Source organism: Heliconius melpomene, chromosome 7 (assembly GCF_056956725.1).
Source record: "Heliconius melpomene rosina isolate 202511_hmr_F chromosome 7, ASM5695672v1, whole genome shotgun sequence".
Lineage (NCBI taxonomy): Eukaryota > Metazoa > Arthropoda > Insecta > Lepidoptera > Nymphalidae > Heliconius > Heliconius melpomene.
In genome coordinates this window covers 11122868-11194956 of record NC_140395.1, presented here as the reverse complement: position 1 = coordinate 11194956, position 72089 = coordinate 11122868, and the positions used below count along the sequence as shown (strand labels likewise).

Genomic DNA, 72089 nt, shown 5'->3' with positions numbered 1-72089 from the left:
GCGTGGGCGGTTAATAGAGAAATTACTATGCTTTAAGATAAACATTTAGATGTGGGTATATCTAAATTGATAGCAAGTACCCACCACGTGCGAACATGCCCGCTTTGATTGTAATTTGTAGACGCTCGGAGTGTCTTTGGGCGATTCTATTGATAGAACTAGCTCTACCTATATTTAAGATATAGGTAGAGGTAGACTTCTAGAGGCCTACCTCTACCTACATCGGTAATATCGTCTAAGAAAATTGAGACGATATTTCATTAATGTGGACTTTCAATCAGAATACAAGCAAGTACAAGCTTCTTATAGCTATTATTACTAAAGGAAGCTATGATAAAATGTTATAATAAACAATAAACTTTATATGTTATAAACAATAATAAAAAACAGTTAAAGTAAAATATTATATATATTATAACTCTCTTTCTTCGAAGGAAAGAAGGAAGGAAGTGCCTTTCTGAGAGTGTCTTTAACATTAATTTCCAGGTTCCCTCTGTTCCCAAGATACAACATAAAGCTAAAAAAAATAACAAAATAAGATTCGTTAAGCGATTACTTAATACAAATATTTAAAATGCAAGAAATAATACGGCTCATTAGGCTTAATAAACTTAATTCAAATTGTATTAATTTTATCTTAAATACGTAGATAAAGTTGTTCTTTTAAGGAGTATCGGTTTTTAATTAAATAAAAGATAATGTTTTAATCACGTGAAATTGAAAAAATCGTAAAATGTCAATAAAAACAATCGCGTTTAAGATTATTTTTGGTCTTCTTTAATTAGTATAAGTTCAATTATGTTATTATGCTATAGGTAATTACCAAAAAATTTGTTTTACCTTGTTTTTAATTATATGGTAGAGAATATTGAAAAGATATAGTGTTAAAACACTCTGTTCCCCGATTTCTGGGTAATTTTCAAAATATTGATGTTAAAGGCGGAATTTGACATGCTTTTTCTACCAGAGCGGGGATGAAGATAATTCATTTCCCTTATTTTCAAGTTAAACGTTGCACCACTGGGCCACGATAGCGAAATTATAATATATTCGTTCGTTTGTTCAAAAATAAAAAAACGGAACTCCTCGAAAAATAAACAAAATTTACTTCGAAAAATTGAAAAAAAAACACCAAACAGTCAACAAAGTAATAGTACATTGAACCTTTGCCTAGAACAAATCCCTTATAGAAAGATATATCACTGTAGAACAACCTTTTATGATGTCTTAACAACTAAGCCACCGAGGACATGTTTACTGGACGACGTTAACGCGACAATCTTGTAGCTTAAAACATTTGTTATAGGGTTTTATAAGGTTTTTTTTACTTTATGAAGGAATTCTGTAACGGCACTATTACTGTAGATACCTGTAGTAAAGTATCAACTTGGTAATATCTCTTGCGTCTGCGTAGGAAGTAATCAGTTCCTTTATATGATTAATATAATTATAATTTAATAATATAGCGCTTCTTAATAAGTATTTTTTTAACTGACTTCAATAAATAGAGGTTCCCAGCTTGACTGGAGGCATTACATATTGAATGGTGGAACTTAACGCCGCGCCTTGTCTCGTTACCAGAGCGAGATAATGAAAATATTAAATATTTCATTTCTATCTAATTATTATTCACATTTAAAATATTACTAATATGAAAGCCATATAAAAGCGCCATTACACGTAGATCTGTCACGATAAAAGACTGTATAATAAATGGTAATTGATATGGAATTTTTTGCGTCAACTGTACCTAATAAAAAAGAATATACATAAATTCTTAACAGATAATTATTTGTAAAATTGGTGGATCTTTTATAGAAACTCGTCTTCTTTGTGCTTTAACGAATAGACGCTATAAAGATCTACCAAATCATTTTATATCGATAATAACTGATCACGCCTACGTACGAATTAATTAACACGTGCGTAACGTTTTTGAGAAACTTGTTTTTATTAATGTCGATATTGACCGGAAATATAAAAAATGCATTTATTTTTTAGCTTCTCCTCGTATGCGGGATAAAGGTAGGGTAGGCAAACGGAACCTGGAAGGAAAAAGGGAGGTGTTAAAACACGCTGTTCGCCACTTTTCACCGAGTTTTCGAGACATAATCAGTTGAGTTGTGGAACTCAGTGACGCGCTTTGTTTTTACTAAAGCTAGGAAATGGAACTAAGAAATATTTCATTCCTCCGAGTGGAAACCGAACCCATAACTGTCGCAATCACAGGCACACGCACTACCACTAAGCCATGACGGCTTTTTATTTATGATAGTGGATCCTATAGGAGGAGGAGCCTATAGGACACGCTGGCACGCAAGGTGTGGCGGGCACTGTCCCGCACAGCCCGACAAGTGTAGAGATGAATGAAACAACTTTACAGTTACACGCAAAAGATATCTGTGGGCATCATTTTTACAGTAAAATTTTACGATTCGCTTAAAATGACATCATTTGACATCGATAATTTTATACGTTCAGCCTTAATCGTGTTTTGTTGTGTTTCCTAAAAATATACTATTATAGTCTTTCTCACTGAGACGTAAAAGTCATATTTGCCTGCAAGTGCACTATAGTTGGTCACTTTCTTCCGGCTCGTGTACCTACACTATAAACCGAAAACGAGATTATGTCCATTTAAAAAGGAACCTGATCCTCTTCATTTAACAGGTTAACGTGCCAGCCACATTATGGACATGAAACATTTAAATAAAAAACTGTTATTCATACGTTTAATTGAAAGAAATCTAATTAATTTTTAAATTTAAGACGAATAAATAAAATAAAATAACATATATTCTAATAAAATTCTTGTTTCTATTTGAAATATAACGAAACAGTAGAAATACAATCTGTCCAAGCTTATACCGAGGTCGTAAAGGCAGCTAAGCTTTATGAATGAACTGTGTTGACCACCGCGGCGCGTGTCCATACGACACACACGCGCGTTGCTAGTGTGCGTCCATTTTTTGTGAATGGCCGTCCGTATCCGGTCCACGGTATCGGGTACAGGTTTTCTTATCACCTCTCCAACACTCTAAACATAACATATAAAAATAGTGTTTTATTACTCTTTACAATTCCTCCAGCCATGAATATCGATGAGATATCTCAAATAATAGGGGATTTGAAGCCCAGCCGTAGGTTCGTGTGGGCGTCAATAGTCCCGTTTTGGGCTGTAAGGACTGTATTTGAAATTAACGTGATAAAATGTGTTGATTTCTACTTTAAACATTATATGTATTATAATTTTGTTTTAAGGCATTCTTAGAAATTCCTTCTGGTTTGAAATAATTTACTGATTGATATTTTTAAAATTATATTATTAAATCATTTTAGGTATATATTTATAATTCTTCCAAATAAATAAATAATTATATAGATGCTTAGGAAGATAAAAAAGTGTATAACAATGCTATAAATGCATATTAGAAAAGCCATAAAGTCAAAAAAACAATCCATACATTATGAAGTAAAAATTTGATTAGAAAACACAAAAAGACCAAACCACAAAATATATTCAACAATCACCAAGAATACCGTTTTAGTGAAACATAAATTTAACTTTAGCACCAAGAACAGACAGCAAATCGAAACAAAAAGCTGCTGCCCTTGCCAAACGAAGTCCTAACCTGGTCTCCAGCAAAACAGGGCCTGGCCTTATCAAAATTTAAATTTGTAAAAAAGCGAGGCCCGTCTCATTTCAATAACCGTTATTCGGATTTCGGTCCCCCTCGGGCCTGGTGATTGATGGCGGCGATGAAACAATGCCCACTCTCGAGACTAACCAAAACGTGAATTTTAATATATTTGTTTTTATTTTATTTTGTGGTCGTATAACGAGACGTAAATAAATAGCAACATATCCTAAGACTGGGTTAAATGCAGCTGCTGAATCTGGTTGATAAAATAAACTTGGTACGACTAAAAAGTTGGTGATAGATGCGTAGGGTGAGAGTGTATGGGATTTTCAGTATTGCATATAATATGAATAGCATTGCAACAAAAAATACTTTACTTAAAAAACATAAAATTCTACATACAATTTTTGTTCCTTCGCTATTTTTTTCTTTAAGCTGTAGGTACATGCGGGATAGGTATAGAGAGCCTAGTGTTAAAACACTTCCCACTTTCCGACGAATTATGAAAGTATTGCGTATTAAGTGATGAAAGTAAGCTCTACACTTTGTCGCGACACCAGCCCGAAGAAATTAAAATATTAAATATTTAATTGCCTCTATTGGAAATCAAACCCGCAACCTATATACAGCCAATAATTTAGCCATATTTTAAAATTATAGTAGCAAATACATCATTAAATCATCATAAGCTGGCGACACACTGATAGTCACACCATCGAACTCTGTTACCACTATTCTGTTATTAAATCGTAGAACCTTATAATATACTTAGAATGTGTTGTTAGACTTGAAAAGTATGTAAACGCATCACTTATATCGACAATTACAGCCGTTTCGCTGTTCAATTGCTATTAAATGGTTAAAAAAAACTCCACTGTACCATCTCATGCGTGTAATTTCGCGTCTTACATTATCGTTCATGTGAATCGGAACAGTTTATATTTTATACTGATATATATATTTTTTTGCAAATACTGCTTGAGGAAAGTCTATCTTCAAATATTTACGTATACCTATCTACATATATATGTAATTAATATATTTCTTATATATTAATTAAAAAGAGTGTTTCTTAAACTCGCCTTTTTGACTTTAGGTTTAAGTTCTTATTATGTTTACAATATATATTTTTTTAAATATATACGATAGGGAACATTTATTTTAGATTTGTAGATAATAAAAATAAACCTATTGGGAATTTTCCGATATTCCTACGAATGTTAAAAACAATTAAGATACTACAAAAATTTTCGATGATTTTATTAATGCAAATATCACTATTTGTATGTAAATGAGCTTTTACAACGTTATTTTCGTCATTTTCATATGTTAGGCATATTAATTTTACATACCTTTTTATGTAGGCTTTAGTTAACCAAGAAGTTCACATAAAAAAGATTTTATTTTCAAATGATTATGTTTTTATGAAATATTTACTAGGCAGTATTTTCGATGGAAAATTTCTTGTTTTTTTTAGTTTCACCCTGTATCCCGCACATACCATTGCATAGGCAGAGAACCTAGGAACTTAGTGTTAACACTAAGTTCCTAGTGTTAACTTAGTGTTAACACTAAGTTCCCCCCATTCCGTCGTATTCTGGCGGCATTGTGTGTTGAGAAGCGGGACTCAACGCCGTGCTTTGCACGCTGTGCCCCTGCTCCACGACTGACCTCTAATAATTTTTCCTTAGCTTAGCTATACGCCAATTAATGACAAATTTTAAATATTATGTTTACAACATCTACTCGACGTAAGCCTTCATTTTCTCACGTACAACGTATATACATATCAAAATATATCATACAAACATATCATTGACGTAAAATATATTTCTATATATATATAAATATAGGTATATATAAATATATATAAAAATTAATGTTTTATATTCTCCATAATTGGCAATAAACTATAGAATAGAGATAAATAGTTTTAACTAATGAAGAAAATCATTAGCATGATAATAGCAAGATCATTTTGATCATAAATTATTTTCATAAAACCCTATTTTAGGACGTATTAACTTAAAAATAGGTTACATTTTAGAATGGATTTCTTAATGCCCTCTTGTCCACAGCATTAATGATGAGCGTGGGGCAATTAAAATTTTTATGTTAATTTTTTTGACAATTCTTAGTTATACCCAATATGGGACCGGTTGAACATGATTTTTATTATTTCGTCTATAATTAATTAATCGAGACAATGTATCGTTGATTTCTATTTTTGTATTACGTTGGGCGATGTCTGGGTCTAAACAATATAGATAATATGAAAAATGAATAGAAAAATATATTAATAATTATCGTAAGCCATCTTTTTAACTATACATAAAGATATAAGGCTATGTGTTTCGCTACAACACGTATTGGGTCCGAATTCCGCGGAAAGTGGAGAACGGATTTTTTTTAATGGGAACGTAGTGTCCTGACACTAGTTTACCAATGCACCTCCTGCCTACTCAGCTGTGCGGGATACAGAGTGAAAAAAATTTAGAAAGATATACAATAATATCTTAATCAGTTCCACTAACAATCTTCCCAATCATCTAAAATATTATGAAAGGAGCGAAAATCATAATTATTTAATCATTCTTTATGATAAAATATATCTAAAAGCCAATCTTTGTATTTCAAATCGAGGCTCGCGGTTATTAAGGTAATAACTCGGGTTTACAAACAAACAAACAAAAACATTATATATGTAGGTAATTAAAGAAAGGGGTTTCATTTGATAATGGCCCGATAATTTGGTCTGAGAGCAATTTTCTACTATTATCAACATAAGTATTTGATTACATTTAGGTAGATGTAGAACGTGCGTTGTGATAGATTGCTATAATTTTGATACACTTACAAGCTAATTGACGTAATTAAAAATATATTATATGTAGGTATGGTTTTTTTTGTTATTTTCGTTAGAGAATTATGGAGAAATTATTTCCGATATGGTACCTACTCCAATTATTATTTTTTGTGTTCTGAGCTTCATTATTTTTTACTTTTTCATGAAGAAAAATGAATGGATGGAATTGTTAAAAAAATACAAAAATTATTGTATTAACAATAAAAAACACAAGAATAAATATTCACGCTGAAATTCAATATCATACCCAACCAATAAAAAAACGAAACAAAAAATAATAAATACAATTAATTAATTATTCCATCAAACAATTAAGGCACGGGCGTAGGCGTTTGAACAAAGGGACTTGATGAAAATTTCATTTGGCCTCAATTAGGTCGTTTCAAAATTGAATTTTCTGACAATTATCCGGATCCGGATACGGGACGTTTCGCTGGCTTTAGACAAGGACGCCAGGACAGAGGGAGAGAGAGAGAGGATGCTGCAACAGGTGCCCTTCAGAGTAATTAAAAGCGGGTTTTAATTAGTAGGGGAAGTTGATTATTAGCGAATCTCACCGAGTTTAACGCTTTACAGTGGAATGTAAACCACTTGCGAACTGGGGGAGAGTTGTTCTCTGGTTTGTTTTAAGGGTTGCCTTTGATATTCTGCCTTTTGACGTTGTTATTGTTGTGACAAAGAAATAATCGACGATGATGATGTTGAATAGATTCGTTTGTTTTTTCCTTAACTAGTATATGAAGAATAATAACAAAAAATAAATATAATGCAACAAACTTAAAAAGTCCTACATACCCACATAAACTTAAATCGTATAAATAACTATCTTAAAATCATCTTAATACTTCGTCGAGAATATTTCCTTATAAACCACTGGATAAAAGGTACAAAAAGATTTTTCGAGGATCTCAAGGAAAATATAAAAACGAGGCCTACTCTACGCGTAGATTATGACATCCTTCCCTAAATACCACCACTCTACGTCTGAATGCTTATTCGATACTTAGCTTTTCTTGAAATGTCTGCATTTCCTTATCAAAGGCCTCGAGGGAGAGGGGTAGTTTTTAAAGGAACGGGGAGGACCAGGGAGGAGCAGGGAGGCGGTACGCGTGTGTGTACACTCATCTATATGTGTTAATGCGTTTTCTTTTTATCAATTTTTGGGGTGAATATATTTTGGCTGTGGAAGGACTTTTACGTAAAATTTATTATAGTTAGTCGAATGTAAATGTTGTAGGTAGCCTATAGGATTATAGATCACCTATGAGACTTGGAATATTATATTAAATCAATATATCTATTAAAGAATCTAACTTTTAACAAAATTAATACAAAGAATAACACATTATTAATTCTAACCTAAATAATTCTGACTTGTTCAAATAAATATAAAGTTTCTTACAATATTTACAAAGTAACTAATAATAATAAGCAATAAAATTCAAAACATATTCAATCTCTTTCAAAATAAACATACATTTAGTCCATTTCTTGGCCATTTTTAGTAATTTCTAGTACCTAAATTGACAGTCACTCTATCAGAAGTATTCGCTCCACACGATCGAAGCTTGCATATTATTTGGCCCCACACGCCCCCCCCCCACTCCCCCCACGGGTGTGTGCGTCAATCGCTATTCACGATTTTCGCATAGATGGTGTTGGTATTGATTTCGTATTGTCGTTAGCTCGCGACATGTAAAAAGAAAAGAGGTCTTAGGATACTTCTACACTATTGAAAACTAATCTGAATATACAAAATGATTAAAATAGGTTAAAATATATTATTATTTAATAATTATATTCATTGCAATGTCCATTTTTATGTTTTACACAAAAGTTGTGTAGATTGTATTTTTAATTCTATACAAGATTTTACGTAAAATAAATAGTCTTATCAAGCCTCAATACGCAGATTATCTGCGTCTATTATTAATAAAAAATATTTATATATATCTATATTTGGTTAATTCAATTTTGTCAACCATGCTAACCCCTCCAATAAAAAAAAACTTCTTTTTGCGATTGACAAAGGAACCAACTTCCTTATTTTCGGAACATTGTGTTTATCCAGACCAGAGCAAGAAATTGAAAATAATGAAATCTCGTAAGTTAGAATCGAACCGACAACCGTCGTGTTTACTACTGTACCGCAATGCTAAATATAAAATGGCCACATAATATATTTGATATATGCATATTACTTAAACTATACCGAAACGGGTGACCGTGTGCGCTCTCCCTAAAAAGAAAAGGGTCTCAAACACGAACGCCATTAGAAAAATGTCGCGATAAGGATGTTCAATCATTTTGCTACCAATAAGGGGTGATATCGATTTTGTGAAAATGTCACCCAAACGATATCGAGTTTCGCAATTGGGAACCACCCTTTCCATATTATTATTATTTTTTAAAATTATATTCTGTTAGATTAACATGGATATATGAAAAAATGTTGACGTATGACTTTAAATGAAATTTATAATAAATGTAGTTTTTTTTATACAAGTAATTGTTTAATTGTTTGTTTAATTTTTCATTTGTTTTCTGAGTTTAAAAGCTTAAAACCAGTAGTCACTACTTTATCGTATCTTAGTTGATAGTTTTCTTTATATATTAGAACAATTATCTTTTCATAGGAATTCCTCCAAAAAATTATGAAAATATATACAGATATGTCTGCTGATAAAATAAATGTATACTCTTGTGATTTGAAAGCAGTATTTATCTAGTAATAATTAAAATACTTAATTATAAGTAAATTAATCAATCTTATTTCTGTTACAGGTAAATATGGCTAAAATATAAACAAAAACAAGAGCTAAGGCAGTGAGGGTAAGAACCTAAGCGTTAGCTATAACTATTCTACTATAATGTTACGATTCTCTCATAAAATAACGAATAAAAATAACTTGTCTATTCAATAATAGATGGCAGCACAGGTCTAAGGAAACAAGTTGAAGTAGGTTCGCGTCAAAGCTCACACGCGCCGCGCCATATGTGATTTTCTAAGTTTTCCTTTTGTTGGAAATGGTTCATTACTGTACGGGTAGTTTAATAATTATCGTGTAGGGGGCGGTGGTAGCTACTTCAAGCAGTTAAAATATTAATATATTAAAAATATTATATAAGTAAATAGAAAATATAACAAAAAACCTTTTTCTTTATCAATTTAGATAATAAAAGCCAATTCCGCGCATTGCAAAAATCCTTGGATATGTTTATAACTACAATTTTGACATTCTTGCAAAGGAATACTGCTGTAACATACCTACTATATTTTTTCATTTATTTTTCTTTTAGTCTCTATATTACTTTGTTTTCACTCTCAAACATAAATATTCAAAGCTTAACTAAATAACGCCGTAATTAAATTTATAATGTTATTCAACTTAATAACAAAGTAAAAACGATTCTTATTTTTATTCAATAATTATTAATATAAGCCGATGTTACATATATTTTTATAGAATATTACCTACAATTATTATATTTATATATTTATTGAAATATATATTTCCATTTCTTCGCTCTGGTGTCGAGGCGAAACCGCGGCATTGAGTGCCTACACTCAACACGCAATGCCTCCAGAATTCGGCGGAAAGTGAAGAACGGAGTGTCCTAACACTAGGTTCCCTCTGCCTACATTGCTGTCTGCGGGATACATCGTGATGCTAATTAAATTCAATAGTTATTAATATAAATCGCAGCTACATATACCTACTTGTAACGAATGTTACCTATAATAACTACAATAATATTTATACTACTCGACATAAACTATAGTATACTATAGTCAATACCGTAACCCGTACGGTGTTTAGAGCGTAAAGCCACGGTTACATCACTCGGTACAGTTTACGATACGCCAAGGTCAGGGGTTGGTGGGGTCAACGCTCGCGCTCTTGAATAGGCAGGTCAGCGCGCAAATATTTTCCAATTTCATATTGATATTTAGTATTTACTTTTATTTTTACCAGAATATGATTAATTTACCGGAATTCGGTAAAATCCTTATTTTTACCGATTTAAGGCAATCATGGCCCAATTAGGATGAATGAATGTTGTGCATTCAAATTCGTTAAAAAGGATTATAATTTTTAAAATATATTGAATATCTCGTTTAGGTAAGGAAATGCGACGTTGAGTTACGCCATTTAACACCTCTCGGAAAGTCTGTAAACTAGATGGAAAGTGTTTACGAGTTACGCAAAATATGTGAATATAAAAATATCTGAAATATCACAGAAGTACCAATAATCGGTAGGGTGCCAAAATAAGGTAACTGCTTCGAATGGGAATCGAATCCACAACCTGTCGCTTTTACAGTGACACGATGTCCCTGCGCCACGACTGGCCTTAAATTTTAATATCATCTATCATCTAACATTATTAATAAAGACTTAAGAATTAAGCGTATAATTAGAAATAATTAAGTTAAGCCAAATAAGGTTAAAGCACAGAAGTGAATTACTAATCTAGAAAATCTAGAATATCTGACAAGAGCAGAAAAGCCTATAGTATTTTTAATAATAATAATTAATACGTTTCGTACACTGATAAATTATATATGAAGTGATTGCGTCCATTCCGTGGACTTATATGGAATTATTTATGTTCCTTAGATAAGTATAAATAATTTTTGTTATGACATTCACAATTATATCGATTTAATGAATCTATCAGTTGACAATATGTCGGTCGTGCTGGTCACGAGGTGCTTTACTTTTCTAATGAAATTTGCTGCAACGCCACACCAAAGTCAGCTCGGTGGATTGCAACAAGGTTTTCTATGCTTAATTCCAAAAGTATGATGATTTTTTATACGTAATACATAAGTATCTATAAAAATTAAAAAATATAGCCACTCCAAATTGGATTCGAAATCACGACTATCACATGATGAAATAGAGTTTTTCATTTAAAATATCATTGAACCAATATTTTCATTTACTTCTATTGTTTACGTGCCAAGCGTTCCATCCTTATAACATCTTTAGCTTATTATAAGCAAATACCAACTTTTACATGCGATGTAATTATATCCTTTCTAAATAAATGAAATATAAAATACTAAAAGATATTTTCAATTCGAACAACTAGTTTCTGAGATTATCGGTTTCAACCAAACAAACAGAATACCTACCTATATAATATTACTTTTAGAATATAATGCCATTGACTTCAACCGCAATAGGTCATCGATCTGCCTATAAAATGTGCTTTAATATAAAATTCTTAGCACACGCATTTATTTTGGTAAAAATTGAACGTAAGTAAGGCGTCGTACATTACGTTTAAAGCAAGCATTTATATTCTGTACCACAGTCTATATAAATTTATGATGTAAATGTTCTTAGTTATGTTGTTTTTAAGTCATTTTTATTAATTTTACATCATTTGTTATGTATTATTTATTTTTTTAAATTAATAGAGATAGAGAACCTAGAGAATGATAGCTCTTCTTTCTGTCATATTGTTTTTTATATTATTTTCTTTAAATTCAATTCAATTCTTTCAATTTAAATAGCATTCTTTCTGTGGATTCCCATTCGGGAATGATGATAATGAAATATTGAATGTTTTAATTCTCCCGCTCTAGTGACTTGAGAATTTTGCGGAAGGTGGGGAAAAGATGTGTTTTTATGGGAACGAAATATCTTAACACCAGGTTAACGCATAGCAGGGAACCTTAGGTTCCCTTTCCTAACTTGATATACGTGGGATGTGAAAATTAAAATAGATATTTCCCTAAGTGGTAATCGAATCCAAAGCCAAAACCATCACATTTACCCAACTCTGACCCACTGTTCTTTTTTACCACCATAGATAAATAATACAGCTAATTTAAACACAAATTCACTGACAACACATAAGTAAATTAAATAATATTTTTTTCCAACATTCACCAGAAGCCTATTCAAACAATGACATGACATTCGCCAACAGATGGCGCTAGCGTCCTAGTTTTTGCGCTCAGTGGGTGGGCGGCGGTGTTTATATAGTTTATTTATTTACCGCCACCTGATAAAACTACTTTGCGGTTTTTTATCATATTCGTATGCTAATATTGTTATGCAAGTATAATTCCACGGTGGAACCTCTCGATGCTTCAAAGTGTCAAGTTCTTTAAAATTTTTGAAAGCCATCGATTGCCATTGTTGTATTTTTTGTTTGTTGTCTTCATGCATTTCTTTATAATAATAGGTATTGTGAGTGGAAATTATTATGGTGAAAGTATCGGTTTCTTGTCTGGTTTGATACTAGATTGTATAGCTTCACGCGAAGAGAACCTAGGGTTAACACACTTCGTTCTCCACTCTCCGATGAATTTACAAGACTTTACATGTTGAGTGGCGGAACTCAACGGCACGCTTTGCCTTGTTACCAGAGCGAAGAAATAAAAATATTAATAAATAGTAACTCATTTCTCCGAGTGGCAATCGAACTTTCAAATATCATACGCTTGTGCCCCAGCACCACTACGGCCTCTATGAGACACCTAATACGAAATATATTTTTTTATAAATGCAAAAACATTATTATGTTTTACTTAACATGCTCTATAATATCCCACGGACTATTAATAACAATCCTTAAATACTTACTTTTTATTGTCGCTTTTTAAATAGGTATAAGGTATAAAAAATTCGCTTCGCTTAGACCTTTCAAACTACGGTAGTGATTTCATTGAAGGTTTTACTATTTCTTAGTATTTTTTAAAATAAATATTTTTACTTAGGTACTACATGTAAAAACATGTAGTCCAAGCGGGCCTGGCTTTAGTGTATCTCGTAACTAGTGTTTAGACACTCCCTTCGAGACATTACACGTAGAGTGGTGGAAATGGAAATGAAGAATGGAATGAAAATAATTCGTTTCTTCGATTAAGAATCGAACCGATTCTATTACCTATATTTAATGTCAATATCAAAAGAATTTTAAACATTATTTATTTCTCTTTAACGATTTCGCACCTGTCGCCACACCTTCCAAGTTTATATAGGAATAATTTAATAAATGTTCCACTTTTACAAGCGTTACTATACGGCAATTAGGAAAAAAAACTTAATATTACATCAAATACTTCCCTATATAGTAGAGATGACAGCTATTTTATTGGTGGTAGGTGACAGCACGTTTAACGAAGTTTTAATTATAAACTAAAAAAATAAGAACTAAATAGTAGATGCTATTGATGCAGGTATTTTTAACGATTTTAGTATATCATTCTTCTCTAGAAAGAAGAAGAACAGATCATATTCTTCTTTAAGCCCATACTAATTACTTATGTATAGATTCGAAAAATGTAATTTTACTATAATATGGACTCCAGGATATTGGTCTCCTCCTATGAATATTTGTCAAAATAGGTATTCTACAACGTAAAAAAGAACATATTATATAAGAAAAGTACATATTTTCAAAATAATCATTAAGTAAACAGCATAGGCAGTATCTTTGTTTATAATGTAGAGTAAAAGATGCCTTACAAAAAAATTAAAAAAAATATATTTAAAATTAACATTAAAAACAAAAACGTAAAAACTTATTTTTTAATGTATGTATGGTTTCATTGCCATAAGTTAGAAAACATTACACAAGTTATACCTAACTATAAATAAATAAGAACAGGTGCAATAAGCTGTAGAAATCTATCTACGAGTATATATCTCTATCTCCTATTATATTATACATTTATAGTTTTAGTATTTATATTTTTAACCATTATTATCTATATTTAAACCACATTCTTAAAATACCTGTAACAATTACCTATAGATATTTATTTTATTGCTTAGACTCTATAATAAATAAATGTATGGCTAGTACGAGCTTCGTGTTAACAAAAACGTCATTTATTCATTAACAATAAATTTTATATAAAATCGAAAATATCTAATAATAAATTATAAGCGAGCTATTAAAAAGTTTTAATTTCAGAAATACTCGTTTAGATATAGGTAGGTATTTTTTATTATTTATTCTTATTATCTTTGCTTAACGGTTTTACAAACAGCAATAACTCAAAACAATAATAAAGTTAAATAACTGAATAGAAGGTTATATTTATTATGGTTATTGTTAGAAATACTAATATACCTACAAAGTATAGATTTATATGTAACTAAAATTAAACGATATAGGCACTTAGCTTCACGCTTTATTGTTAAGTGTTAAGGCACTACGTTTCCCACTTTTCAAATAAAATTTCCGAGCCTGCGAGATAAGTGGCGAAACTCATATTCGCGGTTGTCATGTTATCGGAGCGGGCTATGAAAATAATTGATTCTCTCGAGTAGGAATTGAACCCATAACCGTCGTGTTCACAGTCAGACGCTCTACCATGACTGCCTCTGAAAATTGTTGAAAATGTAAGACTCGTATAATTGCTAAATAAATTTTACCTATATGGGAGTTAAAGGTCCACCATCTAAGAAATATAATGACCAATGTAAAAGTAATTCTTTCGGAAATTATTTTATAAATTCATTAGGAACTAGATTTAGGTATTTTCAAAATAATTGATAATTATTTCATATACGTTATTTTGAATGAAAAAACCTTTTTTCTTAAGAATTGTTTTCTACATTGAGTGACTCTACATTGTCTTTAAAGAAAAATTCTCACCCAATCGAGCACAAAAATTCCTATAAAATTTTATTATATAAAGTAATATAGTCAATTATTTTCATTTTAAAATACCTATATTAAGATATCGTATTTAACGAAGAGTACATTTGTTGAATTTAAGAATTTTCTTATAAGAATAACTATTTACTCGAGATCTACCTAGATGTAAATAAGAATTCTTGGATTTCGTATGTAATTGTTACGATAATGGTAGAGAAAATTTGGTTTTAAACCAAAACCAATCTTCTATAGAAATATATATTTTATAGAACCTAATTTTAACATTTTCATGGAAATGTACGGTACTCTAATATAGGTAGGTATAGGAAACACTTTACGTTTACAATATAAATAATGTTTAGTGATAATGTATAGTGTGTAGAGGTCTTTGTTCTCTATTTTAAATTATAATTAGTTAGTGTTTCTATTGAATACCTCGTAATACTCAGTAGATATACCATCGCTTCTTATAAACACGAATCTTAGAATCAGTAGCAAGTTAAATGTTTGAAATAATTCAATTAAATAGGTTTTATGATAAATAATGAAAAAAAAATGGAGAAAAAAATTCTATGTAAAGCAGCTTCTCTTATAATTGAGATAATAAAATTTGTAACAAAATATAATAACCACTTTGTTAAAATTATCTATCAAGACTCGAAACTCTTGAATTATAATACAAAGGAACATTTTGAGTCGCTCCATTAATTAAATAAGAAAAAAAAAATTAACATATCTCTCAAAACGTCCAATTTAAATCACACAAACGATTACCAAAAATGCGAAAATCTGAGATAATAAAAAAATCAGTGCAAATACAGTGCGCAATTACCTCTCGTAATTAGCGGCGAGGCGGGGCCGCTAATGAGGGCCGCGGAGAGGCGGCGGCGGACGCAATCAACATTAAAGATTGGCGGGAGATGCGCCTCTCCCGCCCGCCCCCGCACCCGCGCGCGTGCTCGCCTTCACCCCCGCGCGCCCCTCATTACTTATACAAAATACTTAAGACGCGCCGTCCCGCTCTCCGCGCGCTAATAGCTCGCGCCCACTCTATCGCCGTCCCGCTCCCCCCGCCAAGCGTAATTAAGCTCGCCTTGCCTCGCCTCGTAGCCCCGCCCACCGCCGCGCGGGGCGAGGGGGAGTACGAGCGCAGCGGGGCGGCGGGGGGGACCGCGCCAGCGGGGGGACGCCGCCACCGGCCGCGCAGTGTGCCGGCGACCGTCGACAGAGCAGGCGCGCGCGACCGTCACGCCACGAACGTACCAACAACACCTATAGTTCCTCATTAACAGTTCAGTGTTATCGTGTTCTGTGTTTTGACTGTACAAGAAGTGTTGTTTATTATACGATTGTATTCAATTCGATTTATTGGACAAGTGCTAAGTGATTGCGCGTGATATGCCGCAGATACGTGTTTAGCGGCGTTCTGCGGGCGATGCTCACAGGTTATTTACATTTTTAATTTATTATATAGGACTCGCACTTCGCCATTGCTTTGTGTTCATTTAGAATTTTTGGTCAAATCTTATGTACGCTTAGATCTTGTGTCGGACGGTCTAATAAGATTATATTAATATACATAGACCTACTTTCTTGCAACAGTTCGGAAAATGTTGCGAAAAGTTTTAGTTAGAGCATTTCAATTAATAAGCGATTTGTATTTTTGAACTATATTTATATATGTCTTAATAAGTATTTGTTGTTTAAACTCTTTACTATAGAAATACGAAATTTTAAATCACTTATCGTATTAGAAAACGATCTTGTAAGAACTCCATCCGAATGTAAATTTGGCAAGAAATATGCTTTTAATAATCATGTACACTCATGAAAGTTGCTTAGTAATAAATTTTTATATAAAATTTTAGTTTAATAAAACAAATTTGGAATTTGCATAAATTTTTAACTTTATATTGTTTTAAAGGGTTACTTAGAAAAACATAGAAATGTATATGTTTTAATTAATTTGACGGTTATTAGTTAGTAATTTACAATTAATAATATCTCTTGCTTATTTGAATGTAAATAAATATTGAAGAAGATAATTTTGTTGAGGAAACATTTAAATCGCAACAATGAGTTTTAATTTCCAACAAGAAATACAAATATTAACGATACTAGAAACGAAAATTACATCGAAACTGCGAATCGTGTTTAAAAATCCTTTTTATCTTTGTTTCCTTTCTGGAGAGTGCTCTCTACGAATTATTTAAATTTTGAAATAATGAAATTATTAAAATTTGAAAGAAACTATAAATTATTAAAACTTGAAAGGAAATCAATGTTTATTTATAGGGTAAAAAGCATAAAAAATATGCGAATTCAATCAATATTCGTCCAAGCGTAAATAAAAGTACTATTATTATAAACTTTGTCTTTATTTACTACTGTCGGCTTCAACTATGTATGTATGTATGTATATATAAATTGTACTGTAAGTTATTCTTGCTCTCGATTTTTTCACGATATAAAGAAAAAGTGATAAATATGAATACAATAGTAAGTAAAGATGTAAAATACTTATAGAATTTTTTTACTATTATACCTAATAAGATTAAAATATTATTTAATAAGAAATTTTATAATAAGTTTGACTGAAATAAAAGAAAAGAATGAAAAATAATTAGAATAGGTACCTATCGTACTTTGTGCAAAGTGAAAATTAATATTAAAAAACGATACATTTAAATTAACGTTCTTCAGTATATTATCAGAGAAATAGAATAATAAATAAAATATATACAAAATATGTTTTCCATACAATATCTCATTATTAAAAGATTTTTTCAAATTAAAAAACGAGAGTCCATCGCATTCTCGCGCAACGGGGCGGCCATCTTGCGAGATCATGCCGATCCTTTCCCGATATCGTGATGATTTTCAATGTGATATCAATAATCAACACGACCTTTATCGATATCAGCGATCAAACAATATTTAATTTATTATATAACTTATAATCGATAAAGCTGCGTAGGCGCAGACCGGTGTAAATGTATGTATTTGATAGTAATAGCGCCACCGTCGGTATGGAAATCGATTTTATTTTACATATTGTTTTGTACGAATAGTGATTGCGTTGAATATTACAACGATTGTTACGAATATAAGATATCAATTGCTTACGTAAGAATTTGAAAATAGTGGTAAGTGGGAGTTCTATTTGGATTAATTATTTATATATATAGATTATAATATAGGTAGATATATTTTAGATTTTTTTTAAGTTTAGTAAAAAGTGTGCCTTAATTTTGATTTACAAATAAATATGTATTTAATTAATTAAATAATTTGAGATAATTTATGTACCAACTATACTTACTATATTACTTTATTTTACGTTCTCATAGATACTACTTGTTGATTAATGTCAATTGATAGATTTAAAAGTTTTACAATATAAATAAAATAAACCGACTGTAAGCTGACTGTATGTTGTTCTTACCTGCACAATTATGTAAATTTACGTAAGTCAACAAAGTGAAAAAAAAAACGATATTTCAATAATATTTCTATATCATAAAATTATGTATTTAGAATTACTATCGACATTTTAGGGTTTTTGATATAATTATTAAGTAAGGGCATGTAGATTTTGAAAACTAGTAAAAATTATTCTGCATAACAATTACTTAACAATAAGAAAAAACATGACCTCTTTAACAATAGAAACAAGAAACAACAATAAACTATAAATATATAATTATGAAATACTTAGTATTTATAGTTGAAAAGAAAAATGGTTTTATTTTGCATTCATTTTAACGTTTTTTTATCCACTTGATTAATTATTCAATTAATAGATAATTGAAAGCGATGATATAAAACTTACAAAAAAATACAAAAGTCCTATAGGCTTTGAAAAAGTTATTATAGTTTTCAATAATACTTTACATATTGTATATAAAATTAGATATAAAGTAAATAGGTTTAGAATGTCTAAAGTAGAAAAAAAAGTTTAGAATTTCCATTTCAAAATATCAAGCGCCACCTATCGTGCGGTAGAAACACTAACGATATCCGCCTGTGAAATGCACGACAGACTCACTCGATAAGGGCCATCACGACGGCTCGTTGAGATGTACTGGAGATACGGAGATAACACCTTTTTAGTATCTATTTCCTTCAATAACGAATAGATATATCAATATTTCTACAACAAATTTACATTTTCATCATAACATTTATTGTTTTAAATCAATTTATTATAGGCAAAACTATTTGCTGAATATTTATTAGGTAATTTGAGGCTTTCAAGGATGTAACGATGACCAAATTTTCATATTATTTTAAGTAAAATATTCTTCTAATAAATATTAAAAAACCTGTACTTGAACTAACGTATCTACAATATAAGACTACATATCCATGCCTAGTCATAAATTTAGGATACCTATGCTATTTAAGCTGGCTCGATAATTTCTTCAAGTCACCGACCTGAAAGATGGCGTCTCGCCTAGATACATCGCGTTATACGCACCCACAAAGGAACCCGTAGATTGTAGAGATCCCGATAGAAACCTTACAAAGTGGGATAATGCTTAACAAGAGGATAACATTAAAGGATAGATTGAAACTGCTTAACCATCTTGAGACTAGAATGTTACTTTAATACTTATTTTTTAAATTATTTCTTCTAATATGCATATAATTAACGAATATAACGAAACGGGCCCGTATAACGGCATATTTAAACTAGAGATCGTAAATTTCCGTTCAACAACGACGCTCGCGAACGGTACGCAAATGTCAACAAACATGGCGCTGTCGAACAAATCGATTACCGAAATTTCAACGTTGCATTCTGACGGCCGCTTACGAAATACCTTCGTATATAAGTATTTATTTTGCTAAAACTTACGCAATACGAGAAGTGGATATTATAAATGTGACGTTATGTATTCTATTATTATTTATGAGGTACTTACTACTGCTAAGAAATTGAAGATTATTATGTTTATTGGAATTACAATTCGATGTAAACGTATTTTGTATTTACTCTACCTATTCCGGTCATCCGTTGCTAACGTCGAAAAGTTGAATCGACATACGTTAGTCATTGTGTAGAGCAACGCAACGGTTCTCCGTAATTACAGTGTCCGCATACATTCTGGTTCCGTTTTCTGAGCGATATATCTGTGTACGGTGACATCAATAAATTTTTCGTTTTCATACCCGCTTATATGGGTATGATAATTTGTTTCCGGTGTTCGGCGCGTGCGCATGCCACGACAAACTATTACATTCATGGCGTCAGCACGATTTGCATTTGAATTATTTCGTATGGCTCGCGCCTAGGACGTACAATGGGCGGAGAGGCAGCTAATGCCCTACGCCATATCAAATTTCGTGGCTTATTTTTCAGACTCGTGCCTCGTAAGAAGGTTTCTTTTGTAGGAATATGTGATAATGGGGCACATTTCGTGACACACGTGTCTGTAAAATGGAGCCTTCGGCTGTGTAAGGAAACGTTTCTGTAGGGCCATTGTAATAAATGTATTCGACTCTACAGTTTATTTATACATCTATTATAGTAAACGTAACAATACCTACATGATAACATTGAATATTTATGTCATATTTTTTTTCGTCGTTTTTACTATTTTTTGTATTTTAAAGTGACCTTTAAATAACAAGACATAAACAAAGCATTGGAAATGTTAATTGTTAATGCATTATTTAACATTTTTATATATTATGGATTATTAACTTCAATTAAATAACATTTTAGCAATATTCCCATTGTCCAATAAAATTTCATCAACAATATGCAAACTAATAAATGCATGAAATAAAAATAGATATTGTTGCTTGAAATTACAACAAGAATAACCCTATAAGCAATTAGCAAGACAAACAACAAAAAAAAGGGAAAAGCTTTAGGAAAATGAATCAGATAACATTTGACGGTGTGACGTAAAGGTGGACGGACGGTAGATGCTTTTGTCTTATTGAATAATTGCCGCGAGGTGTTTCGGACGGACGAACTGGTTCCTCCAAGGCCAGCCGTCGAACTTGCCGACCCGCGCCACTATTCTGTAAGCCAATCGATTTTAACTCGAATACTTGGCGATTGACGAGAACGCCTAACCAATGTCAACAAAAATAACCCTATTAAAGAACGTAACCGAATCAATGTAGCTATTTATTTTTATTCCGATTGAAAAATCTTATTGTTGGTTTTTACAAATAGAGACATTTAGAAAAAACATGGCAAGATAAAAGAAATCAAAATTCTCTCGAAGCCTAGCTCAGGCTGAAATGCGTTGAATAACGGCACTCGTACGTATCTTAAATAATAACAATTTGGTTATTAAAAAACGCCCGCGGCGATCGCGAATGCGTGCGGACCGCCAAGCTTCTCATTTTATGTTGACATCTCGCAAACTTTGACGCCTCTGCACAATTACTTTTGAAATGATGATATATTTATTAATAATAAACAAATAAAACTTTAATTATTAATTTGTTTTTACGTTTCAGAATAGAAGATATTTTTTATAATTTACAATTAGATATTAAAATGATTGATGCGCGTCCATTTTGGCAAACTCATTATAAATTCAATTTTTAATAATAAAAAAAAAACGTTCACTCTATCAAAATATTGCTTTGTTTGACTTAAATATTAGATAAGATGTTCATTAATCCCTTTTATATTGCTTGTATCTGCTTCGATAGCATCTATTGAATAAAAAATACGCACTAATTGTTGTTTGACGTATTCATTTGACAAGTTCATTTTTAATCTGTAACTGTCACATACTTGCTTTCATTTTTTTATCTTTGATTTTTATATTATCTGCAATTTAGAAAAGAGTGTTCCTATCATTTTTCTATTTCGAAACAAGTTTTACGACGATAATGACTAAAACATACATGGCATAAGTTAGAGTAGATTAGCCAAGTGGTCGCATTGTCAAGGCACTCCACCGCTGTAATAGCGAGTTATCAAGCAATAATTAGTGATAGTGGATAACTTCCCAAAAACCTTATCTCGTATGTTTGCTATTAAATAATCGATACCACTATGTTGGTGCTAGATAAACGGTCATTGCTTGTGACAGTATTGGGGAAAGAGAAAATTTAAATTCAAGGTATAAGTGAGACCTTCGTGGCGCTGGGGTACAAGGTTGTGACGGTAACTCGACGGTTGTGAGTTCGGTTCCCACTCGACTTAATGTATTATTTCTCTTTTATATTTTTATTTCTGTCTGGCGTTTAATTCCGCCGTCCAACACGCAATGGCTCGAAAAAGTCAGCGGAAAGTGGAGAACGGAGTGTATTAACACTATGTTGTCTTTGTTTTGTTGTGTTGTCTCGTTGTCTCTCTGCTGTATAAGAGATACAGTGTGAAGCTGAAGAAAAAAAGGTGTCTAATTAAAATAACTATAGTCTTATTTAAATATATTTGCATTATGGCTTGGACTGGCAGATGATAGATTCCTAAAGAAGTTAATATTTGCATTATATGTGTTTTTCACATTGTGGAAATTCCTACATGTATTATCGTATATTATGTTATAAAAAACTTAACTTAACTTATTTTTATCAAATTTTGTTATTTGAGGCCATTCGTGGCGCTGTGGCTCAAGCGTGCGACTGTAAACGCCACAGTATGTGAATTCTATTCCCTCTCAAGGAAATTAAATATTTCATATTTTCATTTCTCCACTCTGGTGTCGAGGATGCCACCAGAATTGGGCAAAAATTGGTGTCCAAACACTAAATTTGATGGGTATATTATTTATATAAAATACTAAAACACTTTGAGCATCTACTACTGTTCAAGGCTTTATCTACCAACTCCTAAAAACCATCGCTTAAAATAGCAGATGTGCTCTAAAACAAACATCTGTAATATAATTATTATAGGCGAATACAAAAAATAAAAATTAGCGACTCTATTTCATTATTTATTCCTCTATTATCCTTACATGTCTTCGAACTGTTCTAAAGTGTATATAATTAATTAAGATGCCTTTTAAGGAAACCCTTTTTAACGGGCGCTATCCTTTGTTACAGTTAATATAGGTTTATAGGCAGAGGGAACCTACTGTTAAGTCAATCCGTTCGAGGTTCCCAATTTTCAATACCAATACTTAATTCCTTCCATAATTAACAAACGTCATATCTAAGTCGTAAATGCAGATGGCCCGCCATTATGTTTTACAACACAATTAATTCGTAAAAAAAAACAAATAATCAGCTTAATTTTTCAACACATATCTTATATCGGTTGGAATTTTTAGTTTTTTATCGATAATTAATATTGTGGCAATTAACAATTAATACCTTTAATTACATCTAATTGTAAATTACACAGGATTAATGTCGGCTTCGGCGTTTTTATTAATCGTATAGCTTTATCTTTGTTTATGATTTAATTATGTTTAAATAGGTGTTTGGTATGGTATCGAGGCTGAAGCATCGTAAACGTGATGGTAGTGTGCATTTTCCTCTACTCAATATGCAATGTTTCGAAAATTGGGAGAAAAATGGAGAATGGAGTGTTTTAACACTAGGTTCCTTGTGTTTACCCTGCTATACAGGTACTAGATACAGCGTAAAGCTATTTTTAAATAGGTATTTGATGACAGTATATCGGATTGGGTAGAGGTATAAAATTCAATATGGCTTCATATTTGAAACCAATAAACGTTGGCCGTGAAAACCGATCGTTTTGGCGTTTCGCTGCAAAACGACCGACTCGCGAAATAATCGATGGTATAATGTTGAACGCTTTTCGTTACAATTTGCACGGAACAAATATCGAGAAATTGACCGACTTTTATAAATATAAGTATGTATTTTTGATTACTTTAAATAATCACTCTATTATGTTATTTTCAGTTATGTAATAAAATTAATTTCTAATAATTAACATATCTATCTATATTAAGAATTTCTATACTATATTTTAAAGCTTTAAGTCCTCACTAAGCGTATAATTACTGTGAAACATTTCCAAGGAGCAAAACATTGGTTATCTACATGTCCACCGGCCGGCGAGGTGAGCCAGCTAAATTACCCTCGCGGCAGCCATTGTTCGGGGTTGGCAAACCCATAAAAATTACCTTAAGACAATAGCACCCTCGGGCTAAAACACAGTGTTTCTTTTCACATGATAATTATTCCAGCAGTACACGCCTCAAACGCTCCTTGCCCCATACAGGTGTTTTAATCCTATTGAAACATCTTATATCTTTTTAATGCCCATATAAAATTTATATTGGTAAGCAATATTTGGCTAAATTAAATTTTTGTTCCACGCAGCTTGTTGTAATATCGAAGAAATGTATGTCAAAACGATTATTGAGTTACAATAATGAAGGTCTTATGGTTTTAGATGTTTCATTTAATTAAATAAATAAAATACGTTCATTTGTTTTGCTCTTTTTTTACTTCGCATCGAAGTAATGTGTGATTTTTTTTAAATGTAAATAATTAATATATATCTATATAGAAAAGATAATAGTGTTGCAATTCTATTTTTATAGCATAATTAAATAAGATATTATAGGTACAATTGTAACCAGATATTAACATGGCAATTTAAAACGTAATTGTATTATTTTTTTGCTTCGCACTTGTATCCCCTATGTAGTGTTAAAAGACCCTGTATCCCCATTTTCCGCCGAATCTTGCTTCAGCACAAAGAAATTAACATATTAAATATTTCATTGTTATGGGAATCGAACCCATAATCTATCGGATTGACAGTCACACGCTGGTACCTGCGCCAGAATTAGCCATAATTGTAAAATAAATGTATCATTTCCAAAAAAAACACCTAAAACTATCGTCACCTAAAATTATAATAGTGAATTTCCTTCACCAGCCCGCAGTTTAAATACTTGGAGCGTGTCGTTTAAGCGCATTTTAATAACATTTTGGGTTCCAGACGCGTAATTACTGTTTATGATGGACACTGGCCCAACGCTATTAAGTAAGGTTTTTTGGGAATGCGCGACAATCGTGTTTTGATTACGGTAAGGAAGGTGGAGAGCGGTCTCTCTCTATGGGGAAATATTTTTGTTATTCTATGAAATAATTGATATTTTATCTATTTTATGCGAATTAAAATAAAGTTTGTTTTAATGTAAAATTAATATTAATACAAAAAAAGCGGGTTCCTCGCCTAAAAATAATTTTGACTCATAATTTCAAGTAGGTACTAAAAACAGCTAATATACCCATGAAAATCAAATAGAATATTAAAACTACAATTAGTCATATCCACGCTATTATAGCGCACATCCACCGTTTCAACTCTTTATTTACTAACGCTAGTTTGTATAGTGATTTTGTTTTCCGTCACATTCGGCCGTTACCTAAGTAATTGGTGTTGAAAAAACATCATTTCGTGCCCAACGAACACTTCCAACACGTTTTCGTGTCGTGTGAACTCAACTTTTATATTAATTGTGTGATTTTTGTCTTTGTTTGGAAATTATGTTTAATTTTCATGAACTTTCCCATAACTACCTACTGGACTTTGAAAGAAAGATGTCAAATTATTAAGCAAATAAGTTAAATTACATATAATAATATATGGACAACAAAGCAATCTAAAGCTACATAATTTTCGAGTTATAAAAAATAATTTATTGCAAAAGAAAAAAAATCTCCAAACCTAATTTTCCTAAAATACAATTAATGAAACGGAACCCGCTTAATTAACGCTACACACCAATCAAAAGATTAATTGCTCTGTCTCTACATCAATTAAACGCTATCGATCTAACAATTAATAATTAATTAATACCTACACATAAAATAAACTAAAATTAAATCTCAAAACTTGTTTCTCCAACATTGTAATACTTAAAGTGTTTAATCTAAATGTGTATTATCAACAATCATTTTGTGAATAAATTAGCGTAAACTTTTAATTACGTAAATAGTCTTTCAATTATTAAAACTGCTAGGTATATAGTTTTAAGGCCGTCTTGGCGCAGCGGCATAAAGATAACTGTAACGCGACTTGTGGGTTCGATTCTCACTCGGGGGAATGAATTATTATTTATAAATATTTTCTTTTATTCGTTCTATCACCAAAGCAAAAAAGCCCAGTAGTTCCGTCACTCAAAACTTAGTGGTTTGAAAAATTCTACCTAAAGTGGGGAGTGTTTTAACACTAGATTCCCTCTGCGGGATACAGCGTGAAGCTGCATTTTTATTGTATTATATATACCTATAGTTTAAACTTCGAAGTAAACACACACAGACTAAGAAATAAGGATAAGTATCGAAAATATGACTATACGTATATCCATATTTTATCGATACTTATTAAAGGCCGGCTACCACTCGCGTCGTGAGGTGAGAACCACGACGCTCCCCGCTGCGAGCGTCCAGAGCGGGCGAGCAGAGGACGGTAACAGACCGAATGGAATTTAAAATTAAATTATGACCCTACGATGCTTTTTTATCCTTTATTATACATATTATTTATTTGTAATGTCCACATACGTTTTTTTTATTAACAAATTATTTTAATAAATAATTTATTATATTAATAATTAAAAGGTTGCGTGAATTTATTAATAAAACAAGCTTACACCATTAGTCCGAGTCGTTCAAACATCGAGTGTCACTCGATGTTTGCAGTTCCCGAGTAAACATCGACTACACAGTTTGCGTTACGCATCACTACCGCGTGTTTGTCGACGCTGGCGTGGAACACGGTGCACGGGGGCAGGCGTGAAGGGTGCCCACTTAAAAACATCATGATAAATATTCTCGTTTACCTTATTACGTTAGCAAATATGAGGCTTTCATTGCGAACTTAGAACGTTGTGGCGCAGAGGCTAAAGAGTGTGACTGTAACGCAACGGTTGTAGGTTCGATGTCCACTCACGGGAATGAAGTTCTTTCGCTTTGAAAGATTCCGTGAAAAGTTAGGAAAAGAGTATCTTACCACAAGGTTCCCGCTGCCTTCCCTGCTGTATGCGGGATACTGCGTGAAACTGGATTTTTGATTGCAAACTTTCAAAGCTCTCTCAGTATCACTAAAACAAAATCGTATCTAAGCTTTAACAAGACCAGACACTTAAGCATTCGCTGTGACATTTGACTTGTCCCACGTATATTAAACACCACTTATAATTAACATAAAACACTTATACTTAATAATGAAGAAACCCCATTTTATTGTCCAAACCCATTTTTTTTTCAAATCTCAAAATAGTACTTATAAATAATGTATAAGCTGCTCTGTTATTGTTTCCCAAACTATACATGTTTTATGCAGCAGTTGAGATAAAAATTGGAATAAGCATTATGTCACTCGACTAATAGATTTTATATTTAAATAGTATTCGTTATGGGTTTAATGCTTTTAATCAATCATAAGGCACGATTAATTACTGAGATAGTCCTCTCCTTGCCAGAGCTGGCTGTAGATATAAATAATAGTCTATTGTCCACTTCTCGGTAATCAAAAGTTCAAGGTTTTCTAATAAGATGCATATTAATTAGTCATGTTGGAACCGGCTGCTTAACTCGAACGAAATTATCGTTGTGGAGATAACAAAAGACCTGCCTCGAACGTTTCTGTTACAAAATTTAAATATTGTCACGGATTTTTAATTTATTTTCATTATGCTAATGTTGTAGATTATATAAATTTTCTTTTTTTTTTTTTAAATGAGTGAGGTGTGGCGAAGACAGACTAATCGGCAGGATGTGTGCGTTCTAAAATATGTTTTGCTATTAGAATATTACTGATTATAAATTATGTAGATATAGGCTTTAACATTCCTATTTATATTCTTATAATAATGAATAAATTAATTATTATATATTCATTTAGAATTGTGATAACATTTCCGCAAAATAAATAAACATGTTCAAATATCTACTATTATAAAACCAGGAAAAAAATGTTCAATTAAAAATATAAAAACGAAACAATTTATATTTTCTTTATTATAATTAAAAGTCATCCGCAGACAGATTAAATATTAATAAGTGATACAACAACTATAATCTGGCAGGAAATTAATTAAAAGACGCTTCGATTGAAATCACTGCGAGCGCATCAGAATGTGCCGTGTAAGTGCTGGCGCAGACTTCAGTCATTGTCAATTTAAAAAAAAAAGAAATGTCAATTATATATTTAAAAAAAACAAATGTCAATTGTAGCATATTTATTTTGACAGTTTAGACGTAAATGTAAATAAATTAATAACTAACAAAAGATTTACAATTTTTGTCATTAAATTTATTCGTATATTCTTTTTTTGGTTTAATATTAAAAGAAATCTTTAAATGACAATTAAAATTATATTTTTTTCTTTAAACTGAGTGCTTTTCGTCTCTACTATCTCGTGTTTGCGCGTCCTAACGGTGTGAGGAGGACGGTACTACCGGTTTTACACGATGAAATTCTCATTACGCTGTTACCGTCTTATTTGTCGTAACTATTGATTCACTGGCAACAGTTTCACTGGCACTGTATGATTTATACACAAATGTACGTATATAATTTATATTAAATATAATTAAATTAAAAAAATATATAATTTCTTTTTAATCTATAAAAAAATAAGTAAACAGTCCCAATCGGTTATTACTCTAATGTAGAATTTAATTAAATTATATTGTAATTGTTTCATAGAGAATATTATCAATAAAATAATAACCATTGAATTTCAACCAACGATGTTATAAAAGACCTAGTTTATATATATTTATCGCCTTCAATCACAGCAAAGCATTTTATAATTTATTATACACTAGGTACTCTATATATTTAATAATGTTATATGTGGGCTGTTACAGTAACAATTAGTTAAAAAAAAATCTTATCTGTTTACAGATAAGATAAAAGAAAAAATATTTTTTATAATTTTTTTTTCTTTATTAAAAAAATTCTATGAGGTAGAGCCACAGTATCCGGCATAATAATCAAGAAAATACTAACTAAATAGACGTCAAACTGTTTCTTTGTATTGTTTTCATATCGTCTAGTAATGTTTTGTTATTAACTTTTAGTTTTTCTACAGATCTTATTTATAGACTACTGTACACGTGACTGTGTTTTTTTGTCTTTAGTTAGCTATAAATATTGTCTTAATAATAAAAATGTTTAAAATTTTCATGAATTTTAGAATAATTTTAATATATTTTTTTAGTGGTATTAAATTTTTTTATATCAAAACTCAAACATAACTAACTATTTTTTTTAACTTAGTCTCTTAAAGTAACTCTATAAACAATATTACGATTCAAAGTATTAAAATTAGTATCTCCACGATAAGAACTGTCGTCCCAAATACAAGCCAGTGTAGGCCGCTATAGATTATCCAGCGACGTTGGTGGCTCACTACCGGTTGTGCTCCCAAACACCAAACACACGCAATCAAAACAAGAAACTCCTATGTCAAAACATTTAACAAAATAAATAGAAGTAAATTGACTTGTTAGAATTTCATGCATATATTTGTATTTTTTCATTGGTATTTTTTTTTAAATAATCAGCTTCACGTTCTATCCCGCACAGAGCAGTGTAGGCAGAGGGAAACTAGTGTTGAGACACTCCATTCCCCCCATCCGCCGAATTAGGCATTTGTATTGGTATTTTTGATGTTATTAATATTGTTTTAATTGAATATTAAGTAATAATGCATTATTAATACAAATTTGTGATATATTTGCACTCGATATGCTACTTCTATACAATTATTAACTTCAACTTCTAATCAGTTTAGCCGGACGTGCGTTTACAGGGCAAAACATGGCTATCATAAACTGCCTCTCTCAGCTATAATATACAGTAGGGTAGGGTAGGGCATCCATACATTCAATAAAAATAATATCTAAATTATGACTACCGTTATTGTGTATTATAATATTTACTGATTCTAATTTATTAAACATTAAACATTATAAAATATATAATAAATCTATTTTAAAAGCTTTTCCTAACTATCAAAACATTAAAACGAAATTACAAAAATAAATAGCCGTTTATTATGTAGATGCAGATTCGAAGTTCGGTAGCAGTAGTCGCGGCGACCATCAATTCCGAACATTTAAATCCGTCCGACGGAAATATCACGCAGAGATAAATAATTTACGACCTCAGAAAACACTTAGATATACCAAATACCATTTCCATTCATAACTCCAAGGTATGGTCTTCTGCCTGTAAGCGTTACTCATAAAACCTGTTTCGATTTTGATAATTTTATTAACGTTCGAACGTGAGGCGCGGGCGCAACGGCCAGGGACCACTGAAGCCTCATATATTACGGCATTAACACAAATTATACATGTTTAGAGGCACAACATGTGACGTGTGGGTGTCTTAATGTTAAAATGTGTCGTCTGTAATTATTGATACAACTTAAATATCTTCGAGATATTGTAGTCTTTATTACAATAGGATGTTCACTAAAGTGGGATTTTCGAGATATTATTGTTTGTATCAAGAGACATTTTCTTTAATGATCGTAATATATGGGTTGTTTGGAATGCGATATAAAATGTTTTATTATTCTAGTTTATAAGTATTTCGAGGTTAGGTTCCGTTGGGGTCTGTAATTATAACAGTTACGTGATCTTTTACATCTTCCTCTCATTTGTTGTCAACGCTACCCAGCGGAAATAATTTTCATTAGGTAGATATCTTCAAAACTTTAATACGTAAAATTATCTAAACTATATTTATTTTAGAACTGACGTTTTATATAATATAATAAACAACTCAATTAAAACACAACCTTGATATTAAATAGGTGCTAAAATCTATATCAGTAAGAGAATCTATCTATCAACAATTAGTGGAGTTACGTAACAATCTAGAAGGTATCTGTTAATCATCAGATAATTAGATCTTAAACCACGTTAACTCTTCAAATTTCCAGCACAAACAAGAGACTGACTGTTTATTGCTACAGAGAGAATCAATTGAACAAACTGCTTTCGGCCACTAGGTACCTAATAGGATGAAAACGATTGGTTGCGTCAGATTCGGATTAATTAAACTTCTTACGACCAGGTACACGTTAGGTACCATTTAAGTATCGACCGAGTAAAGTACTTTAATTAGTGGTTTTCCATTTATCGGACACCTGGTAAAAGCTATTTGACTTATTAACTGACTGACGGATGTGGTAATGTTGCAAACGATGGAATATGAGCCTTAAGGTATACAAATACAAGGCAAGTTGGGTTTTCTGTTTAGATGTTTTTATTATCAACGTTTAGTAGGTATGGTCGTAAGGACAATCCTATTGGTTAGTGTAATGATAACGCAACAATCACGACCAGCATCTTTGAATAGATAGTTAATATGTGATGGTTCTCCATCGTTAGTGACGCAGAATTAAACAATATTTACATAAATTTATTTGCTGTTGTGCTATTCTATTGTTAGGTGTGTCTGTTTAGGTTTTAACAACTTGGATAACGTAGTTTGTAGTCTTCAAAGTATTTTACTTAAATTGGGTATTGGTTTTAATAATGTTTTTGGTTTATTTTCTTATTAAAGAAATAAGAAAAATTAAGTTTAAAAAATTAAATCGATCAAAAATACTTCTAAAAATACTTGTCCTGCAGAAAAACGCGGCCCAATATCAAAAACTACTGAACGGATTTTGATAAAACTTGGACTCTTATTTAAATAATTGATTTTTGTTATTTGTTAAAGAAATGTAAAATAAACCTACGAAATTTAGCACTCGTGCCTGGAAACCTAAATAAGTCATCAATTACAACAATAGCACATACCAATACATAACATACAAACTAACAACCACCTTTTTTTAAAGTTGGTCAATATAAAAAAAAAAACAATAAATCACCGCCTCTAATAATGTCTTTATGTTTCTCAACTCAGCCTAAATTCTTGCGCTATGGTTTCGGTGTCATTCTAATAATGTTAATTAAATTTTGAAGGAAAAGCAAAGACCGATTTCACCTAATAAGTGTGACAAGTAACGTTAGATTTTTTTGTCGCCACAACGACAATTAGCATTCGAACGTGTTAATATAACAAATGTCGATTTTCGAAACTTTTCTAAGTTAATAATTTATTGCGTACACTCAACCCATTGCCTAGTTATTCGTAACAACACAAAATGTGAACTCTTTAAATAAATAAAAATGTTTGAAAAATTATTGTTAAGTAAAAAAATAATTTTGATAAATAAATTATTATAGAGTCAGAGGCTAGTCGTGGTGCTGGGGCACAAACGTGTGGCTGTATTACGACGGTTCTGGGTTCGATTTCCACTCAAAGAAATGAAATATGTAATATTTTTATTTCATTTCGAGGCAACAACGTGGTGTTGAGCTCCACCGCACGGAACGGAGAGTGGAGTGTCTTAACACTATTCTCCTATATGCCTATGCTTATGTCATATATAAAAATATGAGATACAGGGTGAAGCTGATAACCAAAAAAATATAAGAATACTATCAAAAACATAGCAATATACAACCTTTAAAACTCGCAATCAAAATAATGAAGTGTTATTTATCGATATCTGGATGCAAACCGACAAGTAGGTTTACGAGCACTTTATGAGCACCATGAAATGTAATCTTTAAACATCTTAGAGTTGACCAAGCTGACATGTTTTGCTTGTTTTAAAATCTACGAATAAAATAAGTAATTAAGGCCGTCGTGATTCAGGGGCACGTGCGACTGTAAACGCAACGGCTGTGGGTTCCATTCCCACTGGGGAGAATGAAATATTTAATATTTTCGTTTCGTCGATTTGGTAACGAGGTAACGTAGTCAATGCCGTACATTGACTACCGCCACTAAACACGCAATTTCTCCAGAATTCGTCGGAAAATGGGGAACGAAAGTGTCTTAATAGGATTGGAACAGCAGGTTACACTAGGTTCCCAAATTCCCTCTGCCTACGCCGCTATGCACGGGATACAGCGTGAGGTTAACACAAAAAAAACCGAATAACTAGCTGATAGAAAGTAAGTAAAAATAAACAAAACTCACGTCACGACAGCTACAGTAGCAATCAATAAGCCCATCCAATGGAAATGTAAAGTATGCGATAACGGTACAACTAATTACGGCGTTAGTGTCGATTCGAATACCTCACGACTCTTAGGAAATATACAAAAAATGATTAATGCTAGTTTAAATAAAAATAAAAGCTGACTTACATGACATTATTATAATTCAGTCATCATAGATGGTTTTTATTGCAAATAAAAAAAAATATTTTTTATTTATTAATATTTTCTGTAAAGACAGATTTTTAAGTGTAAAATATAAAATTACATTTTTTTTTTGTATAATATATAATTTTTATCGATGACTTTTATCAAGTGTTGGTGGACGTAAAATCATGTTACATTTGAAAATAAATGCCTTTTGTAAATTTCCAGAGCATTAAGCCTTATTCGTTTTGCATTGTAAAAGGTGATCATAAGGAACCCATAAATATTACTTTATCTGGTGTCCGGAACACCGAAAATGTGGGACGATTTCATTTTGTCATTACGAAGTGGGTACCTACGTGACGGTGACGGCACAGGGCTGCCAACCTTGGATAGGTTTGAAGGGCGACAAAAACTGATCTCATTCAATTTCACTGGCATCTTGGAAACGTGAAAACTAATTTCATACTGCATTTTCTATATAATATAACTCTATAAATAATTTGCCCTTTCAGAGTTATTACTTTTCTGTTACATTATCATCTTTCGTATTATTATTTTTTCCACAAACGTATTATATTTCCATTGCTTTTATTTGTTTAAAATTTTAAATCGTTTTGTAAAGAAAGTATTGGAGAAGTTATTTTAATTTAAACAATATATTTTTTGTTTGATTGTCAGCTTAGCAAAATAGGAAGAGGGAGACTAGTGTTAAAACACTTTTGTGCCCAATTTCTGCAGAATTCTGGGGGCTTCTCGTGTGGAGTGCAATACCAGAGCAAAGACATGAAAATATTAAATATGTAATTTCCTCCAGTGGGAATCGATCCCATCGATTGCGTCTATATATTTAAACAATATATTTAATTATTTATAAACTTTCTGCTAATATATACTTATATGAGAATGCAAAAAAAATCCCCACCTCGCACAACGAAAATGAATGATCGAGCAGATGTTACATTCTACAATAGGTAATCGATGCATTATGAAATATACCAATTAGTTCCAAATGCGGTAAAATGTAAGCACATGTGACATTATCACTATTTTGTCTTATTGTTGCGCGAAAATATTAACCCACACGGTTTGGGGAATTTATTATAATCCTCTTCTATTCTTTTGTTGAGTCTCTATACCGGGGTTGATTACGGCGAGGGGGAAATACAAAAATATGATTATTAACGTAATTTTGCAAATTTATATATTGTTTGTTAATAAAATTAATTAAATCAGCTTACGCTGTATCCCACACACAGCAGAGGGAACCTAGTGTTGAGACACTCCGTTCCCCAATTTCCGCCGAATTCTCAAGGATTCTTTAATAATTGAATCGAATATATTTTTATTTACTAAATATTAAATTTTTTCAATTATATTTCCTGGAGATTTTAGAGATTAAGTCATACTACTCACAGATTTAAATACGTCGCCAGTGCTATACCGGTGGACAAGCCCAAGGCTATAAGGTATAGGAGTCACTCAGACCTGGTCCACGGTCCCGAAGAGCGGACCAGTTATTAATAATCCGCATTCACGAACGCACAAGCGCACGCGCACGAGCGCGAGCGACCGGCTTGCGACGACATTCCATAGCATTGTCCCAGCCCGCTCCGCCCGCGACAATCTTGTCTATTCACACCGATAAATCACGATCCTCTCCAATGTTCCCTCTTATTCCTCCTCCTCCGATCCTCCTTAATGTTTGATGTTTGAGGTCGTCGTGGCAAAGGGGCACAAGGGTGTGATTGTAACGCGATGGTTGTGGGCTCGATCCCCACTTGAAGGAAAGAATTATTATTTATTAATATTTTCATTTCTTCACTCTGGCACCAAAGCCAAAAAGCCCGGTGTTGACTTACGGCAATACAGAATACCTAAAAAAAAATTGGTGTAAAGTGGAGAAACTCGGATGAACCTAGTGTCAAGACACTCGGTTCATCTGAGTATCCTGCTATGAGCGGGATAGAGCGTGAAACTGATTTAATGTTGTTCATTGTTTCATCTTATTCCTCTTCCTCCTCCAATCCTCTTCAATGTTAACTTTATTTACCTGTAACTGCATCGCTTCACATCGATTAATTAGTACAACACTGTAGATAAGATAGTGGGGAAGCGATCGCTTTCAATTTCCTCTCGAGGGACCCTTGGCGTGAAGTACGCGTTAAGTGCGGACAATCGAAGATAAAACGTGCGAGACAAGAACTACCCTTAATCTGGTGATCGAAGATTGGGAGAAAACGTTTTGTCGTGGGGTGGCACGGTCGAGTCGCTTTGTTTGAGCTGGCTTCTAATTTGATTGCCGCAGTGCGCGTCCACGTGGACGACAGCCCCGTATGTGGATATCTTATTAGGGATATAAGATTTTGTATTGCTGTTTTCGTTTTAAATTACAATAATATTAGTAAATATTTTGATAATTAAAATGTTATATAGAACTAATATATTATGTGTGACAGGATCTTTTATTCTCTAATGATTTTTTTAACGTCACGCTGCAGGGTAGGCAGAGAGAACCGAGTGTTGTTTTCCAGCGAATTCTGAAGGCATTGCGTGTTAAGTGACGAGACTCAACATCGCACTTCACCTCGGCACCAGACCAAAATATTTAATATTTCATTTCCTCGAGTGGGGATCGAACCCACACCCTGTGGCATTTCATTTCCTCGAGCTTGTCAGTCGCGTTCACAGCCATACTTTGAATAAATATGAATAAACAATAGAAACTACCATACAATACTTACCTATTAGAAGCTCGTAGATACATCTTTTATCTAATTATAGAAACAAATTCATACAATCTCCTAACCCTTATTAAGTAGCTCGATAGGTCGTCGCCACACGCGATGAGAACTCACCCAGAAGCAACGTCGCAGGCTGCGAGGGTCTAAATTGATTGTAATTTGAATGTGTTTTGAACAGCCGTGATTGGAGTCAGAACTGAGAAGCATCTTCTGGGCTTCATTAGACGTTTACATGGTCATTCCTCTTTGACCTCGCAATGAGAGGGAATGTGTTTGTGTCCTGGCGCAAATAACCAACTTGTATCCATACAATATTATCAACTTAGTAAGGTATATTAGCGAGAAACGCCCGAGGCGATTCACTTATCTATGGTATCGGTCTGGGTAATATGCTTATTAAATTATGTCGAAGGCAAAAACCCGAGGCCGGCGAACCTGTAGCTTTAGGGAGTAATTAACGAAATGAGTTTTATCCTCAGATTTAATCATCCTCTTTAATTATAACCTCAGTGTACGGACACTCACGATTGGAAGCTTGTAGTGTGTTTTTTGTCTTATAGATAGGTATATTTTAATATAAGTTGATATATGAGTCACCTCGTAAAATATTATAGGTAGGTAAATGGTAAGCCGGTAAAAACAACTATAACAATAGTCCAAGTTATTATTTGTTTACATTTACCAATATGAGGCCAGTCGTGGTGCAGGGGCATACAGTGTGAATGAAAACGCGACTGGTTGTGAGTTCGATTCCTACTCGAGAAACTTAAATGTTTACCTAAGATTTTCGTTTTCTTCGCTCTAGTGTAGAGGCACAGCGCGGCGTTAGGTTCCGCCAATCAACACGCAATACTCCAGAAATCGCCGGAAAATGGAAATCTAGGATACAGAACAGACGTTACCAATACCCACTATAAAAAGATCATTGTTATTCATTTATTTGTATAGACAAAAACACAAAAAAAACCCAAAACAAAAAAATCTATTCAAATCAAATACTAGTGTAGCTGGTGAATTGTTATAGGAATTAGGGTCAAATTTTATTGATTATTGAACAAAAAAATTGTGAAACAGTATGGGAGTGTCTGGGAATGGCCGCGACTAAATCAAACGAGTTTGCATATCAATACCTATTTAATACGCATCACTAGATTTAATTGAACTACCTAACCTAACCTAAAAGTCTACTAGTACTTAATGAAAACCTCGAGGTCACTCGTAGCCCAGGGTACAAGCCTGTGACTGTAAAAGCGACAGGTTGTGAGTTCGATTTGCACTCGAGGAAATAAATATTTTCATATCTTCGCTCTAGCGCCGAAAAGTGCAGCGTTAAGTTCCGCCAGCGAAAAGCTAAAAGAAAAAATTAAATCCTATGCAATTTCTCATTAAACAGTTCTAATGGTCTGCTTGTTAGTTACATGTCAATTAACGTTAGGCCGGAAAGTAATTGACGTAAAAAAAGTTCAAAAGCAGTTGCCGAGGTTGCCATATACGATGTGCGACAACAACATAGGTTGCGTACGGTTACATGCCACATTTACCTGCCAAAAGGAGTCGATTATTTTTTGCTACGTTTGTAACGACAAGATCTCAAGAACTATATAGAAACCATTGAAAATTTCATGTTATAAGTTAATTGAGTCAATATTTTAATTTAATTAATTGAGTTTGTTCTAGTTTTCTATCTTCATGTTCTTAATAGTAGGCTTGCCATACTGCTTAGACTGGATTAGAACCTGTTACCAAACAAGGAAAAACATATCAAGATGCAATTTAATCAATTATATATCGCTAACTTTGTATGTGGATGGACCAAGTCGTGCATTCAAAGCGTTATATTACATTTAAGCTGCGTATTTAACATTATATTTAACTAAGACCCGTGTTTCAGCTGTGCACTTTTGTCCTCAATATAAATCTACCACCAACCGACATTGGAATCTGTTCAAAAGTGTTAAATCGGTTAATATAATGATGATGGATGCACGACCAAACAGCCCACAGCGGGGGTGTTTTACCCCACTATACAAATAAAATATTTTTATTATTAACTGATTCGTTGTCCTTATCCCACTCGCAAAGTATCCAATCAGATCCTCCTTGTCGTACCATTTAATCGAAATCATATTTCTGTTTTGTCATTATGGTATTACATTTAGAGAGTTCCTCTCCTTTGTCCCGAATTTCGAATCACTGGTTTCTTGTTACCCACACAGCTTTGGTTTTTGTTTCTTTTTTAATAAACCATACTTGTTCACGTTTGAAATATGAAGCGCCTAAATAAATAAACTTCCAAGTCTCAACTTAAGTTTCATATTTGTTTAAGGCTTTTTGCAAAAACTGTCCGATTATATCGCCATCTGTCGCCAAGTAGTGGAAGCGGCCACATATCTGTAATTTTCCTTGTTTACTCATGATACTATTTTCTATGAATGAAGCACTGTCGCTATAAAAAAAACGCAACCGAATCGAAATCAGGCAATATTGTTTAAGGCTCAAAAACAGTCGCATACGATTTCCTTTCATCATCACGGCTCTACCTGTGGGGGTTCACAAAAAACACGGCAGGTAGCCCATTTGTTTGTTATTAATTCTCGCGTCAAATCTCGTTTTTTCTTCGGTCGACCGCCTTAATTCTGTAAGAATATTAATTATAATTATAAACGGGACTCGTCGCGTTCTGTAAAAGGTGCTGGAACGGAGGAGAGTGCTTAAATTTTGGTCCTAAATTTAAATCTGATCGTTTATCATGCGACAATGTCAGTTTTATCTGTTTCGTTTCTTTTCTCATTTATTATTCGGGAGTGGGTGCCTGATGAATTACAACCCGAGGCTTTGTTTACAGAGACATTAAATTATTATTTTTATTCTTTAAAGTATGTGAGCAGGTATAAGTAATTTATAATGAATGCTTCAAGTTAATTATAATTCCTTTATATATTGTAAATATATACATAAATGTATAGCATTGTAAGTAAAAACGTTACGGAAGGTGCGCAAGCGCCGTTGACACGTCAGCTAGCGAATTATCAAAATACGCCCGCGCACGCTTTCTGAACACAGTAAATACTAAAAATAGTACTTAGCTAGCCGCGTTTGTTGACTTCAGACTCCACCATATCAAATGATATTCTATATAATTTTGTAGACTATCATTATGCACTTTTAATACTAGGTGCTTGTCGACTCGGTTATACCTTTGTCAAAACGGTTAAGTTACACGAAAAAATTAAATATAATTTTTGTATCTATTAGTTATTATAAATAATTACATATTTATTTTAGTTTTTTAATAATATTATTTGTATATCATTTACCTTTTCAAGGCATTGTTTCACAACTGTGTCGCCTGTCGACGTAATCCATACACGCATTACTACTTCTTGCATGGTGGTTCACCGATAGTGCCCACATGGGCTGTGTTATTATCACATATATAATTTTATTATTATTTTTTATCAAGTCATAGTAGCGTACGGGAACAGTAACTGCTTGTAAACGTGGCAATTGTGGGTTCAATTCCCCTCTCTCATATATAGAGTGCAGCGTAGAGTTTTGTCACTCAACACGCAATGTCTTGAATTAAAGCAAAAAGTGAAGAACGGAGTGTCTTAACACTAGACTTGCCTACTTAGCTATAAGCGGTATACAGTGGGAAGCTGAAGCAATATTTTTTATTAATAAATATATTATAAGAGACATTTTTTTGCCTTCACAAAATTTGCGAGGACTAGAACCACCTTGCCTCAGTTTGATATCACGAAGTTTGAGATCGTGATCGTGACAAATTGAAATTGAAGACCTATCGCTATCCTTGACTTTAAAATTTAAACAATAATCTTATTTAATTCCGTTGCAGTCTAATACAGTGTCATGATATAAACTAAATTAAAATAAAGCGGAACCATTTATTTTTTTGTGTTTTATTTTATCAAAATTTAGATTTTTACATGCAATCTCAAATCATTCTCATAGAGATGACTAAATTATTTAAAAAAATGATGATATACAAAATAATACAAGCTGAAATGCCCTCTTATTTAATTCTTCAATTAAGATTACAACATAGGTAGTACTTGTTCAAGTCTTCGTGACAAAATCGTCGATAATTTCGTTAACATTTACCGTTTAAATATTAGGTACATGTAGAATTTCCGCCATTTCTCAAAGATAACGAAATAAAGAAATCCCAAACTGGGAATAAATTATGGACTATTTATCAAGTTTTTTAAAATTATTTAAATACTAAAATTATTAACTAACATTAAAATAATTCAAATATTCCATAATACTAGAAACACACAGCATATACAGTACTTATCTGAGAAAATAAAAGAAACCAAATAAACACAAACAAACGTCACCCCATACCTCAAGTAGGCACATTCATACGTTTACATTAGATGAAATAAATAAAACGTGTCGAGCCTCTGTAATATTTTTCATTGAATATTAGATTGAAATTACATACTCGGGTGGAATTCTCCACCTTTTACCTACATATATATAAAGCGCGCGCGCATATAAACGATATAAGAATTTGAAATTAGCATTCTTTTGTATGCCACACCCCTCACCCGCGCAACCCGCGACTTAATAATATGAAGAAATTGAGTTGTTATACACCCTTTACGGGAGGAGCGGGTGCACCTCGCCTCCAAAGAAGCCTTTTGCAATTGAATTTAGATATTCTTTTCCTGTACGTAACGACAAGGAGGTGAACCGCTGGTTCCGTAGGATACGTATATCATTTAATATCTTATATGTCACCGTATTTTACAATATTATATATTAGAATATGCATTTGTATATTAATAATGGAAAACAAAATATCGATGATGCTATCAGAACTGGATTAGTTTTCGTAAATATAGATTATTCCCATGTTTCTATTTTAACAATATAATATCTAAATAAGTTCTATTAATTTGATCAGCCTTCCGAGAAGCAACCATATCATGATACTGATATATAATTACAGAAGGCTATTAACATCGTCCGTGTACAAACATGGCGGCTGATTGCGGGTTTCATTTTAATTGCGCACACGCATCCAGATAGCAAGTTAGAGCTGCTATTGATTTGAACTTACAATATTGTGGAAAACGTGGGAATTTTAATTGTTATTCCTTTTTGAAGTAGGTACTTCGGTGGAAGATGATCGATAACATCAAAGATAAGGATAGCTTTCGACGATGTTAAGTCAACAAGCTCATATCTAGATGGTTCTCTATATTTACACAAGTGTTCCAATTTATATCGACTAAATTCAGCAAATGTCGTGGGAAAATGGTTTTTGGGTAATTATCAAAAATTATAATACAATTGTTTTTATCCTCTAAAATACAAAACATAATTATTTAAAAAAAAATAGATACAGTAATAACTCAAATTATTATCATTAATGATACATTCTAGTCAATGGCCGACGTCACGCTCATTACCGAGAAATGAGTTTAAAAGTAATTCGAGGTCTCCCAAATTATAGATGTTCAGAGTGGCGGATGTCGCCGCGGCTTCAGCGGCGCCGACGCAATCAAAAACGGCACGTCATTGTTTTTTGTGTTGCAGCCCCAGGCGCCTTAGGTTCCCGTCCACTAATTAATTATTTCACATGTATCGATCATTAATTACGTACGACGGTCAGCCCGATACAGCCAGATACAGTCCACCCGTTATCTTTAATGACGCCCGGCAATTTGTCGGCCGTAATTATCTTACAAATCAGACGCACAAAAACGAAATATAATGATTTAAAATTTTAACACGATCGAGGCATTACCCGGCACAGGCACAGCCATTAATACCAGAAAGCATCGGGATCGAATCAATCTTAATCTCGTATAGAAACGTAATCCAGATTTATTTATGACGAGGCTGCGCGTGTGCTATTATGCTCGTCTGTGGCAATTTGCCTCGGAAATTGTCTTAATCGGCCGCTCAAGGGACTATTTATGTATAATTATTTCCAAATTCGACGATCCGTTTGATGCCTTTCCGCTCTCTTTGAAGTGGTTCGACAAAAAAGTCATCTGTGGTAACAATTAAGCCTCGAAAAAATAGAAATAAATATCGAAGGGCCCGCAATAATTACAGGCGCAAATTGAAGGTTCCTAAGAGCACTCGGTCGGGTGGCGCCTGCCAGGATACCTGGAGGTGCACGCGACGACCATCAAAAGCAAATCTTTGATTTTACACTAATTTTATAATTGGCGTTAAATTGGCATTTGTGGCTTATAATACAAAATTTTCTAGCAAACTAATATTTCAACACAGTTTTAAGTAAATTCGTCAACTCTCTGTCTGTCTCTTTCACATGCTTACTTTTCAAATCATATCTTCATGTTTTTGTTTACGTTGAAAGCTTATTTTCCTGTGACGTTCCATTTAAGGATAATTAAAAGACAAATTAATGGGAAAGTCCAATTAGACATCACTAATCGTACGAGATTAGTATTATTCGCCTCATGAGAGCTTTGTAATTACTGTGCGCTCGAGTTCATTTGTTTTCTGCCATGTCACTGTTTTGTGTAAAACGAGAAGTCATTTTAATTACAGAGATTTCTCTTCTCTGCGTCAATTTTAAATGTTGTTAAATAATGGGCGAATGCTGCTGTGTATTGTGTTAAACTTTCACCTGTAATTTTTTTAATGATTATGATTTTTATTTCTTCATTAAATAATAATATACGTAACTTATGTCTGCAACTTTTCTTTTATCACCTTTAACTTATAATTTATCAGAATAGATAAATTTCACTTATTTTCCAATTTTTTTTTTCGAATTGAAAACTTCTTCAAGAAACGTACGAAAAAAAAATTACCAAATTAAATTTAAAATCTCATCATTTTAGACATCATCACAGTCAGAAGTAAGTCACTGCTATGGAATAGCATTGACTTTACCCATTTAAATTAATATCTATCCTAAAACCTCTATTCCCAAGAAAAGAATACATAACATCGTTTAACTTTAAATGTTAATAAATATCCATACTTTAATACTATTTAGAAAGAATAATAAACAATAATAGAAATTTAATGTATCTACAGACTAATTTAAAGATCTTTAATTTTAAAAAAATCTACAATCCAAGCGACAGCTATTAATGCTATTGTTACATATGGTTCACAATTAATTTTGTTTTTAAAATAAAAATACTTGTTTATAATAAACCATAAATAAAAACAAGAGCGAATATATTAAGTTTAGATTCATATCACAAGCAAAGGTCTATGAGATAGAAGTATGGACCACTACCAAGTCGTAGCCAAGACTCAAGTACACCTACTTTCCCACGTGTAACGAGACCACCTCCATTACAGACATTCGCTCCACTTGCTATTAATGTAATAAGTAAATCGTTGTTGCTTCCTCCAATTTAAATCTTAATCGTTCAACATTTTCTACTTAGCAGATATCAGCTTTTGTCTCGATTTTATATCGAATTTGGTAATTCAACTCAAACTTGATGGTTCTTTACGATGTTTTCGTGAAGAAAGCCAGTCGAGGGTAATTACTTAGTTCTGCGGTTTCGTGTGAGAGACTGGACTTAATGAGGGCCTGCATAATAACCGATGATTATTAATATGAAGGTAGTTTACCGTCTGTCTTATTACAGTTCACATTCCTTATAAGAATGTTATTGGGCTAGAGTTTTTTTTTTGGTTAAAATCTTTCGCTTATTAGGTATTTTAAGTGGTTTTACGCCATGTTTATCATAGAGTTGGCGTAAACTAATGGGTTTAGGTGTCATGTGATATTCAAATTGCGTTGGTTATCTAGGTTCCTTTTGGTGGTAATTTGTTATATTCAGCATAAATATTAATCTACTCGGTATTGCTTAAAGGAATGTACACGTGATGGTGGGTAAGTTGATCCCCCACTAAAGAATTTTTTCAGTACTCTGATCTGGTATTATTAAACGCGATATTTGATCGGAAAACGGAGAAAAGAGTGTCTTTATACAAATTTATCTCTGCCTACCTTACAATATAACATAGGTATACATAATGCTTGGAGTCGAAATTTACAATCTTAACTTTTCCAATTTCTATAAACAAAAGTATAATTACTATTATTTTCGTATAACAAATAATAATTGTACACAATAAAGTAAATACCTTTCATCGAAGCACAAAAGATTCAAAGTAAAATACAAATTAAAATTCGCAAATAATAATAGAACGTCGATAAACCAGCACTAATTCCTATTAATCAATAACATTAGATATCTCATTAATGAATTGAAAAGCGCACATCTTCATTATGGACTTTATAACTATTGTATGGGATTAATCTGATGCGGGCGATTTGTATGTGTGTCTGTGTATGGACACAGTATACAGGGTGTGAGTAAAACGGGTATAGGAAAACTATGATATTATTAGGCTAGAGCTAGGCGTTGTTTATCCTCTAGTTTCTCACAATTTTATAAGGGACTTTAAAAGAACGAAAAATATTAAAAGAATTTATCTTTTAATATTTTTAAATTTTCTGGTTGTATTGGACTGCATTGTACCTGTAAGTGTATTATATTTTTTTATTTATTTTATTGTCACCTAGATAAAAAAAAATCAAAATTTCTAACTAGAATGTCTTTTTTATTTAATTCTTATAGGATTCTTTTTAAATCTCTGTAAACACAAATTTGTATATGAATATAATATAGATACATATTGGTGTATAAAATATAATATAGCTAGTCCGTACTCTAATTTCTCGTTCTTAGCATAATTTCAACACACATTAGTCGAGCTGATCTCCGCAAATTACTCTTGCAGACCACAATAATTACAGCAGTAATTAAACCCTTTTTACTGCGTCATTTAATGATAGCGTACGAGAATCTCAACTCGTATTACCTACTTTGAGGTAGTTCCAAGCTGTAGGTAATCAAATGAGAAATAACTTTACTTGAAATTTTGTAATTAAATGAATTTTTGGCCAGTCCTTCAGGTCCAGGGGGTCCGCAGCGGCCCAAAGTGTGGCTGAAAATGCGACTGGTGATGGGTTCGATCACCACTCGAGGAAATGAAATATTTATTTAAATTAATATTTTCATTTCTTCTGTGTGTAGAGTTCCGCCACTCAACACACAATGCCTCTAGATTTTCGGCGAAAAGTGGGGAACGGAGTGTCTTAACACTAGGTTGTCGTTGCCTATCCTGCAGTGGGCGGTATACTGCGTGGAACTGATATGTAATTAAAAATATTTTTTGTCGGTGAATAACAGAAAATGACTGCCCCGTGAATCAATATTTAAATTGTTATCGAATTCTTGTAATATAATCGATAATTTAATCACGTTTAAGGGCCGTGCTCGACCGTTAGAAATGCAAACAAGCCAACGGGTGTGGTCTATATGAGATTAAAGAATCATTCAAGGTCTTCTAATTGTCAAAAAAATATTCTCCAAAACTTAGCAAATATTATATGAAACGTACATCCGGAACTAAATATAATAAAATATTTATTTATGTATATCGGCCGGTCGTGGTGGGTTCGAATCCGAGGAAATTAAATATTTATATTATACTTTCATTTCCTCATTCTGGTAATGAGGCAAAGTACGGCGTCGAGCTCGGTCAAGAGTCAATGCTTCCGGAATTCGACCGGAAGTAAAAAATATCGTAATGAGAATGGAGTTCCTTAGCATTAGGTTCCCAGGTTCCCACAGTCTATACTGTCATGGATACAACATGAAACTAAAACAAAATATTAATAAAAATTATAACATTCATATCGGCGATGCATCCTGCTGTTATTCACTCATTACTCAGAGTGATTAGCAATTCGCGATATGCAAGAGTTAGTCAGCTTTGTTAATCTTTGCACTGTAATTAACTTTTTTAGTCATATATAAAATTAAAATTATTATTAATAGTTAATAATTTTTGCTTAATATATTTATAATTAATATAAAAACTACTTACTGCTAAGATTACTATATATATGTAAAAGGTAAAATAAATATAGGTATGTATGTATGTTACTCATAGATGCCACAACTACGTTTTAGATATTAATAATATGTCGAAATTGTGGTTAATAAATAAATACCTACGTGAGATAACAATTTGTTATTGATAACGTTTTAGATAACCGAGATGACGGCTTAATCTCATGATTTTAACGAATTTTCATTCTAGATTATCAATATATTTGTATTTCTTATTTATATTCCTTGTGATAATGTATTTAAAGAAGAAATTCGTAAAATATTTTACGTTTTAATCGTAAAATCTATGTTTGTCGAGTTCCTATAATATTGGTTGCTTAATTGTAAAAATGTCGCCGCTGACAGCGATGACAGCCTGTCACACGGATAAATTGATCGCAGTTGTTTGCGTAAATACCAGTTAGATAAGCGTTTATTATCAAAAGTTTTAATTTAAGCTATAGGTATATTGTACCTACCTACTTTGTATATATTAACTTGTTAGCTATACAGTGCGACAAAAAACATTGCTTCATTAAATAAAAGATAAAAAATTCTTACCGTCTTATAATGAAAAAAAAAATTGTTGGCAATAACGCCTTTAAATACATGAATAATTCAAAAATATAAAGCCTAAAATTATTATAATAATAAAGCTTACATTTAAAGTTTATAATTATATTAGTAACACAAGTATTTAAATATTAATCTTGTATAAATGTATATTTATACCTACTATTAAATTTGTCTAGATAAAAATATCCAGTTTTGTTGTAAGAAAAAAATATCCATTACTTAACTGTGTTTTCTATTTACAGGAGAGCATGTGATGCCGGCCTTTGACGCCCGGCGCCATGCCCACGCCGCTGCAGCCCGGCGGCCCCGTTAGCGGCCCGCCTCCGGAGCGCAAGCGGCGCCGCAAGCGCGACGATCCGCAGAGTTCAGCCGCACTCGAACCGGACGAAGACGGCGACATGAGCCCTGAGGAAGAACCACGAAACGCTCCTGCAGCTCCAGCGGCGCCCACCCCCGCACCCTCGTCTGCGCCAGCACCCACCTCGCCTCCAGCTGCTCCAGACGCCGTTGATCTCACCTCGCGCCGTGATTCTCCACCGCTATCCTCTGATGTTGAACACTTCGATGGCAAGATCGTCTATAATCCTGACGGATCTGCTTATATTATTGAGGATCCGGAAATATCAGAAGGAGAAACTAGCCTTTCAGACTTGCCTAAAATAGAGCCTGGTTGCATCGTAGACAGTCGGGAGAGTAATGTAGTGGAAAGGCAACTTGAGTTCCCTCAAATAGCGAGTGCATTCTACGTTTCTAGAAACCCCTCGTTGTATGGTGCCCTGTATGGAAGACTGGCTGCAGAACGAGCGCGAGCGAGACACGACGCTCCTGTGATGCATAGTTATCGAGTGTTTAGTTTTCGCGGAGGAAAGGACGCTCCTAGACCATCGTCACCAGTGCCAGAATGTCCCATAAGCGTGCCAGTGAAACCAATTCTTATGTGTTTTATATGTAAATTGAGTTTTGGATATGCTAAATCTTTTGTAGCTCATGCCCAATCAGATCATAGTTTATCGTTACTCGACTCAGAAAGAGACGCCTTATCGAGAGAAAACGCATCTGCAATTATACAGTGTGTTGGAAAAGATAAAGAGCCACTAGTCTCGTTCTTAGAACCAGTTGGTGCAGCCGCACCCCCACGTGCTTCAATGTCGGGCAGTCCTGCTAATATGTCTGAATTATCAAGCCCTACTATTGAAAAACGTCAAGAGACAATGACACCAGATAGAGATAACGAGTCAATGTTACCAAACGGTTCCTGTGACGATAGAAGACCGAGTCCGCCATCCTGGAGACCACCAAGATCCATGGCAGACTCTTTATTACCCCAACATTCCATGATTTCAGTAGCTCATCCTCACACAATAAATGCTTCTGTACAGCCCCGTGCTAGCCCGAATTCATCACCGCCATTCCAAGCAGCACCTCCAGCGTTCCTATCTGGTACAACGATAGGAGTATGTCCGGATCATCTTGGAGGACGACCATCTGGTGCTGATTGCCCGAAGTGTGAGCTTATTTTAAATTCGGGAAGATTAGGTGGACCTTTAGCTGGAATGCACAGCCGAAACTCCTGTAAAACATTAAAATGCCCAAAGTGTAATTGGCACTACAAATATCAAGAAACTTTAGAGATACATATGAAAGAAAAACATCCAGAAGCTGAAACAAGTTGCATCTACTGTATTGCTGGTCAACCTCATCCACGATTAGCTAGAGGTGAAACTTATACTTGTGGATATAAACCTTATCGTTGTGAAGTTTGTAATTACTCAACGACGACGAAGGGTAATTTGAGCATACATATGCAGTCTGACAAACATTTAAATAATATGCAAGAGCTACAAAATGGTGGAAATCCAGGTGAAGGAAATTTACCACCAGCACAACACACTCCACCTGGACCACACAAGCCACCGCTACCACATCATTCGCCTTTGGGTCAAAAACCAAAACCTACTTTCCGGTGTGATGTCTGCAATTACGAAACAAATGTGGCACGTAACCTTCGAATACATATGACATCCGAAAAACATACCCACAATATGCTTGTGCTTCAACAAAACGTTAAGCATATGCAAACTTTATCAGCTTTACATCACAGGCAGCAAAGCCAACAGCAGCTTGAAAGCCTATTACATTTTCACGGTGGAGATGCTCCTCCACCTAATCCGGAAGCGGCGCTAGCAGATATGGCATATAATCAAGCCTTGATGATTCAACTTATGACAGGAGGCCCAGGACCATCACCGCCCGAACTAGGTGCCCATTTAGATGTTGGCTTAAATCCTGAGGCTATGGAACCTCCACCAGAACCTGCAGACCCGGAGCCAGAAAGAACGTTCCACTGTTGTATATGTAATTGTTTCTCAACTGATTCCTTGGAAGCTCTTGGTCACCACTTGGCACAAGATCGTACAAAGATAAGAGAGCAGGAAATATTAGCATTGGTAGCTGGGCATTACGTTTGCAAATTATGTACGTATAAAACAAATTTAAAAGCCAACTTTCAATTGCATTGCAAAACTGATAAACATCTGCAGAGGCTACAGCATGTCAATCATGTCAAGGAAGGTGGTCCAAGAAATGAGTGGAAACTGAAATTTTGTGGTGGAGTTGGAACTGGTGGTGCAGGTATTGGTGGCGTACAAGTTAGATGTTGTGCTTGCGATTATTACACTAACTCAGCGCATAAACTGCAATTACATGCTGCAGGAGCCAGGCACGAAGCAGCTACGCTTCTATTGAGACACCTTAGGGATTGTGCTACCAGGATACCCCGAGAGCGCCCTCGAGTTTACCGATGTGCATTATGTGGCTTTGGAGCTCCACATCGTTTGTCCTTGTTACAACATGTTCGTTCTGTGAAGCACTTGCAAATGGAGCAAATACATCAACTACAACGACGATCTGAAGGAAAGGATCCCACTCCTGACGTAGCAGAACTTTTCCAAGTTATACCACAACCTTCAGAGCTGCCGAGTCCTTATGATCAACAAGAAAATGGTAACAATTTTTTATTATTTATTTATTTTATTAAAAAATCGACAATCCTCTTAATAATATCACTTAATTAGTCAATTATTTATGTTAATATTTTGATGGATATTGATTGCGATCATTGTTTCTTTTATGTTTATCAGTGGTAATAAGGAAATTGTTGCTTGTGCTCGCCACTAATGTCTTTCCAACCGTGACTCCTATTGTTATTATTATTGTGGGCTAACTTCCTAGAGTCATTGTCTCTTTAAGTAACAAGTTCTAATGATGCCTAAGATGGAAACAAAACGCTACAACAAAAAGTATGCCTTTACGAAAAGACACATAAAAACGCGCAATTAGATGCGCGTGCGCAGCTTACCCAATAATTACTTCTGAGTAACTGCTATAACTTATGGCTATTTTTTAAAGCCGTAAAGTATATCGTTTCGTTATTTTAGTTTGAAAATAAATACATTTTGCAACTTTTATTCTACAAGCCGTGAAAATCCCATTAAAATTAATTCGACTAAAACTATTACTGCCTCCGTATCGATAAAGTAATACCAAACCTCGTCTTATGAATGTGATTTCGAAACGTCACTATCGGTTTCCAATTTAATACGATTCGTTCCTTAATCAATTTTGTACTGCATTTTTTACAAATATCAAATTTTGTGGATTATGGGAATAGGAGTACGTTTTTTATATTCTGTAAGTATCGTACGTGTTTTTTCATAGTTGTTTACATTTTCATTACAACAGTTTAAGAGACATCAAGATTAGTAAAATTAGGTACGTTGTTAATTAAAATATTTATTAAACAATTTAAATAATTTAATGAATAAGAAATCTACATATAATCTTTAATCTACATATAATATCTTGACTTTGTCGCACAATATATGTATTTTTTTCTAAAGTACTGCAACATAATGAAAATACTGCAACATGTATACCATAGAACATCGAAGCTCACACTTTCTTCTTGTCAGAATTCCTCTTACTATCTAAAGGCAATCCCATAAAAGCTTACACATTTAGCGAAGAATTCGCAATCACAATAATGAGATAATTACACCCAGACCAAAATTTAATTTAAAGCGCGCAACATTAGAACAGGTTTCTTTAATAACTTACGCCTTACACGGTGTCGCCACAATCGAACCCGTCATTGGCCGGAGGCGGCTCCGCCCCGCGAGCGAAGGAGACGGAGAGAAGATTTGAATTGAGTACGCGAATTTTCCATAAGTACCGCATACGGGACAATGACACGCATTACGTATGTGGCCATCGCGCATTAAGGATGATTGCCCCTTGTGATGAGGCTGCATCATCTTACAATGTCGCCGGCTTCGCCTGTCGGTTGTTTATGGCCAAAGTGAAATATGATAAACTCAGGCTAAATAAATCCCACTTATATCCCGTCTCCATGTTTACGCTGTTTCTTATTTTCACTTCATTAAAAGCTCTTGAGCCGACGTTCGTGCTAAATAAATTTATAGGGAAAGGCACTGGAATTTTAATTTATTAGAAGTTATTTTCTTTAAAGTTAACTTATTATTAATTGTTTTATAAGATAGGACAACGGCGATTATAGAATAAATAGTAACATAGGAAACATTTGTGTGTGTTTTAAATAAAAAGTTGTCTCCCTTCATGGTTTACAATTAATTGTATCTTATTATCATAAAATTTTGAATATGGCCACACCTTCACCATTATAAAGTCGAATAATGTACATTTCTGACGAAAAAATACCGATTCTAAATATTAATATAAATAACCATATAGGTACCGTTCTTAATTGTTATAGTAAAACAAAAGCTCTTTGTCTTGAATAAATACAAAACATATAATTAGGCTAATACTAATGACGTGCTAAAAATATCAGCTTAATCTATTATATACGCAATTAATTCTATCTAAATCGTTAAGACTCATAAAGCTTGCCAAAGAATTATAAAATATTCAAAAATTTCATTGTCTCCTTGACGCCACATTGTAAAAATTTTGACCCAAATCTCACAAAACAAAACTCACTGCACAATACTTACTTTACGACGCTATAACGATGTGGTGTTTCCTTAGAAAAGACCCTTTGTCCATTGACAAAAAGCGTTGGAGATGGCATTTATGCAGACATGGTCCCTTACCTGGCCATTGTTCTATGGTCCTACCAGACTTTGGGACGGCGAATTCACATTATAAATAATTACATTGACTGGTCACTCCAGTCCACGATTAGGGTCAGTTGAATTTTGATTATTATTATATTTTTGATTTACTTATCCCGTTCCCCTTCATTAGATGTAACGGTTTTAACTGCTTAAAACTATGAAACAGGTTCCCAAACAGGGGACAGACTGGTCTCAGCTGCGTCTGAGTGTGAGATTATTTTTTTAAGTTCTAATTAAGAAAGAATATTTTTAAAATATATTTTTAAATTAAGAAAAAATATAAATAAATACCGTGGAAAAGCCTATAAAAATATAATAACGTAATACATATTAATGTAAAACAAACATTTCTAAATGAGTGTCCTGTTTTAATTGGGAATATATAATTTTTAACAAAGTAATATAAACCTATTATAGTACGAAATGACGTAAAAAGGCCCAAATTATTATTCCCTTAAAATAAGTTTAATTGTAACTTTAACGTATCTTATGGTGCTCTCGCATCGGCCGTTTCTTTTACCTTCCTTATTTGAGCGTAAACAATGGGGGCCAGCTTCTTTCACACGCCGTGGCGGACATGTCCCTGGTCAAATAATAATTGCACACACGTTTTCTATATATAATATAGTTTTCTCACTCACTCTCCTCATCACGTATGTCGATCATCCGATCGCATTTGATCCGCTAAACGTAATATTCCAAACCTTTTGTAATAATGAACAATGATTGTTTGCCCGTCCTGTATCTTCCTTTGTGTGCGAAATTACAATATACATGTTACGCTAACATTAATACATCTGTGTATGTGTGCGTGCGGGATGGATAGAGCGATACCTTTGTCTTGTCGGGACGTTGCAAACAAAACGAGTCCTACTAATAATATAAAGGAGAAGAATTTTATTTTTAACTTCAATTCAGAAAAGTAACAAATGCTTGTACCGAACAATAGTCAGCTTCATTTATAGAAATAATCTTTTTTGTAGATAAATCTCACGTAGACGTAGGTAGACAATGCATGTGCGTAATATATGAACGCATTTTACTGATCGCTATCCATTCCATTTGTGAATTTTGTCATACGAGGTTTGTCGAATTTGTTACATCGATTTATTAAAGTAATTTGAGACAGTCTTGAGACAAAAATTAATTTTAAATGTTTTTTCAACAGATACAAAGGAGCCAATTGACCAAAAACCAGAACTAACGCAAGAGCAAAAAATGATGCGATTCTTAGAACAGCATCAACAACTGCAACAACAACAACAGCAGCACCAACAACAGCAACAACAGTTGCAACAGCAACAGTCAATGCAACAAACTCCTCAACCAAGTTGTAATGAAAAAGATGAAGATCGAGAAACACCTGGGCAGCATACATGCCCGTACTGTAATTTTAGCTGCGCAAGTGAAAGCAGACTACAAGCACATGTAAATTCAGTACATGGCGATACATTGCGACATTTTATCTGTCCTTTGTGTCAAGATGCCTTCAAAGAAAGGCCAGCATTGGAGCGACATGTAATGCAAATCCATTCTGTTAATTCAGAAGGATTACAGCGACTTCTTCTTCTAGTAGATCAAAGTCACTGGCTAAACGGAGGAGGACAGCCACAGAGAGAAGATTCAAGGCAAGGAGACGACAATGAAAGGGAAATTTCATCGCCTCGCTCTGAAGGTAGCGTAGATGGTGAGACTGAACGTTGTTCAACGTGTAACCGTACATTTCGAAACGTGGATGAGTTATGCCAACATCAAAATGAATCTGGTCACTTAGAACTGAAACAAACGCCGCAAGGACCTGGTTATGTTTGTTGGAAAAAAGGATGTAATAGATACTTTGATTCAGCTCACGCCTTACAAAATCATTTTAGAGAAGCTCATGCACGTAATTCTATTACAAATATGTCTGTATCTGAAAAACATGTCTATAAATATAGATGCAATCAATGTAGTTTGGCATTTAAAACGGTTGAAAAATTACAATTACACTCTCAATATCATGTTATACGCGATGCTACAAAATGCGTATTATGCGGTCGGAGCTTTAGATCTGTATTAGCTCTACAAAAACACATTGAGACGTCCCACCCTGAGTTATCTGAAGATGAGTTGACTGCTTTTAAACGTAACCTCGCTACAAATCCCCTGTTACACCCAGGTCAAAGTGTCGCTTTAGATGCCACAACAGCGGATTTATTGCGGAAAGAAGCGCTGCGAACACCCGAAGACGAACTCGGTGAAATGGAAGATAGAGACTCAAGTGCCACCGCAGCTGATGAATCTGGCCACAACGATGCTGAAAACTCAGATGATTCAATAATATACAAAGACCAGCAATTCCTTGAAGACTATCTAAACTCGCAGGCCATGGCGGAAGATTCTTATAACGATCCAAACAGAAAATACAAATGCCATAGATGTAAAGTGGCCTTTACGAGGCAATCTTATTTGACTGCACATAATAAAACTCTCCTTCACAGAAAAGGTGAAAAACTTACGTATCCTATGGAGAAATACTTAGATCCTAACAGGCCATTTAAGTGTGATGTGTGCAAAGAATCGTTTACGCAAAAGAATATTTTGCTCGTCCACTACAATAGTGTAAGTCATTTGCATAAATTAAAGCGGGCTATGCAAGAACAACAAAACAATAACAATCCTCCTGTGTCACCTGGCGCAGGCACTGCGCCCTCTAATTTGACTCTCACTCCCAAAAGCACGTCTAGCGAAGAAGACGATAGAAAACGCTACAAGTGTAATATATGTAAAGTCGCATATACACAGGGGAGTACACTGGATATTCATATGAGGTCGGTATTACATCAAACAAGGGCGGGAAAGCTACAAGAGCTCGCTGCTGCGGGCCACGTGGATTTGACACGACCTTTAGTCGAACAGCCGGATAGAAACGACTCTGCTAAAATTTTACAAGACGTGTTGTCGCCGAAAAATACATCCCCTTCGTCTACAAGCAGCGGGGGACATCGTTCCTCGCCCCCCGCGCGCCCAGGTAGCCCGCGATCCCCTCGCGCAGGTAGCGCCTCGTGCGAGCGATGCCACGCGTCATTCCCTACTGGGGAGCTACTCGACGCACATCGAGCAACTTCATGCCCATTTGGCGATGCGCGGGCGCATTCGCCACTTGGTGAGGCAGAAGCTGCTGCTCTAGACGAAATGGTAGCAAAGGGCAACCCGCCCAAACGTAACTCACAAATGTATAAGCAACTACTTGAAACGTTTGGATTCGACCTCGTGATGCAATACAATGAAAATCAGAGACGCAAATTACAAGAAGAACGAGAGATGGCTCGAGTACCGAGTCCTCCTCCTCCACCACCTGAAGAGAAGCCTCCTGACGGAGAAACAAAGTCCACGTGTCAGCATTGCAATAAGGAATTTTCTAGTGTTTTTGTTTTAAAGACCCATTGTGAAGAAGTGCACAAAGACAAAGTTCCGCTCGAATTTTTGGAGCAGTTTGCAGAACAGTTTAAATCGGAATATGAGAGAAAGTCGGGTGCCCCGAACTCGCCACGTGCTGCGTCTCCAGCACCTCAAGGAGACCGATCGCCGTCACCTCGAGGTGATAACAGTGGAAGTTTTAATGATAGCGCAAACGGCCCTGGAGAGGCTCAAGCCGGTGCCTTATTAGCAGCTCAAGTGCAAGAAATGCAAGCTGCTTTGAATATGTTACAACTACAGCAACAGCTCGGACAACTGCATCCAATGATGGCTCAAATGCTGTCTCTTGGTCTTCCCTTGGGCCTCAACATGGGTGCGCTGGCGGCGATGAACTTGCAGCCACCTCTTGTGTCTCTCATGTTGCCCCCGCCGCCCTTTGATGCAATGCCTTTTTCACATGATGCACAACTCAAACAACAGCAGCTACTACAGCAACAACAACAGGTGAGTCGCTATATTATGATACATTCTTATACATTAAATCACTTAATAACATAGGATAGGCTTAATTAAAAAAATAAATAAAATTAATTAATAAAAGTAAATAAAAATTATGCAAAAAAAATCAAATAAACGAAATGCTCATAAAAAAAGAGTTATTATACCATTTCGTAACAATAATATTTAAGACACATTTTTAAGAAACTAAAAGCTTTAAAAGAATATAGAAAACTTTACCAGCCAATATAATTTTTTCCTTACTGTTTTTCACATAACAGGTAATTATTATTTATGTATATATCTATAATTGTTTGTGTAATGTATATATAGATAAAATCTTAGACTATAATATAGCATTTAAAAATAAAAAAAATAACTTATTTTCTTTGAACATTCCTCAATATAAGATTGAAATATGTAAAATTTTTGTACTTTATTTCCATAATACCCGTATAGTTATTTAAAGTATCAAATCATGTCTTTATAGTTAAAAAATTAAATAAAAATTGTCTTTCTGTTAATTCGTTTCTTCAACGAATTGTCTACATAACATAATAATATTTTCTAGGATACACAAAAATAACCATGATATAAATAACATCCTGTTTGCTTTACGTAGTATTCTCAAACTATGTATAAATATGTAAAGCAGCTACTAAAAAATCCTATATTTTATAGAAAGTTAATTAAAAATCGACAATCTGTCAACTCGACTTACAATGATCTTTTAAAATAGTTATATAAAATTAGCTACATTATTATATTGAAAAATGTAAATCTAAGGATAGGTACTTTTGATGTTAAAAGCTCTTTAAGATTTCTGTTAGTAATTTAACCTCTATATTAAATACTATGAATTCAACGTATTAGTCATTCTTATCATTGAAGCTTACACACACACAAACTACATACATATTTATATTTACTTCTCAAATACAAAACGTCGTTCGATTAATTTTTGTAAGTATTGCTGTGTAAATGCCATCGTAAGGCGAGAAGGATATCAACGGTATTGTAAGATAAGCGGTACCTATCTATTTGCACGAAGCAACAGACCGCTCTTTGTTACCCTTCTCGAGGGGCGAAGTATTATTATTTCACAAAGAATATTATTATTCATGGTTACTTACCGGCTAACCTCAATTATTTGTAGATAAATTCGATTATTTATTTTGAGATTATAAAACATTTATTTATAGGTATGTAATAAGTATATTATTTGTTATTGAAATTTGCTGTTGTTTACAGGCAAATGCTGCAGCGGGACAGAAACGTGCTCGTACGCGGATAACAGACGATCAACTCAAAATTTTGCGTTCGCACTTTGATATTAATAACTCTCCAAGCGACGAAGCAATCGCTAAAATGGCAAAGCAGTCGGGATTAGCTACAAAGGTCATCAAACATTGGTTCCGAAATACTCTATTTAAAGAACGCCAACGAAACAAGGACTCGCCTTACAATTTTAATAATCCTCCGTCGACGACATTAAATTTGGAAGAATATGAGAAAACAGGTGAGGCCAAAGTAACACCACTAGACTCGTCTGCAAGTTCTGATGAAGGCAAACCTCCACCTGAAAAGAAACCAAGGACTGATGACTTAGCTATGATTAGTCAGCAAGAGGTAAAGTGCGAACCTATTGACGAAGCGACTATGGAAGAAAAGTATAACTCTTACGATGATCGTCATCAAGAAGATAGAAGTTTTAATTTTCAACAAATGCCATCTCAAAGTCCGGCCTTAAGTAATCCTGACAACTCTCAAAATATATCTCGGCCACAAACTCCAACACATTTGTCATTAAACTCTCTAATACAGTCTCAACTTGATTCAATACCTGCGACGAGTATACCACAACCGCCACATCCATCGATGCTGCCACCGAAATTAAATCCAAATTTCACGTCCCCAAACTCCGCGCCCCCGAACGTCCTACCTTTGACCCCAAATCGCAGCCTCAGTCCTGGCAGGGGACCGGCCGATTTCGGACTTTCCGGGGGCAACTCGAACGGATCCAACAGCTCGGGGTCTTCTGGCAAACGCGCCAACAGAACTAGATTTACTGATTATCAAATCAAAGTACTACAAGAGTTTTTTGAGAACAATGCGTATCCAAAAGATGATGATTTGGAATATCTCTCAAAATTATTAGGATTAAGTCCTAGAGTGATCGTAGTTTGGTTTCAAAACGCACGTCAAAAGGCTCGAAAAGTATATGAAAATCAACCTGCTGCTGATCCACCAGCAGGATCTATGGACGACGCGAATAGATTTCAAAGAACACCAGGCCTAAATTACCAATGTAAAAAATGCCAATTAGTATTCCAACGATACTATGAACTAATAAGACACCAAAAAACTCATTGTTTTAAGGAAGAGGATGCGAAACGCTCGGCGCAAGCGCAGGCTGCTGCCGCTCAAGTCGCTGCTACCCTTAGTAGCGAAGACTCAAATTCAAGTACAGTAGAACACCACGTTCCGCATGTGCCAGTGTCACCGGCACCACCTCGAACTCCTACGCCTGCGGCCCAAAACTATCCAGTTTCTCCCGCTCCAACGACCCCTCATACACCGGTCACTCCTTTAACACATCAGCCAAGAGAGGAGAAAGATGGTAATTTTCAATGTGATAAATGTAATCTAGTCTTCCCAAGATTCGATTTATGGCGAGAACATCAACTGATACATATTATGAATCCCAATTTATTTCCAAGTTATCCACCAGATTCCCCTTTTGGGATCTTACAACAACACGCTCAACTACAACAGCTCAATGCTTCACTCACAAATGAAGAAACACGTCATCCGTTGGTAGCCGCCTTAAACCAACAAGTGGCTAAAAGAAAATTTGATGAGTTTGAAGAGGTTGATACTGGTGAACAACCGAAAGATAAACGTTTAAGAACTACTATACTACCAGAACAGTTGGACTATCTTTATCAAAAATACCAAATAGAATCGAATCCTTCTCGGAAGATGCTGGAAAATATTGCTCGTGAAGTTGGTTTAAAAAAAAGAGTAGTACAAGTTTGGTTTCAAAATACACGAGCACGGGAACGAAAGGGCCAATTCAGAGCACACGCTCAAGTTATAAATAAACGTTGTCCATTTTGCCCAGCCTTATTTAAAGTTAAAAGTGCACTTGAAAGTCATTTGAGTACAAAACATGCGGATCAGTGTGCCAGAGGAGAAATAAATGTTGATGCTCTTCCAGATGAAGAGTTAAGCACAGAATCGACACCAAGTTTTGGATCTCAGCAAAGTGACAGACAGCAAAATTTTTCCCAAGCGGGGGCTCCCATGTTGCCCCCTATTTTCCCGCCTTTTCACTCAGACATGGAGAAGTTTATCAAGCAGTACAGTGAGGAGTCAATGAAACGCTATGTAAGCGAACTCCAAGCTCATGCTGCGGCACAACAAAATGGTAGTAGTGGTAACGATCCTTCTGAGAGACGAACTGAACATGGAAAAACCGAAATACCTTTGGATCTTAGTAAACCTGTTGATTTGTCGCGACCAGGATCAGACGCTGATGAAAGGTCAGATACAGCGTCGGAAACTATGGAATTTTACGAGGACGATGAACCGATGTCACCTTTACCAGGCCAACAACAAATGCCGAGGCCTCCAGGCAAGCGCTTCCGGACACAAATGTCTTCTGTTCAAGTAAAAATCATGAAGTCATTATTCGGTGACTACAAAACGCCGACAATGGCAGAGTGTGAGTCGCTTGGACGGGAAATTGGATTACCAAAACGTGTGGTTCAAGTATGGTTCCAAAATGCGAGGGCAAAGGAAAAGAAGGCGCGCTTAGCAGCTGGCCTACCCGAGGTCTCCGACGCGCAACCACCGGAGGAATGTCGTGTGTGTGATTTTAAGTACAGTCACAAATATTCAGTGCAAGACCACGTGTTCACGCGCGGCCACATCGCCGCGGTGCGCGCGCGTCTGGAGAACAGTGTTGGTGCAGCGGACGACAGTACGCTCGCACTGATGCAGATGGCAGCGCGGCTTGAAGGCGGGCTCGGTAGCGAGCTGCACAACGCGTTCCTCCGACCTCAACTCGCTGGCAACGGTGAGTGCACAACCTGACCGCGGTCCGAGTCGTCTAGTGCTATGCGCTACGCGGCTACGGACTGTTAACTTAGAACCTCGCAACGGCGAGCTTCGCTCTCTCGCGGACTGTCCCGCTTTCAAAGACATGTTTCAAACCGCGCTCAGAGCGAAGCTCATGTAGTGCCGTGACGATCGTTGGTCTATTTTCCTACTAGTGAGTTCTTTTGTATATAATTTATAGATATTACGCGATATTGTTACTAAGTGATGTTGGTATTACAATGGCGATGATTGTGAAAATATTATGTAAATTCGTTGTGTCTTGTTAAATTGTTTGCATAGAATAAATGTAAGGTGTTCTCAACTTATGCGATAGCTCATTTTTTTTTTATTTCAAATAAAACAATTCTAACGTTCACTCAACAAAATTGGACAAGAAGCAGCTTAAGTAAGTGTTGAGAATACATTTGTCGCGTCATCTCCTTAGTTTACATTAGAGCATTGTTTCACGGCACGGTGCCACAGTGCTGTGCCCGCTCGGGGCCGCGCGGGCCCGGGAGGCGTGCCGGGCAGTCGACGCGGCGGGCCGGTGGGCGTCCCTCACTGAGCCGCCGCTATTTAAATGCAAACGAACACAACAATGGTAGGAGTTAGGACGCGTGAAGGACGTCGTATATCTAATGAGACCGATCTTGCGCACACGCACTTCTCCCCACATGAATAATTAATTATTCAAATGACGCCAATCAAAAGGCTTTCTCAGAAACTCTACGTAAATGTCGATTGTTTCCTTTATTTCCATCGCCTTATTAAATATGTATCGATCCGTCGCATTGTGAACCAACATCGCGTAGCTCGCATAACACTAGTAATCTGTTGCATAATATTATTATTCTTCCTAGTTGTTCATATTTAAAACTCCTATTAGGTTTTAGAGAATTGTCGATTGTTGTAAGTTTATAATGAAAACCAAATTATATATTATAGAGAATTTAAAACATTTAGTTATTATGTAAAGTCAAAGCGAAGCCTGAAGTCGTTATTACTATTTAAATAAGGTGCCTTGTAGATTGAAGTGTTTTGTAAATTATTACCCAGAGGTCCACTGTAAATATTTAATTCATCATGTAAAAGTATACTATTAGAATTTAATAAGTTAGGTCGCTGTAAAGTTTGTCTCGAACCGCTGTTCGCTGTGTTTGCAGCGTGGCTAGTATATAGTAAATATATTGTTCGTTTCATAGAGGCATCTTAAAAACTTGTGATATAACTGTATCTTTTAGTTTACTCCACATATATCTGCAATGAGAACAAAAATAAATGCAGGCTTAGTATATAGAAAGTTTGCCGCAATAATGAGTGTAGCGGTGGCTTGTGGGTTCACCGCCTGTAGTTTTTGATTTTCTCTACAAATTTACATAAGAGTGGTTAAAAGTTAGGGAGTAGGGCGATATGCAAATATTTTCTTGAAATTTAAATATGTCGCATAGAGAATGGAGGTGCTCGCGCGCCTTCTTTAGCGCGAGCTACGAACTGGCGCACGCGCCGCGGGTGTCCCGTCTCTATGTATTTTGTGGAAACCTGCCCCTCGTCTTACGTGTCAAGATATTTTACTATTACGCTTTCAGATGCAAATTTTCATTTTGATATTGTCCACACATTTTGAATGTTTTACTTGCAATTATTTACCTATAGGTAACAATGGTTTTGCATATCGCTTTTTGTTATTATTTTTTATTTAGCTTTTTGTTATGTTTGTATTTATTTTTGTTCTTTAGTTGTATTATTTTTATTTGTTTCTTTTAGAATATAATATTATGTATGTACATCGGCGTCGTCAGCCCGCTGGCGATCGTCGTCATATTGAATTTGCCTCCATTGCGACTTCCAATAACTTTATTTTAATAAGTATTATATAAGTTTACCTAATTTTATGCGATCTGCATTTACTGTTACTCAGATGATATTTTTCGAAATAATTCTTGATAGAGAAGTCCAGTGCCAGCCAGTGAAATATCTTTTGGTATATTGTTGGCGATGTTTGTCGTCTGAACTAAAGAAAGATAAAAATCTTGTAAACTAAATAGTATTATTATAATTATTATCTACAGTTATTATATTTGCCGAATTCGTTGAAATAAATGCAATATTTATATTATTGAGTTATGTTTTTTTTTCGTTTTTTGTTTCCTTGGTTCCTTTTCCTTAGTTTATAATATGTATATATATTTTTTTTATTTTTTAAATTATTAAAAAAAAACAAAAGTGTAAAGATAAAATGAAACTTTTCTTTACTTGTTGATGATAGCCTTAGCTGGAGGGCTAAGAAAGACAAACTTGGGACAGGTAGGCATTCAAAGTTAATGAATTGAACTTCATCTCCAAACTTTACGCATTTTGAGAAAAGGCGTACCTGCAATATAAGACAAAGGAAATTCATTTGTGTAAATTCACATACAAGTGATGAAACTTAAACTTTTATCAACAAAAGCTTGAAACAAAAGGAGATTTAGATACAGATATTTCCTCCGCTGTGGGTGGTGCTGTCATAAAAAGGAGACTTTTTTGCATTTTTTACACAACACCAAGTAAACAGATTGCTAGATAAAAAATGATTTTTATTTAGACAATACAACGATCGTTACGGTACAGAAATATGATTATTTTAAGAAATTGCAAGTATTACTTTACTTTCTAAACTAGAGCATTTATTATGTTTTTTTATTTAATAATAACAATTAATAAACAAGCAGAAATATAATATTTGCATATATTTTAAGTATATACTACAAAACAAAAAGCTTCACATCCGTAGATATCATTTTAATGTTAATAAAAGAGTCGACTCTACAGTATTATATAACCATATGGCGAGATAAGGCCAATTTGTAAACGATAGGTAGATATAGCTGTCTATGATTGAAAAATTCCCTTGATTTTTTACCAAACGCACTTTTTCACAGCACCCACTCACTCAATATTATAAAATACAAAAAATATTAAATTACACGACCGACAATGAGGTAAAGCTAATGCAGGAAAAAATCTCCCGTTACCGAACCAACTAATTATTTCATTGTAAAACACAATAAACTAAGACGTGCTCGCGAGAAAACAACTCTTTTTGTTAAACGACAATGGGTTTTTTCTACGATCTGGTCCAATATCATGAAGGTATTAAAGTACATATCGATGTAATGGATCAAATATCATGGATGATTTACTTATACTTAATACTTAGTTAGTTTTTTTCTTCTAAAAGAAATAAGCCTTACCTTCTAATAGCATATTAGAAGGTAATTAAAATTTTAAAACTATACACATTACTAATTAATTGATATGAAAATTATTATTAATGATAATGGTTGTATTTGATGTCGACGGAGTTTTTGACGACTATAAACTTTCAAACCTGCAATTTTTGCTATATCGTTGAGAAATTTATATACTTAAATTTTATGTAAAACAATAGCAATAACTAAAAAATTACATTGTTAAAAGTTAATCATATTTATTTGATTACTTATTAAAGCTGCGATAGCATATATACACTCTTTTTTTAAATATTCACAAGCAGTAAACTATATTTTCCGTTTTTCAATACAAATTTTGCAATATATGTCCTCGATCCCTACTTTTCTTGATCTGTTTTACCCATTATAGTACAATCTAATATTTTGCTGGTTATGTAGACGGAGTAAGTTATCCACGAGGGAAACATGACAAACAACTATATAACAATGAAATCTTAATATAAAAATAGTAAAAAATAAACTATTATTATTTTATTGAGCTAAGCTAATTTTGCTAATACAGAAAGGGAAATTCTATTTTCTATGGTTACCTATTGCGTAGGTGCTATATATTACAGCCACTTAATTCAAATCGAGTGACTTCCAAACAAATTTTAAAATAATAATTTATAGTATGGAAAACTCATTTAGCAACAACAGAATGTTTACCGCAACTTGTAGTAATATTATAATCATATATACATAGGTCTGCAGTCCACTGAGAGACGTATGCCTCCTTCATAGAGCCCCAGTCTCTCTCTCTCTCTCTCTCTCTCTCCCAGGTCTTGTGTCGTCATAATTAACACCAGGTTAGTTAAAAAGAAGGAAAAGTTCTTAAGAAATACATGCAGTACATGGTTCTTATATAGTCTAATAAAGATAATGTTTATAGTAAATATCAATAATAAAGATATCATACTATTATTTTAAATGTGAAGGTGAGTTTGTTACGCTTTCACGCTAAAACTACTCGACCGATTGTGATGAAACTTTGTACACATATTCTTAGAGATATGCGACGTAGGATACTTTTTATTAAAAAAGTATAGAGTTCCTATTGATAGATAGAGATATTAAAAATAAAGATAATATTTTATACTGTCCTTTGAATTAAATAAAATAGAAGCTTAAAAGATGTAATAATAATATAACGTGTCAAGAACTCTATGACATACTTTCTTATATAGGTCACTATTTCAATAATATTTTATTTATAGTTTAAAGTACTACTAAATTATATAAACACGAAAATAAAAAAAATAAAAGAAAATTTGTATTTATTTGCAAATATTTATTCATAGAAACAACAGAAATACCAAAAAATATGTAAGAAACTCTGAAAAGAAACACCTTTTGTATTGAGTATCTTAAATTAAATAAATACAATAAAATAGATTTAAAAGAAAATACAAGAGTACGCATTGTTTATTTTTTAATGCATTTTTAACAAATAAATCACAAAATATATTTTATTTATAATTATTATTAGATATCTAAAGTTAATCTATTACACCTATAATTTATCTCATTGAAATTCTCAATCCTATCAAGCATTTATAGTTTAGTGCTGACTGCTTCAGCTAAGCGTCCACGAGCACGAGCCTGGAGTGGCCCGGGCCGGAGTCACGTCGACTCCCAGCCCATTACCCGTACCAAACCGTATCGACAAATAACGCCAATTATTGGAATGCTCTACAATCTTTTTACAATTTCTTCTTCTCCGTTATTATATTTCTATTAAGCCTTTTTTGTAATCAAACTACTAATGATTCGAATCCATTTCCTAGGCGGACGTGCCGTCCCCGCGATGTTAATGACACTACGTAATTAGATCCGGATGGTACGAGGGCGTTGACTTGCGGTGCTCATCTGCTGGCTGAAGCTAGCTGGCTGCTTTTGGTGGTAATAACTAGAGAAGTGTCAATTTTATGAAAAATATGGTAATTTACAACGGTTTCTCTTTTCGACTTTAAGTGGTAATCGGCGCGCGTCAAATGAAACGAGTTGTGGTAATTTTTGGTAATAAAGTCGAATATGCTTATTTTTGTATATATAGTTAGGCTTAGATATATTTTATATGCTAACATAATATATACTTAGGAAGGTAATAGGTTCTATAATTGTCGATGTTACATATTTTCTTGCACATAGTAGAGTAGATAGAGCAAACTAAGTCGCGTTTTATATACTAAAGTGAAAAAATAAAAACAATTTAAGTGTAATAATTTAAAGCGACGGTTGTGGATTCAATTCCTATTGAAGAATTAATATTTTCCTCTCCACTCTCTGGTAACGAGGCATATAGCGACTTTAAATTCCGCCAATCGACACATAATGTCTCAAGAATTCGGCGGAAAGTGGGTAATGGTACATCCTAAAGAGGAAAGGAGTACCCTAACACTAAGTTTCTCTAGTTCCCTCTGCCAACTCTGCTGTGTGCTGTATGTAGAAATAGCCTAAAACTGACAGAAATTAGACATTTTATACAAATACCTAGTTTTACTAGTAAAAATGATTATTTCAAAAGTCAATACTAAGAAGTGCTAAGTGAAATAAATACCCGTGCCAATACTTGTAAAACGAAACCAATAAATAATAAATGCATTTATAGTTCAGCTACCATCACGATGGAACCAAAAAAATGATTTCGATAGTCACATTCCAATTCTCTAAATCAATTCGTGGTGCGAGTGTAGTTCGTGTTCTTTGTGTGTCTCTCACGATGCTTATTTACCTCCTTTTCCTGTTAAAGTACCTACAAAAATATATCTAAACTTAGACAACCATTTTTTTAACTGTTATTAATTATAAATTATCAATTAAGATCTTATGCTTAATTTTTTTATTGAAGACTGATTTTTTCCTGTAGAGTTCCGCCAAACATACAATGTGTCAATTTCCGAAAGAAAATGAAAAAGAGAATGCTTGAACTCTATTTTCTCTTTATCTACCTTGCTGTCAGTGCTAACAAAAATTATTAACAACAACAACACAGCTTCACGCTCTATCTCTAGCAGGGTAGTCAAACTATTAAAACATCAAATATTTATTAGATAGGTACATCCTTTTATATTTTTAACCTGACGTAGGTACAAGCGTGCGACTATAAAAGCGACGATTGTGGATTCAATTTCTACTCAGAGAAATAAAATATTTAATATTTTCTTTTCGTCGCTCTCGTGATTTGCCTCGGTAATATGAGAGACAGTGTAAAGCGAAGTGAAGAAAACTTTCAAATCACAATTCAAAACAAAAATCGATTTCGCGAACCCATATTTAAACAGCACTATTATCTTAGAAACTAACTAACAAATTAATTCTGTAACCACTCAATTTGTTATATTACACACCAAAGTAATTGCATTTAAGCCTACTGAGTTAAGAAAGCACTTATTACAAACCATACTTCCGTAGAGACGCTCACTTATTTGCTAAATAATAGGTTGACAATAAAAATCTAGATATTGTTAGTTATTGTTGAAAATTTCTTGAAAATGTTTTATATAATAATGTATAGTGTAATTTTGCTTAATATATTATTTGTGCCGACTAGCGTAGGACTACAAGCGTGTGGCTGTGAAGCAAGCAGGTTTGATCTTCAATCGGGGGAATCAAATATTATTTATTAATATTTTCATTTCTTCAGTCTGGTACAATGCCTGGTGGCCAATGCCTCGCAGTACCTTGAAAATTCGACGGAAGGTAGAGATCAGAGTGTTTTCACACTAGGTTCCCTTTACACATATATGGTATACAATGTAAGTCTATTTAATGCAGTGGTAGAGTGGGCACTGAATGACTCTACAAGTAATGGTTGTAAGTTAGATTTCCTAGAGACTATATGAGGATATATAAACTATTTTGTAGGAAAAATATTTCGAAACAATGTCTCGAAATTCTGCAGTATACGAAATCGAGAAGTGTAAATTTAAATTTAAAAAATTAACCATTTGACAAACATGTTAATTTTGAATATGGTACGAATATATAGATATTAAATGTGACAAAAAATACTAAATAATTTTCTTCTATAAAATACATATTACTAGAAATAAACATATAATACTTATTAATACAAAATACTTACCTATTTAATAATAATAAGATAACATTTATTTTGTACATATTTGTTCTCGGCCATACCTTTAGAGGAACGCCTCATTACACAGTATTAGAGTCGTGATTATTATTTTTATCGCTTCGCTAACAAAGAGAAATAGCTTCGGAGATTACCGATAATTATTCTCAGGTATTTGTAGGTTTACGTGCGCTTGGATACAAGTACGGTATAGATCAAAATGCGATTCTTCATATACCATCTATATTAGTTTTATAACGAAAACGAAAAAGGAAGTCATAACAATAGGTCTCTCTACGTACCCTTCTGAATACAGCTGAAAAACGAATTACTAACTTAGTCGAGGCCGCCGTGGTGTAGTAGCATAAGCGTGCAAATGTAAACGCGACGGTTGTGAGTTCTATTTTCATTCGGGGAAATGAAAAATTAATATAATAGTGGGGAACGGAATTGTCTTAGTGGGAACAGAGTATCTCAACACTAGGTTCCCAAATGTAGAGTACATTTGAGCCTACCAAGCTATATGCAAGATATAAAGTAAATCTAAAAAAAACTTACTCGAATTCTAATAGCAAAATGAAAAGAGAGCTCGATATAGACGGAGAAAGTATTTAAGATCCATTTGCAAGATCCAAAAAAGATTTATCAGCAAAATTCTATATTTGTGCAATACAATTTAATTACATACCATTTAAAACAATAAGTTGACGTGTCTACCTCTTCTGTCGTACTTCTAAGTTGGCAGAGATTTCTGAAAATTTTCAATGCGCACGCAGTTATTATAAATTACTTTGGCTCCTATCCCAATATAGGATAAGCATCGCCCGTGACTCTATGTGTTTCATTATATAATAACTTAGGTATAATGGAGTGGAAACCTGAATTATTGGAGGGGTTTATTTTTTTTGAAAAATCTTTAAAATTTAAGTTGCACTTAGAAAATAGTAAGTGTAACTAAATCACGCTGTATCCCGCTAGGATAGGAATAGAACCCAGTGTTAAGACACTCTGTTCCCCACTTTCTTTCGAATTCTGGAGGCATTGCGTGTTGAGTGGCAGAATTCAACGCCGCGCCTCGATACCAGAGCGAAGAAATATAAACTAACTACCTTTAATATTTATCTAACCACATAAATAAATTTCCACTTTATAAACTAAGCATTTGTTATATTATAAAGTAGTATTATAGCAAAACTGCTTAACTCTATCGAGTTGAAAATATCCGCCTAGTTGAACATAAAGCGATTTATCTATTAACATTACGATAGAGTTACAGCCTATAATAAAAATATTAATGTCACCATGATATCAATATTTAGAGAAAAAAGTTAAAAAGAAAAATATTATAGCAGTCAATCCTCTCGCAAATAATCCAGACATTACGTGTTAAGCGGCAGAACTCAACGCTGTGATTTGTCTATCAGAACGTTGAAATACAACGAGTGTGATTGAACCTACTACCATCATTATTACAGTCAAAAATATACTGTGCCTAGACGGTCTCAAAATAAAAATATAGTTAGAACAAATTAGAAAGTTTAAGTTCTGTAGTTTGTTCACTAAAGCGAGAAAATAAAACAAATGGGATCGAACCTACTACCCTCATGTTTACAGTCAGAGATATACTGTGCCTAGAGGGTTTCAAATAAAAAATATTAGTACAAATTAGAAAACTAGTACCGAAGTGGCACAATTCGTTGTTAAAGCAACACAGTATTTTCATTTCGGTAGTAATAATGCGATCTTCGACTGACGTTGAGGTTGCAACTTAATTATACGAGTATTTCATGGCACAAACTCATAAACAGAATTGTATTGTTCTCGAAATATATATATTTTAAGCTCTACACTTTGTTGATGCTTAAATTTTTAAGTGTTATTTGAAAGTTTAAGTTTTGCATGTATATTGGGAGGGAATTTTAAAATGTGCTTTCATTATTAGTGGTATATCTTTTACGAAAGTTGTTATATTTATTAACCAAATGTAAAATTTGTATGCTGAATTAATTTAGTACTTAAATCCCATAGAGCATTTAGCGATAATTCTAGCCAAATTACTTTTTTCATCAATTTTAAAAATAAGTATTTCATACGTGATGTCGAAAGACAGCTTTTAACTTCGATAGACCATTTCTATAAGACAAAGTAATCTATCTAGTACGGCTAAGCTTTAAACAAGTGCAAACCAGAAAAGTTCCATTAATAACAATTCAATTTGGTGTATTTTTAAAGAAAAAATAATAAAATACTAAGTCAATTTACTCAAATTGCTTCCTTCAGTATTGAATTGTACGCTTTTGTGAATCATTACATTGAGTGGGAACGTATTAAATTTTCCATGAAATTAAAATTGTTACAGATAAATTGAAAATATAATACTTTATTTCCAAATTAAAAAGATAACTTGTTTATTACTAATATACTATAAACTGCCATCTTTGTTTTAGTGTGAAATACATTTAAAGACGTACGAATTAAATTCTAATCTGTCTGTCTGTCTGACTGTCTTTTACGCAATCTGAATTTGGCCCTCAAAGCGCTAATTTAATTGTGATAAAATACTCATATAGAGATACTTGAGGCTCTCAGGATGAACATAGGATACTTTTTTTCTCATATTTGTTATATTATCGATATATACCAATATATTAAAATACTTATTAATTTGACATGCAATTTATTCCGCCATGTCAATAACAACCGTCGCTATGTGACCGTTGCTAAGCAACGATTTGCAAAGTTTGTTGTTAGAAAACGTTACCCAAAATGAGCTTGCTTAACGCATCTCTATATTGAAAACTGAAAATAATTTCATAAATATTCGTATAGTTCAAGCGGGCGTAGCCGTGTTCGGGTCCGCTAGTCTAAGAATATATCTATACAAAACAACTGAAAACCGATTTACCTATCTAGCAACTAGCCAAATAGGTATTTAGCGTTACGCCCGCCATATTTATGTAAAAGATAATATAATAATGAATAACAAACAGCCACCGGAGCCGCCCTCCCCGGAACATGGCCGCCACACTTTGACAGTCAGATCGGTGATTTGCAGCTGCATTATAATCGATTCGGTCTGTAGGTGCTTTATATTCCTTGGATATTAAATGAGCAACAAAATCATCACAAATTACCTTAAGATTTGACTGTGAGATATATTTATGACGGGTCGGGAGCGAGCGAAATTTTATTTTTGATTAATTCATAGTGGAATGTTTCTGGTTCCCTTGGCTTGTGTTGTCGGAACTTACGAGGACTGGCTCTTAAGTGATGCGGTTTAGTGAATTATTTAAGTTTTAGTACTTGATTCGATATAAATTAGTCGGATGTTGAAGTTGTTTTTGTTTTTGGTTTCGATTAGTTCAAATTTGAGTGGGGGATGAGTGTCTTAGTGAGAACGGTTGTCATGACGCTAGGTTCCCAGGTACCTTCTGGGACATTTAAAAAAAATATAACTTAGATCTTATTAAGTTCTAATGTGAATTTAATTATCAAAAAATAAGATTATACAAATACACTCAGTTTTTAATTCAGAACGATTATTTAAAAACCACTCTTTGTGCACCTGTTACCAATGTAAGGGTATTGCTTTATTTCTATCACTAATAAAAAGAATCTTTTTTTAATACATAATCAACACTATCATATCAGGAAATGAAATAGAAGAATTTAAAACAAACCTTAAACAATATATTATAATAATATAAAATATAAGATGAATAAATAAATGTAAAAAATTTATTATAATAAATAAATAGAAAAAATGGTCCAAATATAACATTCAAAACAAATAAATCACGAACAGTTTTAACGGTTCTTTAATGTAGCTGTTGAAATCACTCGTACACTAATAACAGCGGGAATCAGTGCGGCGTGCGGGCTTAAAATGTCGCTTTTTGTTATAGATAGTGCGTATGTTATTTATTTAAATTGTTGAATTTTTCAAATTTTCGAGGCATTGTTTGTTGAGTGGCGGATCTTAACGCCGAATTTTGTTTTATAACCAGAGCAAAAAAATTAAATAATTTAATTCCCCGAGTGGAAATCGTACTTACAACCATCGCTTTTACCGACCGTCTCATTAAATATATATATAGGTAAGTATAAGAAAAAAAAAATTTTTTTCGAAATAATCGCTTATTTTAATGTCTAAATCTATTCTAATCTAATTAACTTTACTAAGCCTAAAAATAAGTTAGTACTGTATTAATTACTGCGAGATAAACATGCAAGGCACATATACATGCGTATAACTTATATTAACAAATCAAAAACACATTTATTATTATTATCATAAAAAAAAAACAAAATCGTATGACATTTTAGCTACACACCGTAGCAAGGGGCCCGCATATCCGCCTATCCTAATTGAGCCCATCGCGCTAAATAGTAGAGTGAGATTGTAGCAGTACGTACTCATACGAGTACAGTACCTACAGTGGTGCAGGACAGATTGTTATCTGATTAAACGGGTTCACAGCCAAATGAGGAAGTCCTGTCTTAGTGACGGGTAGTGGGAATTAATATTGTTTAATATTTGTTTATTGTTTTTATTTTACTTGTGTTTGGTGGGGGGTATTTTTAGTAAAAATGCATTAAGTTAGTAGATATTTAGATAATATTTGGAAATTTCGAAATTTATCTATATCGAATCTTAATCCTTGGAGTCATTAATTATTTTCATTTAACCGGCATTTAATATGATAATATTTGTAGTTTAGTAGTATTATGGTTTTTCTGCACACCCAGTTGGATACGGAATTGAGAGTGGGGATGAAAAAGAAACATAAACCTGCATTAATTCTAGTTTTTGGAAAGATTTTGCACTGAATTCTTATCTTTCTGTTATTTATGTTTATATATTATACTTACTAGATACAAATTTATCTTATAATCTCCCAAGACCTCGAGAGAGAAGAAGCCACTCATATATATCAATCCCTTCTAAAGGCGTCATCTCATGATACTAGATTCCATACATACCTATTTGTTATAAATGTTACACAATTTTGAAATTAAATATGTATATTGAAAAAAAAAATCTAATTCTTAAGATAATTCTC

At 33.7% G+C, this 72089-nt stretch overlaps 1 protein-coding gene across 1 annotated transcript; it reads left to right on the top strand.

Annotated features, from left to right (window-relative positions):
* Positions 1–16356: 16356 nt before the first annotated feature.
* On the top strand, positions 16357–61817 carry LOC146537856 (zinc finger homeobox protein 3-like). The gene is made up of 4 exons (XM_085187663.1): positions 16357–16583; positions 46783–49543; positions 52865–55599; positions 56845–61817. Exons 2-4 carry the CDS (start codon positions 46819–46821, stop codon positions 59689–59691), a joined length of 8307 nt encoding a protein of 2768 aa, XP_085043789.1. The 5' UTR covers positions 16357–16583; positions 46783–46818; the 3' UTR covers positions 59692–61817.
* Positions 61818–72089: the final 10272 nt, after the last annotated feature.

Excerpts from the sequence above, each read along its gene's own strand:
- LOC146537856 (XM_085187663.1), top strand. The coding sequence starts at position 46,819 with ATGCCCACGCCGCTGCAGCCCGGCGGCCCCGTTAGCGGCCCGCCTCCG. Across the intron at positions 49,544-52,864 it reads TTATGATCAACAAGAAAATG|ATACAAAGGAGCCAATTGAC; the intron begins GTAACAATTTTT and ends TTTTTTCAACAG. Across the intron at positions 55,600-56,844 it reads TACTACAGCAACAACAACAG|GCAAATGCTGCAGCGGGACA; the intron begins GTGAGTCGCTAT and ends TGTTGTTTACAG.